At 39.8% G+C, this 72,089-nt stretch overlaps 3 protein-coding genes across 12 annotated transcripts; 2 read left to right on the top strand and 1 right to left on the bottom strand.

Moving 5' to 3' along the window:
- Positions 1-2,097: 2,097 nt before the first annotated feature.
- Positions 2,098-4,977, bottom strand: LOC131220335 (probable disease resistance protein At4g27220). The gene has a single exon (XM_058215281.1). It carries the CDS (start codon positions 4,975-4,977, stop codon positions 2,098-2,100), a length of 2,880 nt encoding a protein of 959 aa, XP_058071264.1.
- Positions 4,978-45,727: 40,750 nt separating this feature from the next.
- On the top strand, positions 45,728-57,645 carry LOC131220687 (disease resistance protein At4g27190-like). Its single transcript, XM_058215463.1, has 3 exons — positions 45,728-46,369; positions 49,360-49,482; positions 55,622-57,645. The coding sequence occupies exons 1-3, from the start codon at positions 46,062-46,064 to the stop codon at positions 57,468-57,470; spliced, it is 2,280 nt and encodes a 759-aa protein (XP_058071446.1). The 5' UTR covers positions 45,728-46,061; the 3' UTR covers positions 57,471-57,645.
- A 2,106-nt stretch (positions 57,646-59,751) lies between these two features.
- Positions 59,752-68,554, top strand: LOC131221909 (disease resistance protein At4g27190-like). Of its 10 annotated transcripts, none has more exons than XR_009159659.1 (5): positions 60,153-60,244; positions 63,508-66,396; positions 67,008-67,051; positions 67,134-67,213; positions 67,909-68,554. XR_009159659.1 is itself a non-coding variant. In XM_058217214.1 (4 exons), exon 2 carries the CDS (start codon positions 63,513-63,515, stop codon positions 66,393-66,395), a length of 2,883 nt encoding a protein of 960 aa, XP_058073197.1. In that variant the 5' UTR covers positions 59,752-59,848; positions 63,508-63,512; the 3' UTR covers position 66,396; positions 67,005-67,051; positions 67,909-68,554. The 10 variants fall into 10 exon arrangements, 7 of the variants coding, with proteins under 7 accessions (XP_058073197.1, XP_058073202.1, XP_058073201.1 ...); XR_009159657.1 differs by having other exon boundaries at positions 67,005-67,051; XM_058217214.1 differs by lacking the exons at positions 60,153-60,244; positions 67,134-67,213 and adding an exon at positions 59,752-59,848 and having other exon boundaries at positions 67,005-67,051.
- The last annotated feature ends 3,535 nt before the right edge of the window (positions 68,555-72,089 follow it).

Genomic DNA, 72,089 nt, shown 5'->3' with positions numbered 1-72,089 from the left:
GTTCGTGAATAATATCAGTGGGTTGTGAAACCTGGCAGGTGATACTCTATCCTGACTAAAAATCTTGAATAATATCAGTGGGTTTGTGAAACCCGGCTGGTGATACTCTATCCCAACTCTTCTTCCCTTATATTATCATTGTTGAAAAAAAGAAAAAAGAAAAGAAAAGTGAAGTCTTTGGAATTTTGAAATTTTTATTCTTAAAATAATTTCAAAAAATCTCTAACTGGGCAATTTTATTATAATTTTTTATTTTGAAGTTCCAAAATCGTGGCTATTCAATTAGTGGAAAAAAGCAATTGCTTGGGATTGATTATGGTGACAATCTAATGATTAACCATGGTTGGTACTTATTATCACATTAACTTTGGCTAGCTAATTTGACAACTTGATGTACACAGTGCATTTTTATATGGTGTTCAATCTAAGGAGGTTTATATTAAACAACAGCAAGGCTTTGTGAACCACATGCGGCCTACACATGTTTGTGGCTCCGCAAAGCAATATATGGCCTTAAACAAGGCCCTCGTCCATGATTTTTGTGCCTCACGAGCTATTTTCAAGGACTTGGGCTTGTGGGATCTACTGCTGTCACATCTCTATTCATCCACCACATAAATGGTGTCATACTCATAATCTTAATATACATGAATGACATGATTATCAGAGTAATCATGCCAAATCTCTCTCTCTCTCTCTCTCTCTCTCTCTCTCTCTCTCTCTATATATATATATATATATATCAAATTGGCCTATCCTAGCCATATTTTCGCTGCGGAGGACTTGAATGAAAATGGATACTGCTAAGCCCCTCAAATTGCATGTTGCTTCCGGTGCCAAGTTATCTCAACTTGACTGAGATTCTCTAACTAATCTCTAAGAATACAGGAGTGTTGTTAATTAGTGTCCTCCAATATATCACCTTAACCAGACCTGACATTGTCTTTGCAGTCGACCTGGTCTGGTAGTCAAGCAAGTTTTATGTTTTCTCGAAGGGCCCATCAATTATGGACTTTGTTACCAAAAAAGAAAACCTAGCTCAGCTTTACTGCGTTCTAGATGAGGATTAGGTAGGACTTTGATGACTATGTTCTACCTCAAGCTATGCTATTTACGTGGGATATTATTTGGTCTCTTAGAGTGCTAATAAACAACTAACTATTGCACAATTGAGCACCGAATCTGAGTACCAGTCACTCGCCCACATAGCTGTAGAATTATCTTAGCTATGCATGATACTTCGTGATCTTGGTATCTACCTCAAATCTCTACCATCGAGTTACCGTGACAAAATTAGTGCCATTGCACGTGCATCTAACTCAGTGTATCATACTCGTTCTAAATACATGGAAGTAGATTATCACTTCATTATATATATATATAGAGAGAGAGAGAGCGGAACGCTCGATATATATATATATATATAGAGCGGAATGCTCACCTGCGAACCAGTTCGCACGGACTACCTACAAACTTTTATGAGAACTCATCATATCTGATGAGTCTCGAAAATCTGAACGGTCCACGTGAAGAAGAACCTCATAAAACCCCTTGGTACCAATTTTTACTTTGAACCAAAACTTCGGTGGGCCATAAAAATGCAAACAGCTTCTTCCCTTGATTTGAATTTCTCTTTTCTATGGCCCACCAGAATCTTAGATCAGGGTGAAAATTCAACACCTAAGGTTTCATGGGCTTACGCATCTTATGGACCGTTCGGATTCGACACCCATGACACGTGTGCAAAGGTGCGCACCTGCGTAGGTAACCATGCCTCGTATATGTGTATATATATATATATATATAGAGAGAGAGAGAGAGAGAGAGAGAGAACCATAAATCAAATTACTGAAATCTTTACAAAAAGCATATCCTAAAACAGCAGCTGTTCAAGCATTTTTGAATCTTTTATTCAGGGGAATGAACTCAGCACAAGTATGTGTGGAATAGCTTACACTCATATTCGTCCACGTCAAATCTAGATCACAAGGAAACCATCAACCGTCTTCTCTGATGCTCTGCCATTTTCTCCATTTCCGCTGCCACAGACTCGTGAGATTCTTGAGAGGGCCCCGAACTGGACATGTTACCATTTCCTTACGGATTTTCATGGAGAAGGGGTTGGAGCCGAGTCTCTGTGTCCGGGTTATCCCACTCCAACGCGTCCCACCACATCCTACTCCCTAGGATATTTCCACTGAGGATGGGCGGTAAGCCAACGGAAGTGAAAGGGAGCTTCTTTAACATCGGACAGTTCTCTATCACGATCGTAGTTAGTGAATTACAAACCAATGTCCCACTACAAATGCTCTTCAACTCGCATAAACGATCCAAATGCAAACTCTTTAGATTTGGGAGCGTTACGTCATTTGGTGAAGAGCTACTGTCATCTTCTCCTGCTACCATCTCCTCCATGAGACGGCAATACTCGACCTTGATCTCCTCAAGATTTTGCAGGTGCTGGAACAGCTCTAGTGAGAAGAGGTTCTTCAAACCATGGCACCATTGTACATGCAAGGACTTCAAGTTGGTGAGGGTCCCACGCGGCACAGGGACTTCGCAGATCGCCTGTAGATTGCGTAGGTCCCAAAGGGTTAGTTCTTCCAAGGTGGGCAATGTGTTGTTACCAGCTGCCGCTACGATGCACTCGACCTTATCGCAGGTGATGATGGTGCTTGACTTCAACTGCTTCAAGTTCGACAGGCACGATAAGGATGAGATACCATTACAGTCTTGGAGATTCAGCTGGAGAGTGTTGTCAGGGAGAATTCCTTGCAGATTCAGCTGAAGATTGTTGTTAGGGAGCATGTCTTCTGCGCCATGAGAGTGGCTGGCAATCTCTATGGAGTAATTCAGTATAGAGGAAGTGAGAGCGAATGGACCTTGGCCTACCCAGAAATGGAAGCTTTTGAGTTTCCTCCATTGCCCGGATCGAAGGTAGTCGAAGAAGGTCGCAAGATTCTCAAATGAGAGACCGAGATTTGCCAACTGGCTCAGCTGCGTGATCTCATCGATCCTATCTCCTCCTCCCCACCGCCACAAGCTCTGGTAAGTCGACAGGTCTTCCAGAAGGGATAGATGTGATATAGTCCCCGGCCGGAACATTTGCAGACTCCTCGTGTTGGAGAGGTTGAGGCGTCTGAGATTCACCAAAGCTTCCACTCCTTCCGGCAACTCTTTGATGCGCGTGTTAGAGAGATCCAACACAATCAAATCCTTCAGCTTTGCTAGCGAAGGCAGCTTCTCTAACTTGGTACAATCACTTAGTAGCAGTGCACGGAGGTTCTTTAGATGAGAGAGTGACAACGGCAGCGAGTCGATGTTTGTATGCGATATGTCTAGAACTTTAAGATTCTTCATGGATTCAAAGAAGGAAGATGGGATGTTCGGCGAAAGCGGGTTTTCTCGCAGCAACAAGGTGGAGAGTTTGCTGCACCGAGGTTGATCCCAGAGTACTTTTATGTTGTTCTTCATAAGAGATATCCGTTCAGCTTCTTCCATCCAATCCTCCACCCTCGGCAACTCCATCAATCCGACGCCGGCTCTAACCAAGAACCGTGGATTCTCTTTGGTGATGCTAATGGCCATATCCCTAACAATGTCATTCAGCTTCACACATTCAGCATTGTGCTTGTCCACAATACTGTCTAACATGCAAGCGTCTTGGAGTTCATTCAATATAGCCTGTCCCTTGTCGATCAGGTACTGTCGATTTCCCGCTCCATCTATTAATCCCTCGCAAATCCAATAATCTATAAGCTCTTTGGTGGAGATGGCATGATCCTTGGGAAACAATGTGCAATACAAGAAACAAGCTCGGATGTTGTCATTCCGTAAGCGATGGTAACTGAACTTTAGTCGTGCAAGAACGTCGTATTCAAAGCCACGGATCTCAGCAGTCGACCCTCTCAGTTCATTCAAGGCACTCCTCCACACCCTAGCATCAGAAACTCTCCTCAGCGCCCGTCCGACCGTTGTGATCGCAAGCGGCAAGCGACCGCATTTTTGGCACACGAGCTTTGCAACGTCTTGAATGTCACCAGAAAGCAACGCCTCGCAGCCAACTTTATCACTGAACAAGTCCCATGCCTCCTCCTCGGTGAGCGACTCGACTTCAACATCTCTCTCTGTCTCCATACTTCTGCAGACACCCAGCGACCGAGTAATCACTATGAGCTTGCATCCATTTTCTTTGTTGGGTTCAGGAATTCCTACTGTTTCGAGTGGAAATGCTTCCCACATGTCATCCAAGATGAGAGCAAACTTCTCCCTCCTCTTCAAAGCAGCATATAGCTTCATTGATCTGCTGTCTTCGTCGTCGTCATCCCCTAGGTCTAACTCAATTGCCTTTGCAATATTGCTTTGTAGTCTCTCCAATGTAAGAGCTTTCGACACATTCACCCAAATAACATTATCGAAGAGCTGAGCTTCAATCAGGCGGTTGTTGATGTGCTTCACTATCGTTGTCTTCCCTACCCCGCCCATACCATGGACACCGATTTTCCCAATGTCTTCATTTATTAAGTAATTCCAAATCATGGAAAGAGTCTTTTGGGCGGTTATTTTACCCACTAATGGTGTTGTGTGTAAAGTCTTACCGCTGTTGAGTAATGGCTCGGCCACTAACCCATCTGAGAAGCAGCCTTTCTCTTGAAGCTCGGCAACCTGTTCGATCATGTTTGAGACGAGCATCCCCAGCCTGAAAGGTGAGAGCCATCCCCTTCCTTCTCGGAGTCTCCGCTCCACACCGCGTACATCGTTTGTGATCTTTCTTACATTTCTCAGCCATACTTCTACCTCGCGCTTCCTCGTCTTCCCTAGTTGCACTTCAGCTCGATTCACTGCCATCCGCACATCGTTCTCTCGGCTGCTCAGTTCCTCCATTTTGCTTTTCAGAATCTCCACATTTTTGGAATACTTATACCATGCCAAAACTTTCTTCGCAGCGTCAAAGGTGGCTCCAATAGCAGCTTCCATGGACACTGCAGCACAATGGAGAGAAGCTGAGACATGATCAAATTCACTAGGAAGAATAACAAGATAAAGAGCTCATTTGGACGCACCCACATTCAAGGGGCGTTTGAGGCCTAAAGGACATTTTTATTCCAAATGTGCGTTTGGATGCACTTTCCAAATTCCCATCTCATCTTCCACTTGACAAAGTAGGTACTGAAATATCAACTCGGCAACCAGTCGACTAAATCAAGAGGCTTGAATGATGTAAGACATGGTGCAGATACATTCCTAGCATGGTTTTACCTAAAAGAAGGTAAATTGTAAATTGGCCATAACTTTTCACCTGGGCATCCTGTGGGACGTACAACCTATCAATCTTTACTATAATGAGCCGTCCAAGGTGAACCGATTTACAAAGTAGACCATATATGTCCATTTCACAAAAAAAAAAAAAAAAAAAAACAACATAAAAATGAAATTTTAGGAAAAAATTATTATTTTTAGTGATTTCAATTTTTATTTTTATTTTTTAGAGTTTTAGATTTTTCTTCTTTTTTAAAAATAATTTTTAACGATGCTAGGACTCTACTAGCAAAAGTTTATTTTGAATTTTTATTTTTAGAAATTAGACTTTAAAATGGTTTTAATAGAATTAAGATTTTTATTAAAGTTAAAATTTTGATATTTTTGGTAATCACGAATTTTGATTTAGTTTTTATTTTTTTTTTCCTTTATTAATGGTATAAGAAGGACACATACAAATTAGACAATCATTAATCAATTTATTATAATTTATTTATATGTTTCTATTTTCCCTTGTGGATTCGAGGAATATCTGGGAAATGTTTAAAGAAGCTCCGTGGATTCAGAGTAATTATCTCCCGAGGAAGATGGCGATTGACCTAATCATGTCCATCACAACATTAAAAGTTATAGCCAATTTATGATTTACCTTCTTTTGGTCAAACAATGCTAGGAATACATCTATGCGAAGTCCTACATCATTAATCTCCTTTTTCTTTCGAGGAAGTGTCTCCAAACGGGCCCAAAATGTTGGTTGTTTAGACCAAGTGTGCAAGGCCAGATGCAATGTTTAGAATATAGTCCCTTTGTTGGACGGCCCATGTAAAGGAATCACTTTGATTCATCCGACCATCTTTCACGGTAAAATGTTGAAAATTTTGTCATTGAATTTCCCTTGATGGTTGTTTTTCATTGATTGGATCATTCAAGTAGTGTATTGTTTTTCATTGGAAACCATTTTCATTAATTTGATCATTGTGTACTAGGTCTAAATAACTAAAAAAATAAAATAAAATCTGATGTAGAGTGGGTTGCAGACACTTTAATGGAAAAGATGGACAAGAGAAGGTTCAATCCGATGCAGAAGTGGGGTCCTTACTCTTACTTTGGTGGTAAACTCTTTGGAGTTTCAACACTTGGTTGAGGGTTCCAGTACCCATAGGTGGTGAAATCCCACCATGGCGTGAGTGTGTGGTGGTGTGTGTGCGTGTGTAAAAAAATAAAAAATAAATATAATAAAATAAAATCAGATGCAAAAGTGATCTGGACTGTCGGAACCTTAAAACAGGCATATCTCGCAAATCGGAATGATTTATTTGATGTATAATATATGATTTTAGGTAGGAGAAGCTACTTTATCAAACCAACCCGCTATGCTGAGTTGCCCACACCGGATTTGCAAGATTCCATCGTATCGACGGTCAAAAGTCCATTTTATTTTCAAATATCCTAAGAGTGGCCTTCTGACAAGCTTCTGTAAATTACTTGGACCAAAATGCCGTTGTCCGTTTTTTACGTTGTATTTAATGCCAAGAAATTGATTTGTACGTAACCCTTTTTTACATGTGGGCAAGGATCAAACTAGTGGGGCCCACATTGATGTTTGTGTATAATCCATGCCGCCCATCTTTTTTGTTGTATAATTTTAGGGCTAGGGTCCAAATATCAGCCTTAGCTAGAGCTCATGTGGGCCACATAATAGAAAATAATGGTGACAATGGAACCCACTGTTGAAACTTTTCAGGCTTATTGTGAAGCTTCTTAGAATTGGACACTGCCCAAGTCAGGACTTTTTGGGCCCACAGTGAGTAGGCCGACAAGGTGGACGGAACAGATCATCCCATTATGGGCCTTAGGTCGTGTCATTTTAGGGGTAAGGCCCAAATATCAGCCTAATTCAGCGCTCGTGTGGGCTAGAAAATAGAAAATAATGGTGGGGCAACATTGATCTATGTGTATAATCCATGCCGCCCATCCTTTTTGGGCCCATAGCGAGCTAGCAAATAAGGTGGACAACGGATCATCCCATTGTGGGCCTTAGGCTATTGTACCAATGACTATCCTTTCATTTCGTAGTAAAGGAAGTGAACATGTAACAACCGCGACCTATATAACATGACAACCACGACCCATATAACATGATAACTACGATCCATGATAACTACAGCCCATATAACATGACAACCACGACCCATATGGGACCCATATGGCATCTAAGACCCATATGGCTACTCCATGGACAACTGCGACCTATATAACATAACAATCATGACCCATATAACATGATAACTACGATCCATGACAACTACAACCCATATAACATGATAACCACGACCCATATAACATAACAACTACAACCAATATAACATGACAACCACGACCCATGCAAACCATGACCTATATGGGACCCATATGACAACTACAACTCACATGACCACTCCATGGACAACCACGACCCATACAATATGACAACCACGACTCATATAACATGATAACTACGATCCATATAACATGACAACCACAACCCATCTAACATGACAACTACGACCTATGCAAACCACGACCCGTATGGGACTCATATGGCAACTACGACCCATATGGCTACTCCATGGGAAACCCCGACCCATATAACAAGATAATCACGACCCATATAACATGATAACTACAACTCATGACAACCACAACCCATATAACATTAAAACCACGACCCTTATCTCATGACAACAATCTGATGCGACCTATGCTACTATGTAGATATCATTTGCATGACTATGGCGTGACTTGTACTAACTTGGTGACGTACCCATACATACGCATGACGATAGTGTGACTTGCACATAAGATCCTTATCATCAATCAAAGTTAGTGCATGACATACGCAAATATCGTTTATCCCATGTAGTCACCAAGTTAGTGAAAGTCACGCCTTAGTCACGCAAACGATATCTGTACAGTAGCAAATGTCACATTAGGTGGTTGTAATGCGGTAAGGGTCGTGGTTATCATGAGGTAAGGGTCGTGGTTTTCATGTTATATGGGTCGTAGTTATCATGTTATATGGGTCGTGGTTGTCCTTTTATATACGTCGCGGTTGTAATGGGTTGTAATGAATTATAGTTATCATGTTATATGGGTCATGGTTGTCATGTTATATGGGTCGTGGTTCTCATTTTAAGGCCAAGGCTTATAAAATGAAGACCACGACTCATATTACATGACAACCACGACCCTTATGTCATGACAACCATGACGCTTACCACATCACAACCACGACCCTTATCGCATTATACAAACTTGGTGACGTGCCCATGACTATGGCATGACTTGCACATAAGATCCTTACCATCCATCAAAGTTAGAAAAGTAACGTGTTCATCCGTACTAAAGCTAGCCTGACATTTTTCGAATATGAGATAACTATTGATAGACTGCATGAGCAGAAAATGCAGGCTATATGGGTTGTGATTGTCATGTTATATGGGTCGTGGTTGTCATGTTATATGTGTCGTAGTTGTCATATGAGTCCCATATGGGTCGTGGTTTGCAGGAGTCGTAGTTGCCATGTTATATGGGTCGTGGTTGTCATGTTGCCTGGATCGTGGTTATGGTTTTCAATGTGTTCACTTCATTTTCTACCAAACCATTGGTACCATAACTTAAGGCTTACAATGGGGTGATCCGATCCATCCACCCTATCAGCTAGCTCGCTTGGGCCCAAAAAGTCCTGACTTGGGCAGTATCCACTTCTATTCACCTTGTCGGTTGATATTTGGGCCTTACCCCTAAAATGACACTGCAAAAAGGATGGGTGGCATGGATTATGGATGACATGGATGTCTTACTCCTAAAATGACACGGCATGGATGCCTTATCCCCAAAATGACACAGCTAAAAGGATGGGCGGCATGGATTATGGACGACGTGGATTATGGACGGCATGGATGAAACACATACCTCATGGTGGGGCCCACAGAGCACCGAGCAGCAGTCATTGCTTGGTGGCAGGGGGAGTAGCCAATCTGTCACTTTCTCGGGAGAGTAGCTAATCTGTCACTTTCTCGGGAGAGTAGCCAATCCCTCACTCCAGGACCGTACAACTTCTGAACCAAGGACAGGAGTATTTTCATCTGAAATAATATCCAAACCTTGTCAAAATGCCACTCTTAGGATATTTGAAAGGTTGAATCTCGTTAGGTAATTTGACTTCAAGGTCAATACGGTCAAAATCCCTTCATTTTTACTATTTATAGTAAGTTTTAATTTGATCATAATTCTTGATCCATTGAGTTTTAGGAGTTGTGCCTAACATGAAAAGGGCTTAGAAAATTAGGAGAATAACATTGTTAGGCCCGATTGGACACTTATTTTTTTGGCCGAAAACCATGAAGTCTAGTAGAAATCACGAGTCATGTTTTTAGGGAGTTTGAGTTGGAGTTTGATTTTGAAACTTCTTTCTAGGTTTGAGATCACTATTTAAAGAATTGTAATTTTTTTTTTTTTTAAAATAAAATAAAATCATAATCAATTTATTAGAAATTATTTCTAGTTTTCCTATTTCCTCATGGATTTGAGGAATCTCTATGAGGAGTTTTGAGAAGCTTCATGGATTTGAAGTAATTATTCCATGAGGAAGACATTGATCGACCTCATCATGTCCTTCCCTATGTCAAAATCTCACTAAAAGAAACTAAACTTAGTTGAAGTAACTCTTAGTAATTCACTCTTCCATAATTACAATCCTACATGATCAATGGTGATCTACGCACGATGGGATGAAAATCTAGGTCCTATATATGAGCGTCGTATGATCACGGGTTATGATGATCAATGGTGGATAACAATTTAACCCGTTGCTAGTAGCATCACTTCATAAGTCTAGTTTGCAAATCGATCTTGAAAATACTTAATGAGTGACTCGATCTGACTCGACTCGACAGACCTTCGAGTTACTCAGCTAGCAGGCTAGGAAGGGCCTGTGCTGAGTTAGTACAATTGTAGGCTGGACCTTACCTACCTTAGATTCTACGCTAGGAGGATGGGATGCCTCGATGTCCGAGTATTTTGTTCATGTGCTGGACTTGGAGAAATCTCGACTCGGCCTAGATTGGATCATTTGCACCCTTAAATGATGTATAGTGGGTCGGGAATACTTTTATGTCCAAGATGGACAAGAAAAGGCTCGATTGGAGGCAAAAATGATCTAGACCATCAAAACCTTAAAACAGACATATCTCGCAAACCTGAATGAGTTATTTAATGTACCATGATTTTGGGGTAGGAGAAGCTAATTTAGCAACCCAACCCGCTATGTCAGGTTGCCCACACCGAATTTACGAGATTTCATTAGATCAATGGTCGAAAATCTATTTTATTTTTGTTCTTACTATTTATAATAAGTTTTAGTTTGATCATAACTCTTCATCCTTTGAGCTTTAGGAGTTGTGCCTAACATGAAAAGTTCTTAGAAAAATTAAGAGAATAACATGGTTAAGCCAAATAGAACACTTACTATTTTTAGCCGAAAACCATGAAGTCTAATGGAAATCATGACCGTCTATAAATAGTAAGTTTACTATTTATAATAAGTCACAAATTTTAGGGAGTTTGAGTTAGAGTTTGATTCCGAAACTTTTTCCAAGGTTTGGTATCACTATTTAAAAGGTTGTAAATTCATTTTTTTCATCTATCAATCAAATTTGAATTCCTAGAATTTTTTCTATTTTCTTATTTTCCCTCTTGGATTTGATGCATCTCTATAAGGAGTCGGGAGAAGCTCCGTAGATTCTGAGTAGTTATCCCCTTGCAGAAGACAGTGATCAACCTCATCACGTCCATCCCTGCATCATTAGATGTGCTTCAATAAGGTCTACCCGTTTGTTGGGCCTTAAACTGAGGTACAAGCCCAGCTTGCTTGCCTAGAAGTGAGGCTCTCTGAATTCTCATTTGGCTAGCCCAGCACAGATTTCCCAGGCTGTTTTATGGGATTCCACTTGGCCGAGTGGACTCAGATTCAGTAGTTCACCATCCAATTCGATACCATGATTCACCCCACCTCAGGCCAGTATATATTAACGATTCAGCCCTGGCGTGGGCGAGTTCGGACTTGACTCAGGTCAAACAACTTGAATAGAGACATCAGTACAATTCACTCCGAGTGCATTTCCCACCGTACACGTGAATAAATGTGAGATCCTCCAGATGGTCCAAATTGCCATCTGATATCAGCAGTCGAATGTGGACCGCCCACCATTTTCCTTTTAACCATCCAAACGGCTAGGATCAGCTGATAGGTTAAGATTTTAATACGCTCTCAGCCCACAATGTGGTCCATGATGTTGATGTAGAGCGGGCCGCTAGCACTTTCATGGCAAAGATGGAACAGAGAAGGGCTGATCAGAGGCAGAAATGACCTGAACTATCAGATCCTTAAAACAGTCTATTACGCAGATCGGGATGAGTTGGTTTTTTTATTTTATTTTATTTTATTTTTATTTTTATTTTTTTTTTGTGATATATTATATATGATTTTGTATAAGAGAATTTATTTAAGGCAACCAATCCCGCTATGCCAGGTTGCCCACACCAAATTTGTGAAATTTCATCATATCGACAGTCAAAAGTCCCATTTAATTTCGTTTTACTATAAATAATAAGTTTTAGTTCAAGAGTAACGTGGCTGGGTTAAATTGCACACTTACTATTTTTTTTTTTCTGAAAACCATAAAGTCTAATAGAAATGGAGGCCATCTAAAAATAGTAAGTTTACTATATATAGGAAATCACTTTTTTTTTTTTAGGGTATTTGAGTCTAAAACTCTGTCCTAATTTTCAGTTAATTATTTAAAAGGTTGTAATTTTATTTTTTATCATCAATCAAATTATTTCAAATTTATTATGAATTACTCCTGCTTTTTTTTCCCCGTGGATTCGAGAAAGCTCTTCAAAGAATCCCGAGAACTCCAACGAATCAGCATAGATATCCACTGAGGCAGACGATGATAGACCTATAACGTCCCTCCCCTGCGTTAGATGTGGACGGACAGAATCGACTTACAGGCATGTTATTCATATGTTGGATAGCTGACACCATTAAAAAGAAGGGAGCAGATTCGGGCAGACTAGTGTAACACTGAGTTCGGTCAGACATTAACACAGTCTCATTTCATTGGATTGGCTAGTCAGATGCTTATAGAGAGGGAGAGAGGGGTTCTCCAGCTTCAAAAAGGCTGTGGAGTCGAGTATATCCAAACACGTCGAAAGGGTTAATCAGGTCGAGTATATCCAAACATGTAGAGAGAGTTAATCAAATGGTGCCACAATACTACCCGACAGAACTAGAATTGGTAGAAAATACACGTAGTTATCTTCGCCCATTGAAAAAAAAAAAAAATAGAATACCGGTGTCAAGAACGTAAGAGTTGAAGATTCTCTTGAATGGAATCTTCATGTCTCAAAACATGCTAGCTAGCAGTCCATAGGTCAAGCCAGCCGGCCCTTGTCTACAATGGACATTCTCCGTCATGTCTGCCTAACATCTACTCCGTCCATCATGTGTGCTCGTCCGTGCTATGCACTGTTGCCAAAAGTCAGCCAGATCCATCACGCAAGTGGGCCACACCACATGGAACAATATGGAACTAACACCAATCATAAGTTTGCTCGTGGAGCTACCATGGTGTGTCTTTCATCAAATCCGTTCATCAGATATGCAAAAATCAGACCGATATAAAAAAAAACTCATGCAAGTCACACTGCATGTTCTTGGAGGTTTCTGTACCATTTTACACCGTTTCCATTGGTGGGGCCCATCTGAGTTCTTTATTGAGACGATCAGAGCTTTTGTATGTGGGTGAAAATAAGGGCTCTCTCCACTTGTGGACACGGTGGATTTCAAGCATACAGTGATGGGCTCACAGAGCTTGGTTGTTTGATGCTCAGTGTAGAACAGGAGTTGTACTTGGACGATTTGGTCGGATCAATATGCCTTTTATCTATCAATGTGTGTCCGTATGCATTGCATATCATTAACATGACATCAAAAAATAATAATGATAATAATACAATTTCTTCAGTTGGAAATGTATCCAAGAATGAAAAGCACGTGGCTAATATTATTTTTTATTTTTTATTTCTAAAGTGAAGGATTATTTGAACGTAGACATGCATGCATTTTCAATATAAATAAGCTTATAATCTAAATATATCAACTCTCTATATGCATTTTATTTTATTTTTTAATAACAAAAAGAGGATTCATTCATATATTCAATGGGAACATATACAGCTCATTCGGGCCTATGCCAGGCAGATAAAAAGATACCCCGACGAAGGCCTATCGTAAAACAGAAAACAAAAGAACTATCAACAATGGGCTATATCCAAAGCTAGGGGGTTACCTCAACCGAAGATTTCCCAAACCAACTTTATCAAGAAAAATGGAACCTCTCACCTGATGAGGCAGCTCTGAAGGCTGATCGAACCACGCACCAGATTGAGAAGCGCTCCCTAGTCGAGCCAAAAAATCCACCGACGAGTTCCCTTCTCTTAAAACATGCACAAACCTGATTCGGCCATTACGCTGCAACTGATAAATCCTATGCAACCACATCCTCCATTTCCATCCCGGCGTTGCCACTCCATTGAGCAAATCTACTACCAGATTAGAGTCCGATTCTAAGATGATTTGGCTATAACCCCTTTGAATACCAAAAGCAAGACCGTCATGTACCGCTCTCAATTCTGCAACGGTATTAGTGCCAACTCCATAGCCACCTGAAAAAGCAAAGAGAAAATTGCCCATCTCCCCTCTGCAAATACTACCCCCTCCCGATCTGCCCAGATTGCCTCTAGCTGACCCATCAACATTAATTTTGACCCATCCAGGCGATGGCCTCTCCCATCTAATCAAACCTGCACGACCACGCTTTCTAATGGCACTAGACAAGACAGCACCTACCGTTGTAGAATCTGACCGACCTGACCCCAACTTGTAGCCCTGGTCAGATGAATTGCAAAGAAGAGTGTCCCACCATCTGATTTTCGAGAGAACACGATCACAAGTTACCGGTACATCATAAAAAACTGCCGCATTAGGAGCTTTCCATATCTCCCATATAACAATACAAGGAATAATCATTTGGTTCACTGATTTATCCTGTCTAGAATGGACCGCCGCCCACCATTGAGAAAGCCTTGCTTCAACCGAGAAAGCAGCCATGACACTAATTCCAAACCATCCACCCACAACTTGCCATACCACCTGAGCGATACTGCTGTTGACGAAGAGATGTAACAGAGTCTCAATGTCATGAGGTTGGGATCCAGGAAAAGAACAACAGACACATCTGGAAGCTAAATGGACACCCCGAGATTGGACCGCACTATCCACCGGGACCGCATTTTGCAGCACCTTCCAGAGAAGAAGGGAGATTTTGGGTGGCAGTTTGGCGTGCCAAACCCATCTTGACCAGCTCCAACCCGCCCTAGGAGCTCTGGTCAAAGACCACGCCGATTTAATTGAAAAAACCCCTGAAACCGTGAGCGGCCAAAATGGCACGTCAACACCTTCTATGGTGCAATACCCTACCTAAAAGACGTCGTCAATGACTCTCCGAGGGAGAAGAAGGAAAGCCGCAGAGGGAGGAAGATTACCACAAGGACCAGTCACCTGACACACCTGATTATCGAGCAATCCAACTGGCACCTCGACTTCAGCCAGCTACTCGAGCGGCCCTAGCCCAGTCCAATTCGATTTCCAAAAATTGCAGAGGCCAGTACCTATTTGCCATTGAACCCGGGATTCCACCATAGGAATGAATTCCTTGATTCTCTTCCACAGGGGGGATGATAACCGCCTTGAACGAGCCAAAAGCCCTGAAGACAAGTCGTGGCGATACTTAGCTATCATGAATGAATTCCACACATTGTCCTTCTGACCAAATTTAATCGACCAGGCCATTTTAATACGAAACGCTTTCATAATGTCCGCAAGTTTCCTAAAGCCAATGCCTCCCTCATCCTTTGGCGTGGCTAGCAAATTCCAATTCTTCCAATGACACTTTTGTTTCCCTTCTGACCAGCCCCAGAAAAAATTCGCCATATGTCTCTCAATTGATTTTAGCACCTGAGAAGGAATATGTACAGCCGCCATTGAGTGAATCGGAATACCAGCTAAGACATTCTTCACCATAACCGCTCTTCCAGCCTGGGATAAAATGCGGGCCTTCCACCCATTAATGAGCCCCACAATTCTGTCTACCATCAGATTGAAAGCTGAAGCTTGGAGCCTACCATCCGCCATAGGAACACCCAGATAAGAGAAAGAAGCTGGCGATTTTCCAAAGCCGAGGATAGACTCAATCATGCTAACTCGAGCACTTGACAATTTTGATGCGCAATAAAAGGAACATTTCCTCAGATTTATGCTTTGGCCAGAGGATGCTTGGAAGGAATCTAGGAATTTCTTGATCACTAATAGCGAGGATTTGCTCCCATTAGTGAAAATTAAGGTATCGTCAGCATATAACAGGTGTGTGATCGGAGGGCATCCTCTACACAAAGCAAATGGCCGGCTACCCCGAAGATATAACAAGCTTTTGAGCCCTCTGCTCAGGACCTCAGCTGAAAGAATAAATAAGCTTGGAGAGATGGGATCCCCTTGCCTGAGACCCCTAGAGGATTTAAAGAAGCCCGCCATCTCACCATTTAAAAGAACCGAAAACCAACTATTCACCCAACACTTTTCTACCATCTCAATCTAAGGCATGCTAAAACCAAACTGCTTCAAAACCTGCTTCGGAAAATCCCAATTAACCTTCTCATATGCTTTGTCCATGTCAAGCTTCAAGACAAGATTCGGCTGTTCAGTTCCCTGAATAGCTCTTGAGCTAAGGCAACATTTTCGGCTATAGAGCGGCCTTGAACAAATGCCCCCTGTTCTGGTGATATCATCAATGGGAGAAGTTGGCTAAGCCTGGAAGCAACAATCTTAGAGAAAATTTTATATTGGCAGTTACACAGACTAATAGGATGATAATCGGAGAACCACTTAGGTGAAGGAGATTTCGGGATTAAGAAAATAATCATAGCTGATACTGACCTGGGAATATTACCTCCTTGAAAGATATAAGAGATTGCCTTATGAATATCCTGACCCACTACCTCCTAGCTAGATGCATAAAAACTGGCTGAGAAACCATCAGTCCCAGCCGCGCTATCTTTTGGGATGGAAAGAACCATCGAGTGAACTTCCAACAACGACGGGATCTTCAACAACATGTCGTTGTGAGCCTGCGAGACCGTTTGCGGAATACACCGAAGAAGGTCTTGATCTATCTGACAAGAATCTGCACAAAATATCTACTGGAAATGGGCGACCGCTGCTGCCTTTAAATCTGCCTGACCTTCCGCAATATGTCCAGCGTCCAGTTCTACCAGACTGATATTTACTCTCCTCTGTTTTTCCTTAGCCATTGCATGAAAAAACCGCGTATTTCTGTCCCCCTCCGACAGCCAATCCACCCTTGATTTCTGCTTCCAGAAGATTTCCTGCATAAGTTCTAAGGAGGCTAACCTGGCTGCATTGGAATTAATTTGATGCTGCAAGCTGACTAATTGGTCTAGCGAACCTGAAGAGGCTTGGATTTGGACCTCCAACTCGACGGCGCGATGCTCCATTAGCTTTATTTGCTCGAAAATATTTCCGAACACCTCTTTGTTCCAAATTTTTAGATCTTGTTTCACTTGCTTAAGTTTGGAGAGCACATTATAGATTGGATGAGAGGACTCCACCTTGTTCCAAGCTAACTTGACCACATTGAGAAACTCCTCATGCTGGGTCCACATATGTTGAAAATGGAACTGTTTAGGCCCCTCAGACAACAGATGAGGCAAGGAGAGGAGCAGCGGAGCATGGTCGGAATGAATACGAGGCAAATGGAAAACTTTGAAATGAGGGAATGACATGGACCAGCTTGCATTGATAAGAACCCGATCTAACCTTGCCCAAACGCGAGCATTCTCAGATTGGTTATTACTCCAGGTGAACCGACTCCCAGAAAAACCCGCGTCTAACAAGCCCGCGGAATTGATCGCATCAGCAAATTCAATAGAAGAGGCTCTGTCCGCAACCCTTCGGCTTCTTCTTTCTGAGTCGGCCACTACTGCATTAAAGTCACCACATACTGCCCAAGGGCCCTGTACCGAGGAGGAGAGAAGAGCCAGATCTGTCCAGAGAGATCTCCTCAAAACCCGAGCAGACCTGGTATAGACAAAAGTTAGAAATAGATGGGAGTCACTATTCTGAACAGAAGCCACTATCGTTAAGCATTGATCCGATTTGCTGACTATCGAGCAGGAGAGAAGAGATTTGTAGAACAGCCAAATCTTGCCACCCTCATCACAGTTGGAAAATGAAGAGTGAAAACCCATTGGGAGGCCAGTACGCACCCGCTTCTCATTACCAAGCATCGGTTCTAACATCGCCACTATCCAGGGGTCATGGGTTTTGAGAAACCTTTTAGCAGTCCGCAATGTTCGATTGTTGCCAATTCCACGCACATTTCACACAATGATCCTATCCATCAATCACACAACCTGTATTAACGGCCCTTCTCTTCAACCGGTGAAGCCTTGATTCCCAGTTCCCTTTAGCATATAAAATTCTGTCCTTCTTGCATCCCCCGTTCAGCGAAGTACCGATTCTGGATATCCCACTCCCCGACTTCCCCTAGGTCAGTATCCTGCCCTTGATCTGGCTCCTCATACAAATTGGCATCCGAGCTTCTGTAATCATCTACTTGATATCTATTTGTGCAACTGATTGAATTGGTGACTGGCGAAAAATATGGAGATAGATCAACCTCCAGAGCAGGTCTGTCCTTCACCTTATTTTGCCTTCGATAGACTTCCTTCGGGGCTGAATTTGAACACCATCTGGGTTCAGATCTGCATTCTACTGCGTCTACCTTTGCACTGTTAGCCCCAGTCATAGTTTTGTCGACCCTGATTCTAGCCAAACCATATCTGAAGCCTGGTGGTTGGTTCTCCTTTTCACCAGCACACCTCTGTGAAAGACCCTGAACCTGGTTATGAAGGTGATTTCCAACTATCCTAGATTCCACAACCTTCCTAGCATTCACATTCACTCCCAGCTCAGTTCTTCTTTCAACTACCACATCAGCCTCTCCATTAAAATCTACTATTCCAAACTCTCTATATGCATGGGTACAAGTTCCCACAGGTAATCAAATAATAAGTTAATTCCATCTTGCCTCTCTCAAATCCATCCTTTCAAAATAATTCCTATGTAAGTCAAGTTCTCCATCCATTGAAAATTTCCTACTTCCACTCGATTCGGGCTGTGGATTTCAACCGCCAACCTTTGTCCTTATATCAACATTGGAGGAGTTTTTAAAATAAATACAAATTTTATATAAAACAAGTTTAATTTGGTTTCCTCGAACCAAAAAACAGAAAGGTTTTTTTTTTTTTTTTGTCATTCTTCAAAAATACTAAGCATTAAAGTAGAGTTGAGCATTTTTTACCCGATTTAGTGAATCCGACCCGATCCGAACAAAACCGATGGTCTGGATCGGTGTGGTTCGAGTAGGGCCAATCAGATCCAATCGTTCATCGGATCGAGTTTGGATCATGGTCAATCCGGATCAATCCGATCCGGAACGGGTCCTATATATATAACTTTTACCCTAATTTTTTTAACATTTACCCCTATTTCTTACCCTACTTGTCCTGAAACTGAACGAACAAACCCCTCTCTCTCTATCTTCTTCAAATCTCGATCCGAACCCACCCGTCCACCACCACTCAGCTCGGCAAGTCGATAACCCGTCTATCCGTCCCTATCTTCTTCAAATCCGGTAGGTATTGTTTTTTTTAAAAAAAAAATTAATTTCTTTTACCCTAAGTCCCTAAAACCACCAATCTCCTCTTCTCTAACAGTCGTGCTCGATCCAAACTCCGAACCCACCTACCAGCAACCCGTCTGGCTATCTAATCTCGATCCGGTAAATTCTTTTGTGTTTTTTTTTAATTATTATTTCAACATATTTTCGAGCCAGTGGCTCACTGGTGGACCGCACTGGCTTGACGGTGGTCCAACAATGATCGGGTGGTCTAGCCCTGGCTCGACGGTGGTTCGGCAGTGGTCGGGTGGTCCAACCTTAGCTCAATGGTGGTCCGGCAGTGGTTGGGTGGTCCGGCCCTGGCTCGCTGGTGGTCAAACACAATATTGTTTTTGTGATCTCTACATGCCTCTCCTTTTTGTTGGTTAAGCAATTAGAACCTTATTTGTTGAAATAAGATTTTTTTTTATTTTTTATTTAGTATAAGCTTTTAGTAATTAGTATTATCATCTTAGAGTCTTAGTAAAAATTTTAGGCCATGTACCATCAAGACATCAATACTTAGGTAAGCAACTTAGACATCTTAGATTTTCACGAAACTATACCTTTTGTATGATTTAAGAATCACCACCATTTTGATACTATTTTTTTTTTTTTTACTATTCTTAGAATTTTATTTTTTTAAATTTCAAAAAAAAAAAAATCTGGATTGATCCGAACCGTGCCCGATTCGATCCGACTCAGTTTTCCTGACCAAGTCGGACTCGGATCGGATCAGGCTAGCAGTGGTCCGGATTGGTTCGAGTTAGATGACCCGAACTTGGTCCTGAATCAGATTGAGTTCAGGTCAGGCCATATAAATTTCAGACCGAGTCGAGTTGAACCCAATCCGATCTGACTCGGTCCGATGCCTAGCTCTAAAAGTAAGTAATATGAGTTTTTTTTTTTTTTTTTAATTTCTTTTAAATAAGAAATATTAAACATCTTTTTGTTGTATCTACACAGACTGGCTCTAACAGTTCCATGGATGATTTCCAACTCTCTCGAGTCCAAATAGTATAGGAAAGGTCACCAACAAAACCACTTTGCGCTTTAAAATATATGGCCAAATGGTAGAGGAATGGTCACACAAACCATTTTGTGCTTGAAAATATATGATATCTTCAAGGGAAACAGACTAGAAAATGAGTTGTAAGTTAACATACGAACAGCTGTGCCTAACTATATATTCCTCCCTCCAACTGGCTATCTCTATCTATTATATATATAATGGAACCATTTTATGAATTTTTTTATCCTCCATTTAGTAGAAGAGCGTTAGCAAAGTAGTTTTGGGTGCATGCCCTTCAACAAATGGGCATTTTAGCCTTTTCAATAATTCATAAATGAAAGTAGCCCACACTCTCATTTCCTTTCCTCTTTCATGTAGCTTGTCATGCAAGCTGGGCGTGGGGGACCTTTTTACCTAATAATACTAGAAAATGTTCCCGCCAACTCATGTTAGGACGTCACACCAAATTAAAAAAAAAAAAGCTCATGCCATACCCCTTTCCTTTATTACCTCTCGATTTTTCTCTCCTACAATGCACATGCCATACCCATTAATATGATTAAAGTGCTATGAGTATGTTTGGTAGACACCTGGAAATGAGTTCATGTTGCTTTATTATTGTAATATTAGAGATTTTTTTTTGGTCAGGATTAAGAATGGTTTTAGTGACTGGCAATTCGTATCTCTAATATATAATTAAGATTAACTAAAATGAGATGAATTCATTTTTAAACATTTCCTAAGATAAACCAAAGCTATTCTGAAAAAGTATCATCATCATCTAAGCCTTATCCCTATTAATTAGTGTCAGCTTGGATAAACATATGCTTTGGATATTAAATCCAGGACCTGAGAACTCACAATAAAACTAGGTTTAGATCCACTAAAAATGATAATATTCAAATTGTGGTTTTCCTTTGCTATGCATATCGAGGGGTCCGGCTTGGGTTACTTGCAGCTTGGACTTGAAAGAATCTAACAGTGCAACAATTGCTGCTTCCTCATCAAGAACAGTTTCTTGCAGCTTGGACTTGAAAGAATCTAACAGTGCCACAAACGGTGCTTCCTCATCAAGAACGTAAAACGTTTTTTTTTTTAATTTTTTCCCATCGAGTGTCTGCAACTCAATTCACTTGCGCATCCAAACCCAACATGTGGCAAAATAATGATACAACATTTGAAAAAAAAATAATAATTAAAAATAAAATAAAATTGGGGGCTTCATAAATCTTTACCTCGATACCAATAGCAGCGTGCCAAATGTTTGGACTGGCGATTTTGATGCCAAGTGCGTCGTTAACAAGGTGAAAGATGGAGTTTGGAGGAATTATTTTAGTGAAAAATGACTCAAATTAAATCACCAAAAGCTAGCTGGCTATGGTGGGAATGGGCATCTTAGGTGAAAGAGTTATTCAAGCATTGCTATCTTTTATTTGTGTCATTTGGTTATTTATTGAATTGTTTTTTGGCAGGCCATTTTCGCCAATTGGATTTTATTGCAAATATTTAATAAAAAAGGAGAACTGATCACCTGCAGGCAACTGTATCATAGCTTCTGGTACAGTACCATCTTTCTCGCCAACATGCCACTTGTGTAGGATGTCAGTGCCATGAAAATGATAAGCCCTTAGTACAAAAATCACCCTTTTCGAAAATTAGACTTATCAGCTCACTAAGTGGGCCACACCGAGGTGTTGGGTCAGACTGCTGGTTGCACATTGATAACAATCGTGTGACCAAACTGATGAGTAGACTAGATTGATTTTTGTCCCAGGTGATTTTCACAGCCGGGCCCACTGTTTCAATGTTGCTGATGCTCTACACAGTTGGTATGTTAGTGGAAAAAAAATGATATTGTACCATAAGTGGTGGTGCGTTGCCTGTAGGTGAACATTTCTCGTAGAAAAATTGGCCTCGTAGACTGGCTTATTGGCACTACTAGAATAATAATTTTATAGAAGTGTCCAGTTTCCATAGGCAACCAATGTCTTTGAATGATAGTGATTGGTAAACATGCATGTACCCCGGCTGTAGGAATTTTAATTTGAAGTGTTTTGTTATATACTGTGATTTTAAATATAATTTTATGGTCTGTCATGAAAGATGACTTTGATCAAGTTGCCTTAGCCGTCCCAGTATTTGGAATCTTACATATATATACATACGTGCTTGTTTATAGATATTCGGAAAAATGGTACCATGAGGTTTTTATTTTATTTTTTACACGCACACACACCCCCACACACTCACGCAATAGTGGGATTTCACCGCCTAAGGATACTTGAACCCTTGACCGGGTTTTTGAAACTCCTGATATAGAGTCTACCACCCGAGCAAGAGTCAAGAGTAAGGATCCCACGGCGATGTGTCTTGGGCATCCACACCATCAACTAGATTCATCTTTCCATGGTAGTTCATGTGCTTAAAAATCAAGCCAATTCATGACTTAGGTAGGCCACATCACAAGAAACAGTTGAAAGTGGATGCCTGCACATTGAAACCTTTCTAATTGTATACAGGACCCAGTGAGACGTAGTTTAAACATTTAGCTCATTCATGGAGTGTGTTGTGGGTGGATGAGGGGTCACATACACATGTGTATGTAAACTTTATTCCATACATCTGATGTGTCAGCCCAAGTTAGGCCTAGGGCCAAGAATCAGCCGTATCTATGATTTAGGTGGGCCATACGAATGGAAAATGTGTGAAGGACAACGCCCACCTCCAACTTTGTCCCTTCTTATGGCCCATTTAAATTAGGGATAGAGCTAAATTCTTTTTTGTGTAGACCTAAATTTTAATGTTTCATGTAATGGTTGGAGTGGATTTCAGGTAATCATGTTGAGCCTTAAAAGAAATCAAGGGTGAACATCTCTCTCCAACTATTTCCTTTGGCATGGCTCACCTGAATCACATTTCAGGATGAATGTTTTACCTCAGACCTAATTTAGAATCATGCATGTGATGGTCAGCGTGGAGTTTGGAAATTCATGATGGTAGTGGTCAGCTGAGCTTTACATTCATTAAGGTGAATTCCGGAAAAGGGCTCCAGTCGCTGGTGCAACGTAAGGCCATTTTGCCAGAAAAGGGGCCAGTGGCTTTGGGTCCAACTTGGTGATTTTTTAAAATCTATTCTTATCATCAGATGAGTGATCTAATTTTAGGCATAGAGCTAAAAAAAATTCAGATACGCACCCTCAAAACCGTTTCTATTGGCGTGGCTCACCTAATTCACTGATGGGCTTGATTTTTTGGCCCCAAGCCTAAATTTTTGTGTAGCATATATATAGTGGTTTGCATGGATTTCACATAATCATGATGTAGTCTAGAAAAAAAATAAATCATAATTACATTTCAACTTGATTTTTGGGCATAGTCTTAATTTGTAATCACATATCTAATGGTCGGAGTGGATTTCTCTTCTACATTTCAGTAAGCCATATAGATATCAAGGATGGGTATCCTTCCCTCAACTGTTTAACTTTGTAATCAGGGTAGATCTTACTTAAATATCATGGTGCCCCACTTCAGCTAGTATAACTCAAGACTGTAGATGTAGTATCTTGCGGACTGGTGCACAGGAGACCAAGACTCATTCATTATAGGCGACAGGCCGGAAAATTAGGCTGTTGTGCCATACCATAAACAATCGTGATGGTTTATAGAACCCATTAAGATGGGGTTCAGACATTCAGCTCATCCATTGTGTTTTGCACTTGGATGAGGGGTTACACAAAGTTTCGGTCACATCCAAAACTTAGGTGGGCCCCACAAGTGCTTTTAGAAGTTTTAGACATAATTTCTCACAGTTTTATAGATGGTATGGCCCACTTGAGTTCCCGATACAGTTGACTTTTGGTATATCAGATAACCTAGAAAGGACCCACCATATGCAAAGTGTGATGTCAAATACACATCACGGTGTGGACCACGCAACTTGATCCCATGGGAAGCTCTCATGAGGTCATGTGCGCATGTATTATCAAGCATAGTCCAGAAACTCGCTGAGTTGACTCGAACTGGCCGAGACAACTCAGTTTACGGAAATTTCAAGCAATTTCTTACGAACTTTGGTTCTAGCTCTAACTCGATTCCAATTCAGAAAGACTCACCAAGTCATCTCGATCACTTTGTCCATTCAACACGACTCATGGTGACTTGAACCAATTGATTCACTGAACCAATGACATTATTAGATAACAAAGGGGAGGTTGGGAAACGAACCCACAAGCTCACACATACAAAAATACCTACTTACTAATGCACCAACCATTATTTAAATTTTAGAGCTTTGCCGAGTGCAGGTCATGTGTGAAAAAATAAATAAAATAAAAAATAAAAAATAACTTATATACACTCAACACATGCACAGCGAGATTCAATCCAACATCTACAACTTTTGGAAAAAACCAAATCTGGTCCACTCAACATGTAGCCCCAATATTGGAAACAGTTGGATGGGTTAGAAAACCTCACTCCTGTTTTCAGAGCCACACATTTGTTTTGCTAACTATGGCCCACCTGGCCAGTGGATCAACTAGGGTTAGGGCATTAATATAGTGGTGTTGTTCTAATGCCCGGATTGGATCTCCAGTCCATCACATTATATATATATATATATATATATATATATATATATATATATATATATATATATATATATATATATATATATATATATATAGATGAGCATTGTATATATGGTACATGAGCTTTACCAAATGCTTGTGAGCTTCGCAAAACTTTTATTATGTTGCATGCTATTAAATCTTACTATTATTTATTCATTGGAGAATTTGAATCATCCGATCTGCCACAAATAGAAAACTCTTATTTGTTGTAATATGATAATGACATGGACCAATCATGATGCAAGAAAACAAGAATTTTCTGTTAGTGGCCGGCAGATGATCCAGATTCTTCATGAGAATACCTGGTACTTTTAATTCTAATTATTAAATATTAAGTTAAGTCAAGTCAAGTCAAATCTTTGATTCGACTCAACTAGCAAAGATAGTGAGTCGAGTTTGTGGAGTTTTTCTAGTTTTAGGACAGCGTTGCCAAAAGAGAAGCAAAGAAGGGTAACCTAATTATAAGAAAAAGACCCAATTGTCCTCAACAGGCTTTTACATGACACAATGGCCTCACATATAGTGTGGACCATGTGGTCCACACTACAAGTCTGATTACAACAATGAAGGCCGTGCAATCTTATAATCATGCGTTTGTATGGCCACACAAACATATATGAATACCAATATTCTGATCTATTCATTAGAACGTTGAGATCATCTGAATGAAGTAATCTTTTAGAGAGATGCAATCAAGGTGTCCCAGTAATCAGACGTCAGCTGATTCGAAACGTGGTAAAGGAGAATCGAAGTTAGGTGCTCAGTACCCGGTTGCGAACTTTCGCTAAGAAATCATGAGATTATCTGTTCAAATCTTGAACAGATAATCTCATAAAATTGCTATATTCGTTGAGAATTCGCTTGCTTAGATTTAGATTATATCTCTGTGATTAGAGTTTTTTCGACACCCTTACGACCACCAATTCAGTGAGTGACCCGACTTCATGGGATAAGGTTATTCTCTAGATATACTTTTGCGTAGCTATGCCATCTTTGAATTTTCATTTCTCACTAAAATGCTATTGCTAGCTATTAAGACCCTGTGTTCCTTGAGCGGTCCAATTTCTTGTGAACTCCAATAGGCTAGATTGACTAAGCTTCATAGAGTATGCACTCAAAAACTAAAAATCTCAAGCTCCACACGAGGGTAACTTCAAATTGGCCACACTAAAGTGGTGACTTCCTCCGCTTAATTGCAAATATGGGTGCATTTAGTGTTTCGATTTGTTTTTTTTTTTTTTTTTTCCTTGGAAAACTTCCAACCTAGAAATATGTGGAGGAAAGATTCTCTTTAGAGTGGTGAATTTGTTGTGGAGAGCCCACCAGAAATAGTAGGTTAAATCTGAAATTTGTGGGATCCACTACCACTACCCAAACTGACCCTAAAAGAAGTATATTGTAATTTATTGACATCCTACTTTGTCATCTTCCTTTGCTGTATCCACGAGATCCACCCTTGAATTGATGTGAGAAATTGTTGCCCACTCAAAAACATCTAAATTTGTGGGCCATCTGATTATTTGATTGGCAAGATTTTTTGTTTGTGTGATCACAAAGGTGCATGAGTGCATATGTTGGATGGGTTGGATGTCAAATGCATACCATGTGTGTTGGGGGCCTTTCACAAAATCTTAGGATATAGCCTCCGGAAACAAATCGGAATTATGGGATAATAAAGCAATGAAATAAATCAAAGCATAAACCACACCATACAAGAGATTTTTACGTGGAAAACCATCAAAGAGGTAAAAACCACAAGACCTCTTCCAGATCAACAATCCACTATGAAGTAGAACGTTACAACCGTCTTCACTCATGCAGGAGTGGATAAACAATAAGATAAACAAAGAAAATGGAGAGATCTCACCGATTACGAGGACGCGAAAGCGCTGAGATATGGTAGATCACCTCTACGAGCATAGCCTCCCTTCCACTCTCTCTCTCTCTCTCTCTCTCACACACACACACACACACACATACACCTTTAATAGCCCTCTTGTGTTTTTTATTGATTAAAAAAATCCTAGGAACACCTATTTACAGTTTTAGGAAACTCCTTTCCGCATCCCAGTTGCGAAAGGACTCAGATTTTCAGAATTTGTAAAATCATGGAACGAATATGCGCAACCACGACCGGTCGAGACGAGGCCACGACCGGTCGAGTGCCACCCACGACCGGTCGAGAACCACCTTCGACCGATCGAGCACCCTAGAGAAAAATAGCCCCGAAGTTACTGGACTTTGAGTCGAGTCAGGGCTCGACTCCATAACTGGTCGTGCGCTAGCCCTCGACCAGTCGTGTAGGGCTCACGACCAGTCGAGCACGGGACACAAATCCCCTCAATGTGGCCCAAAAATTCTTAATTCTCCACCTTTTAAAGAAAAAGTAAATGAGGGTGTTTGAGTAATTTTTCTCCTTAAAAAGCATTGCCATATAATTTTGGTTCCTCAAGGCATCATTTGGTAAAATTTGAATTCCTGATCAAATACTATTCTTAAGTATAGAAAAAGGAGAGTGTATCTACCAAAAACTGAAGGGATAAATATTAATTCATTTAGATTCGTCCGACTCTCATCGGAGCTTGACTTGAGCTTTTCATCGTCACCTGAAGAGTGTAGTGTCTGACCGTACGACTACCAACTGTTGAAAAAACTTCGGCTTCATGTGGTCCTAGGAAATGAAAAGAAGAAGAAGATGAGAGAAAATTAACAAAATGACCAAATGGCCCTCATGCAGCATGGGCCCCATGTTTTGAACTCATCCACATCTTATGTGGGGCCCACTGGGTTATCGTGAAGCAAATCCATCTAGTCTACATATAAGAAATTTTAATTTTATGTCATCGGCCTAAGTTTGAGGGTAAAACTCAAAATATATGGACCACATTGGAGAAAATAATTCAAAATTAATGTACAACGTTAATGTAGTTATGGGCCACAAATATTTTCAAATAGAAAATCAAAAAAACCTTATCTGAGTTCACAGTTGTCCGATCAAAATGAACGGATCAAATCAGCCAAGGGTGGGCCAAAACCTTATGTTTTGGTGGGGCCCATGCTCTTTTTCAAGAACCATTTCTCCTTTCAAGACAAGAGCCCCCCATACAAGAAGCAATTGGGACATTTTTGTCTTAAAAAAATGAAAAAGTACCCTCTGGACTTGAAAATGTTAAGTTTTAAAATAAGAGGCTAAAGCCACAACCACATCATACCATGAGGCTATTAGGACCAAAAAAAAAAAACCCCACCTGTGCAACCTAATTGAGTACTACCCCTACTAGGACCTAGAGAAGGACGGTCCTAACAGGGGCTTTGTGGAGCCCACCATGATGTATGTGTTTTATCCACACATTTCATCCATTTAGACAAATCATTTTAGGGTATGTGCTAAAGGAGACAGATCAAAAGCTCAAGTGGACCACACATATAGGAAGAAATGGGGATTAAACACCTTCTATTAAAAACTTCTTGGTAGATATATCTAAAACCTGTTATTTTTTTAGAAGTTCAAGCCTCCATGTAATAACCCCAAATTTCGAACATAGGCGGGCCACACTTATTCCAACTATTTAATTAATAAAACCTATAAAATATTTAGTTTTATCATTAAGAAACAAAATAAGCCTATTAGTCAAGTGGAAAAGACGCTTTTGATGTAGGTAATGTCAAAGGATCAATGCCTTCTACCACATAAAACAAAAGGAGGAATTGGTTGTAACCTCTTTCCCTAATCTCGTCCATGATTTCCCTTCTTAAAATCCTTAAACTTTGGTTCAGTTCGTCAAAATTGAAGTTGAGTTCAGAGTCGGTCAGTCTGATCATGATCTTGATCAATCAAAGGAGCACCTTATGTGAGTTCAAATAAGCCTGAAAAAATAATTATTGTATTTATGCTATATTTAGAGAATTCCTAGATCTTGTTAAATCTAGTTTGATTGTTTTCATGTAATTAACCTCACTCAATTTCCAGGTGAGTGATCCCAATTCATTTCCTATTCATCAGGATCAAGATAGGTTGCTTGTTGTTTGTTGTATTTGGTTAATGTTCGATCGTGATACTTGTTTGATATTGTTGTAGTTAGAACTAGCTATATATTTTCATGTGATTGTTGTTTACATGTATAAATGCTTGATTTATTATGGTATTTTTACTCTGATTTTCACACTAGTATATGCTGGGAAATAGTTGTAACGGTAAACCATTGAAGAATGGTAAAACCTAATCATCATCTGTCACATAACACATGCATAATTTATCCTAAGGGACCTCCTAGACGAAAAGTTTTTCGTGGTAGCCTTGCTTCCAGATGCAGGCCATGCTCATGCTTACTGAATGGTAGAAGTATTGACAGATTTCTTACCATACATGCATAAAATCAAGACTTGCACAAAATCTGCAATTAGATTATTTTTAGAACTCAATCAAATATATTTTTCCATACATAGCTCATTGTACATCTATTTATTTGTAAAGCTCAATACGAAATATACAATAATTCAATCAAATATTTCTTTCTCTCTTTCATCTCCACATGGTATCAAAACTTAAAAAGATCAACATATTCTGCCATGGCCGACAACAACACCCCATCCATCCCCTCCTCTTATCTTCTTCACCCCTCAGATTCTCCTAGTTTAATTCTCGTCAATAGCCTTCTCACAGGCGACAACTACCCCAAATGGCAAAAAGCCATGACAAGAGCCCTTAATGCCAAGAACAAACTTGGTTTTGTCGATGGCACCCTCACACCCCCTGAACCAACCAAACCAGAATACACTCATGGAATTAAACGAAGGATATAGTCCTTACCTAGATCCTCAACTCCATCAGTCCTTCTCTCGCCAATTCCCTCGAATATCATACAGATCCCCGCGATGTCTGGCTCGACCTCTTTTCCCGTTTCTGTCATGGAAACAATGCCCGCATTTATCACCTAAAACGAACCCTTTCCTCCCTGCAACAAACCACAAATTCTGTCCATGATTATTACAACCAAATCAAACAAATTTGGGATGAACTTGGCTGTCTTCAAACCACAACTAACATCAAAGACCTGCAAAAATAGGTTAATGATGAACATGTTTTCCAATTTCTTCTTGGGCTCAATGATTCCTTTGCTCCTCTTCGCACCCAAATCCTGGCCATGGATCCACTTCCCTCCATAAGCAAAGTCTTCTCAATCTTGTTTCAAGAAAAACAACAAAGACTCTTCAACCTTCAATCATCATCCTCTGAAACGATGGCAATGGCTACTCGCACCACTGCTCGCCCATGACCCCCTCTGAAGTACATAGCATGTGGCAAAGATGGCCACACTCATGAACGTTGCTGGACCATCATCGGGTACCCTCCAGGCCGAGCGCCTCGCACTAACAAATCGCGGCCGTCCATCTTAGGGCAACCTCCGTCGACTGCAAATCTGGTCTCTCTCACTCTATCCACTTCAAGTCCGGTCCCTAGATAGTCACCGGAGCTGTATCAAAAGTTACTCAGCCTCCTCGCACCGTCCCAACCTCCAAATGATCCATCCCCTACAAATTTCGCTGGTAACATCTTCTCCCCATCTGATTTCTCCTTTAATCGGCGCCTCCATTGGGTGGTAGACAGTGATGCGAGCCACTACATCTGCCACCAAGGTGATGTTTTTGCCGATTTGAAGCCTCTCGCCTCCCCTCACTACATTCGACTTCCAACAGGACAAGATATCCCAGCCGAAGAGCTGGGTTCTTGCATTCTCTCCCCTTCTCTCAAATTAAAACACGTTTTCTATGTTTAACTTCTGTTCTTCAATTTACTCTCAGTTTCCCAAATCGCCCTTTACAATTCTTGTGTTATCTCTTTTTCCTCTAACATTTGTTTATTTCAGGACCCTCAATCGATGAAGCCGATTGAAGCGGGTGATCTATGCAACGGGCTCTACGTGTACCACCCCGACCCTCCTGTCATTTTTGCTACTCAATCTACTGCTAATAAGACCCTATGGCATCAACATCTAGGACATCTCTCCAGTTTTACTATTCCTAGTATTTTTAATTCTCCTTGTACTCTTTCTGAATGTGATGTGTGTGCTCATTTTAAGCATACAAGATTACCTTTTTCCAATTATGCCAATAAAAGTGATTCTCGTTTTAATCGTATCTTTTGTGATATTTGGAGTGGTTATCACACCGCATCTTTATGTGGTGCTCATTATTTTCTCACAATTGTTGATGATTTTTCTCGCACCACATGAGTATATCTTATGCGTTTTAAATCTGAGGCTTACATCCATTTAATGCACTTCTTCGCTCTTGTCCACAATCAGTTTAACACTACAGTCAAAATTATTAGAACTGATAATGGACAAGAATTTCTTTCCCATCAATTTCAAACATACCTACACAATCACGGCATCATTCATGAACATACCTGTGTCGAAACTCCTCAACAAAATGGCGTTACGGAGCGTAAACACCGGCACCTTCTAAATGTTGCCTGCAGCCTTCGTTTTCAAGCATACTTACCTCTACCTTTTTGGGGTGATTGTGTCCTCACCGCAGCCTACCTCATCAATCGCACCCCTAGTCGCACTCTCCAAAATAAATCACCTTTTGAAATTCTGCTCAATAAACCTCCAAACTATGATCATCTTCGAGTATTCGGATGTCTTTGTTATGCACAAACCATCAATGCTCACCACGACAAATTTTCTCCCCGTGCCACTAAATGTGTCTTTCTTGGCTACCCAAGCACACATGAAGCTTACAAGCTCTATAACCTCAATACTCAATCCGTCTTCTACTCTCGAGATGTCACCTTCCACGAACAAACATTCCCTTTCCAAGATCTTCCTGACACTCCTTCCCTTCCCGCTCCTATCATTCATCTTCCCGTCATTGAATCTATTGTCTCCTTCTCCTGATTCCCTGACCTCTCCTAACTCTCTTGACTCCCCTGACTCTCCTGATTCCTCGACCCCCACGACCTTATCAAACACATCTCCACCATCTCCTCGCCCTCGACGCACCATTATTCGACTTGCCTACCTTCACGACTATATCTGTCCCACCTTACATGCGGAGCCCATGGCATCTACACCTGCTTCACCGGCTTCAGGTACTGCTCACCCTTTGTCTGTTTTTCTTTCATATTCTCATTTTTCCCCTCACATATTACTTATTTGACTGCTCTTACCTCTTGTAGTGACCCCCATGCTATTCTGATGCTATCCACCACTCTCACTGGCGCGAGACTATGTCTGCTGAGCTTCGTGTTTTAGAGGATAATTCCACCTGGACTCTTGAGCCTCTTCCTCTTGGTAAGAAACTCATTGGGTGCAAATGAGTTTTCAAAACCAAACTCAAAGCCGATGGATCCATCGAGAGGTACAAAGCTCGTCTCGTTGCCAAAGGATACACACAGGTTGAAGGACTTGATTACCATGAGACTTTTGCTTCGGTCACCAAAATGACCACGGTCTGCTGCTTACTGGTAGTTGCAGCTACCAAAAATTGGATTATTCATCAGTTTGACGTCAACAGTGTATTCTTGCACGGCGATCTTGATGAATAAGTTTACATGACACCTCCACCTGGATATTGTCCTCCAGGGGAGACCCGTGTCTGTCGCCTCAGAAAATCCCTCTATGGCCTCAAACAAGCCTCCCAAAACTGATTTTTTAAACTAACCTCTGTGCTTCTTGATGCTGGTTTTCATCAGTCTCAGGCGGATCATTCTTTGTTCACTCTCATCACTTCCACCATCATCACTCTTGTCCTTATTTACGTTAATGACATCTTGGTTGCTGGTAACGACATCTCTCAAATCAAGCTTTTTAAGAAAATTCTCTCCACTCACTTTAAGACAAAGGACCTTGGTTCCTTGAAGTACTTTCTTGGACTCGAAGTTGCTTGCTCTCCTAAAGGCATCTTTCTTAATTAGCGAAAATATGCTTTCGACATTCTCTCTGACAGTGGACAACATGGTGCACGGACTACTCTTTTTCCTATGGAGCAACATTTGAAGCTTAATACTCAAGATGGTGACATTCTCCCTGATCCTAGCCTTTACTGTCGCCTTGTTGACCGTCTCATCTATCTGACCATCACCAAACCAGACATTGTTTATGCAGTCAACACACTTAGTCAATTCATGCATGCTCCTCGGGTCCCCCACATGACTGCAGCTACCAGAGTTCTCCACTACATCAAAGGATGCCCTGGCCAAGGCATCTTCTTTCCTTCATCCAACAGTACACATGTTACAGCTTATACAGATTCTGATTGGGCCAGCTGTCCCACCACCCGCCACTCCACCACTGGCTACTTTATTCAGTTAGGCATCAGTCCGATCTCATGGCGCACCAAGAAGCAGAATATAGTTGCTCGCTCTTCCGTTGAAGCTGAATATCGAGCCATGGCCGTCACAACCTATGAACTCACTTGGTTGAAACAATTTCTCATTGATCTTGATGTCTCTCATCCTGAGTCATTCACTCTACATTGTGACAATCAATCTGCACTATATATTGCACACAATCCTGTGTTTCATGAGCATACCAAACACATTGAGATTGATTGTCATATTATTCGCGACAAAATTCACTCGGGCCTCCTCAAAGCTGTCCACACTTCTTCCAGTGAACAAGTTGCCGATATCTTTACCAAAGCTTTGGGACATGAACTTTTTCATCATTTTTCGTGCAAGTTGGGCATTACGGACCTCCATGCACCAACTTGAGGGGGAGTATTGACAGATTTCTTACCATACATGCACAAAATCAAGACTTGCACAAAATCTGCAATTAGATTATTTTTAGAACTCAATCAAATATATTTTTCCTTATATACCTCATTGTACATCTATTCATTTGTAAAGCTCAATACGAAATATACAACAATTCAATCAAATATTTCTTTCTCTCTTTCATCTTTACAGAAAGTGTCCCCAAGAGGTGGATGTAGGTTGAAGATTTTTCCAACCTAAGAAGATGGACAACAATCCCATCTAATGCACTCTTACATCACATACATTAAATAAGATTGAGGGATGTTAAATGCACTCTGTGTTAGTTTTTAACTATCTTAATTGTAATCTGGATGAACCAAGAAGGGAACTCTCATTAGGCTTGGCCAGCTTATGCTTTATTAATGAAAAATAAACAGATGTAACGAAAGGTGAGCCATTGGCACAAGAGCAAGAAGATGTGGTTAAACAGGAAAACAATCCACGGGATGTGTAGCCCTATTTGACTAAAGAAGAGAACGTTGCATTAGATTGCTTTTAGTTCCATTCATTTTGTTTATTTAGGACTAGGCTGGTTATGTTATTAAAGTGATTTCTATTTTAGTTTGTTGATTTTTTGAAATATGATATTTGTTTACATTTTTAGAATGGTTATTTGTTTTATTTATTCCATTACCTTTGTTTATTGAGATTTCATTAGTTCGGTTGAGTGGACATGAAATTTACAGCTTTTCATATTAAAGTTTACATTTGAATAGTGATCCCAAATGGGTGGGTCCTTAGATGGTTCTAATAATTGGGAATGTATGAAAGTTGGTTTATTTTAATGTGTGTGAATGATGGATGGGTGGAACTTACTTAGATATTACCGTAGGAATTGTTATCGCCTCTGGATAGATTTCATTTTTACTGGGTTGAGTATGCTTAGTGTACAAGTCATGACACAGAACTCGAGGCCAGGATGCACACTTTTTTTTCCCAAATTTCAATTTGTGGCATTCCGTGTTTTATAAAATCATAACAATTACAGTGATGGAAGATCCAAATCCCAGAATAGAAAATCCTAGCTTACCTTCAAATCCTATAAACATTTTTTTCTTTCTTAGAATTACCCTAATTGCATATTAACAAGCCCTTATATAGTGTTATACACAAATTAAAAAAATGTCCTGTAAAATCACAAACTTACGCATTCTGTCCATAGGATCTTTGATATGATTGACAACCATTGACAACTTGAAGCCACCCTCAATAACATCAAAGAACCCAAAAAAGACTAATCAGCTAGTAAGTCAGAATTTCAAAGATTTTCTCTATTGAATTCAACCAGGGTTCGATTCAAACAAAGACCCTGTCTCAGCATAAATTAAAGACACCCATTTCAACAGAGTCTCAGACATCTACCCCATACATTTGGTGAGTGCCCTCTAGGTTGTGGGATATCTAAAAATTTGATCTAAAACTTAGCCAATCATACGAAACCATGTGAAATCATGTTTGATACTTGGTGGGCCCACCTGAGTTTCAAAATGCCTTGAAATTTGGCATGACCCCTTATCCAAGTGGAACATGTACACAATGGATGGCTGCATGTCTCAATTACCACATCTTAGTAGGCCCAACAAATAATAAGAAAGATTTCAATGGATAGGCATGCAGTCAACATTTACCCATTGTAACCCACTTAAGATTTTGAATCAGGCCGACTCGTGTATAGTCCCTTCATTTGATCAAGCACACCAAGTGAAACAAGTTTCATGAAAGATAAATATCATTACAGACTCACATGCAAACCTATGGTTGGCGTCCCATCCCCCATTGTCCCTGTTATGTGTCTTATCTGAGTGCTGGATTTCTCTAATTTTGGCCCAGGGCTTAGCATAAGGAGCTGATGGATGGAATGGATTCCATATCCACAGTTGGACAGAATTTTCTACAACACCTGTTTTACACACTGCCTAAAACACCCAAGTTCTACTGGGCCTTCACTTCCTGTATGTAAAATCTACTCCGTCCATCAGCTGACAAGCATTCTATTCACCATCCATACAAAAAGATCATCCCTCAGAGAACGTAGGTTGGGAATATCAGTGAGAACAATGAAAAATAGCTCATCTGAGTCCCACAAACTTGGGTGTTTGATGCGCTGAATAAGACGGTGGTTGGAAAGGTTGCCGGTCCGTGTACGACTGTTCGAACTCTGAAATTTCAACGTTGTTGTGGTGCCCAACCCTTAAACGAGCAGGATAAACTGACGGGACGCGGATTTCCTGTCAAAGACTTTCGCAGAAAGTCCCTGCGCAAGGATGCTGGGTGGGGCCCACTACAATGTATGTGAGAAATCCATTCCGTCCATCTGTTTTACTATCTCATTTTAGGATGTCAATGAGGTGGATAAAAAACTCAAGTATGTCACACTAGAGGGAAAATTGGGGAAAGAAATTCTTACCGTTGAAACCTTCCTGGGCTCCACCTTGATGTTTATATGCTATCCACACCGTTTATAAGCTCATTCCCAATGGGATGAAGTGAAAACATTAGAACTACAGCCTGATACAAAACTTTATGGCCATAAGACCGCTTCAACGGTGATCATTGAATTCCGACTGTTTCTTATCATGTGGTCTACTTTAGTGTTGGATACATCTCATTTTTAGTTTCGTATTCTAAAATGATCTCGAAAAACGGATGGATAGGATGGATTTCTAAAAAAAATCTATGTGGCCCCCACCCAGCGGAGGAACCTCCCGCCAAAGGCTTTCCCAGGAAATCCGCGTCCAAACAGACGGGACCGCGTGGATATACAGGAACCGGATTGCCTGCGACTCTAGGCACATAGAAGTAGCTGTGCCCAGGACTATGTGGGGCCCACAGAAATGTCTGTGATAAATCTACTCCGTCCATCTGTTTTGAAAGTCTACAATAGCACATGGTTCTAAAAATCAGGCAGATCCAAAACTCAGGCAGGCTACAATAATGAAACAGTAGGAACAGAAACATCCGCTGTTGAAATGTTCCTAGAGCTGTCCAAGATGTTTATATGCCATTAAACAGTTCGTAGGGTTATTACCACTCATATATACTGTAGGAACAAATAGCATCTTGATAAAAAAAACTTGTCATCCCGAGAATTCAATCCCCACTATTTCGTGTGGAGTGCCCCCACATGAGTTTTGGATCTGACTGATTTTTAGAATCATGTCCCATCGTGCTCTTTCAAAACAGATGGACGGAGTGGATTTGTCACTGACATATCTTTGGGCTCCACACAGCCTGGAAATCCACTCCCGAATATACATCCCATATATCAAGGTGGACCATGATAAGGGGAATACCCACTAAAGTGTTACCCTGGTAACACCCACCCCGCTCTCACTTGCATGTACAATTTCAATTCTCTTCGACCCGACTTCAGAGTCTTCACTATGATTTAAAATTCAAGCGGTCTGTTTCTTTTCTGTATTTCAACTATTTTTTTGGTTGTACCTTTATTTTTAGTGATTTTTTCAATAAGCTGTCTCTGTTTTGGTCTAAGGATAGAGGCGCTATTACTTTTAAATTATTTCTTCGAAATGAGCTTTTGTTTGCATTGTTAGCCCTTGAACCGCTAACCGTGGGTCTCCTGTACACATTCCGCAGAGTATTTCGTATTGACAAAATTATGGATTGACGGTCGAAATTGATTTGTATCGTATTAAATGTCGAAATAGACCATATACCATGTTTGATACGGAGTTGAAATTCAAGGTCTACCATCCCTGCGAATATGTCACGGAATGAAGACTCGCAGATGGCAGTGCAGTATTGTTAAAGGTGACTGTATCGATCAGTGCATGCAGTGCACTCATGATGCAGTATTGGGTAAGAAATTCAGGACGGGAAAGCTGTATCTATGGACGACCATTGCATGCTACTCCCTCACCTCTCCTCATCGTTCGCCTTCTATTGCATGTAGGGGTGTACATTGAGTCAGACCAAGTCAAGCTGGCCTCAGCTCGACTCGGCTCGAACACTGGCTAACCTCAGCTTGAACTCGGCTCGGCTCGGCTCGGTCCTTGAGCCTGACTGGCCAGCTTGGCTCGGTTCGGTCAGCAACTCAGGCTGAGTTCGAGCCAAGATCGAGCCGAATTCGCCATTGAGGCATTTCCACAAACACCTTAATTGCAACTTAAAAAACTCATTGTTTTACAAAGAGAGGCAGTGGTTTTCGTTGAGTCATTTTATCAAACAATTGGTGAGCAACATCAATGACAAAGTAACCGAGTCACCAGAGTCGTTCGATCCGAGTTCGATTCGAGCTAGATTCAATTCGAGTCGAGTCAAGCTCGGGCCTACTCGAACTCGACTTTAACTCATTTTCGAGCTCAAAAAATCAGCTGGACTCGGCTCAAACTCAGCTTCGAATTGAGTCGAATCGAGCTTTTTTGAGTTGAGTCGAGCGAGCTATCTGAGCTAGCTCGGTTCGTGTACACCCCTAATTGCATGCGGTCATTCACCTCCTCTGAATCTCTTTCAATGGTTTGTTATTCATATCACAGGCGAAACTTGTTTCGGAGAGTTGGAAGGGGACAATCTGGTATTTCCTTTTCCCATAGTGATATCTGAAAAGCAGATCGTTCAGGAACTGATGTCCTCCTTCCTGAATCCGTATCGGTTCGCTTCTCTCCTGAAAAAATGACTCAATTCAGGAGATAGGTCACACCAGCCTCTTCGAACTCCGGTAGCCCATGTTTGAGTGGGTGTATACGGTCTGCGTATATACCTCTGTTTGGATGTAGACACCAGTCCTTCAGGACCTACGATGAGGTCATCACTGCGTGGAATTAGCATAAGGTTACCTGATTGTTATGTTTCATACCTTACTTTCATCCTCCCCAAGCTTGTTACAGCTTTCATCGTCTGGTAAGAACAGAACATGTGACTTCTTTCTGTATCATTTAGGTCATCGACATCCATGGAGCAGTAAGGAGGACACCCGATGGTGACAACATTCGTGAATCACCTCGTGCGGCGACGACGACGAGGACTGCCTGGAGTGTAAGTGCTCCGACAGAGGCATGCATGTATCAGCAGTTTAATAATCAGGGCGTGTATGAAGGAAGACCAGAAAGGATAGAAAGGATGGCAGATGCTGGTGAAAGAGGCCAGCAAGTGAGAGTGCATCTGTTCATCAATTTGCTGCTTGGTTTATTAATTTTATATGCGGCTATTAGTTAGTTCATTTCATCTTTGTTTATGTGTGGAAGGGGAGATTATGATTTTTGATTGAATCCTAGACTTTTGAAGCTATGTTGGCCTGTTGGATCATAGAAAGGTTGGATGAAGAAATTATTATTTTTTTGCACTTACATTTGAACTGTTTCAACTCAGTTTTAGATTGGATCGACAGTCCGATCAAATTTTCTTTGTTTCTACAACTTGTAATGTTAAACACTCACTCTTTCTATTTTCTTGCGATTTGTCAACTTCTGAAAAATATGTTCGTTTAATTGAGTTTGTACGGAATAAAGCACTGGGCCATATCCTGATGGGTCCCACAAGTAGTAGATGCTGGCAGCCGAATCGGATTGGGTCATTCACCTCAATCCATGGGTGATGATGGATGCTATCTGAGCCCTATCATGGATGGGCGGACGTACGGGATGGTTTGGCTACAAGGGCTTATTCATTCACGATCTGACGAGTGTAAAATAGATGGACGACATGGATGGCTCATGGACATCATTGTGCGGCCCACATAGCATTGACCATAAACCCATCGAAGCAAGGCAGTGGGAAGAGGCAATGCGTTTCGGCTTCAATATAAAAGGTATATACACTACATAGCCCATACACGTAGAGTTGGGCATCGGACTGAGTCGGATTGGATTCAGTCCAACCCGACCCTGATCGAAATCTGCAGAGCCTGAACCGAACTCGAGCAGATCCGGTACCGGATTCGAGTCATCTAACTCGAACAGATCCGAATCCCTACTAGTCTGAACCAATCGGATTCTGACTCGGTCAGGAAAACTGAGTCGGATCGGATTGGGCGAGGTTCGATCGTCCATTTTTTCAACGGTGTGTAAATCCTTATTCTCACTATTTCTTATGGTGTGATCTACTTGATTATTAGATATACTTAAAATTTAGCATCAACCCCTCAAATGATCTGAAAAAACTAATGGACGGTGTGGATAAACCAAAAAAAATTTAAGACGGTCCCACGTAGTTTACCCAATAGGATAAAATATCTCATTGCGAAAGCTTCCTGAAGAAGCTTTATATGAAGGGAAGCGGATTGCGTAGTCAGTACGGTAAGCATACTGAGTAAACTCAGTGGGACCCAGTGGCATTCATGCATTGTATCCACTCCGTCCATCTCTTTTGAAACATAATTTTAGGGCATTATCCCAAAAATGGAGTATATCCAAACCTCAAATGGACCACACCACCGGAAACAGTGTGAATTGAACATCTACCGTTGAAAAATTCTTAGGGACAACATAGGGTTTAGATCAAGCTGATATATGTGTTTTCCCTTCATCCATGTCTTTGTGATCTTATGAACAGGTTGGATGACAAATAAACATCATTAAGGGCCTTAAAAAATTTTCAACGGTTGAAATCAATACTTCCACTTTTTCCAGTGGTATGGTCCACTTGAGCTTTGTGTATGCATCAATTTTGGGTTGAACCCATAAAATAATCTGGCAAAACGAATGGACGGCGTGGATGAACTGCATGCATTCATGGTGGGCCCAACTGAGTTTACTCAGTACGATAAGAGTATACGAGTAACTCGGTACGCAAAGCGAGAAGTACTGCCTATGGTCTTATAGCTCACGCCAGCTATACAGCTGCTTTAGGTACGTGTCGTGCGAAGACGAGCACTGACGGTCCTTGAGCTCCGAGTTGTACGAACGGTTCAAAGGAGATCAAAGTTACATGGCCCCACAGTGATGTATTTATTATATCTATACCGTTCATCTATTTTTAGAGATCATTTTAAAGCATTATCCAAAAAAATGAATCGGATCCAAAGATCATCTGGACCACACCATAAATAGTAGCGGAAATGATGATTTTCACCGTTAAACAATTTGTAGGCCCACTATAATGTTTATTTTCCATCCAATCTGTTCATAAGGTCACAAAGACCTGAATGAAGTGGAAAAACTAATTTCATGTTGATCCAAAACTTCTGTGAACCCAACAAGGGTTTCAATGGTAGACGTTCAATCCCCCGCTGCTTTCCGTAGTGTGGTCCACTTAATAGTTAATCTATCTTATTCTTGTCTCAAGCCTTAATAAGATATTGCCAAATGGATGTACGGTTTGGATATAACACATACCTCGTGATTAGACCCACAGAACTTGCTAACGTCCGCTTCCGTCTCTGGGTCTGACCATCACACCTGTAAACAGCCGTATGCCAACCTTCTTCGATCAATGTCTGCTGCATCTGTCTTTCTCTTTCTCTCTCCCGTACACAGCTATCCATCGTATCTCAGTGTATATCTCTCCAATAGAGAAATCTCTGAAACTCAACTGCAGAAAGAAAGGTATTTGATCTACCGTAGGATATTTAACTAGTTTTTTTCTTACCTTCTTCTTCAACAGAAAGGGAGAGAGAAAGAGAGAAAAACAGAGATAAAGAGAGATAGAGAGAGATAGAGTTGGGGGCTCAAGTGTATATTAGGTGGGTTTTTTTGGCGCCAAACGAAAAGCCAAAGATATGGGGATATTTACATCCCGAGTCGGGTCGGGTCGGTTCGGACCATTTCGGTCCGGGTTTTCGGATCGGTTCTGTCCGGATACACCACTATCCGAATCCGACCCGAAAAATGATCGGATATGTATGGACAGACTCGATCAGGGCCGATCTAGGCCGTCGGTTCTATTCGGAATGGTACTGAGTCGGGTCGGATCTACCGGATCAGGTCTAACATGCCCACCTCTACATACACGTTGTATCCAAACATTGACTACTTGGACACATTTGTATACTTGCCCAACAAGCAATCTAATCCAAACACTCACATGTCCTCTGCAAATGTAGATGTATATCGATTTTTTTCGAACATATACTTCAACAATAGATGGACACAATGCAACACAATAGTATACGTAAATCCAAACAGGCCTTACCTTTTCCAAGGGAAAACTTTTCTTTCAAGTACTCAAAGAAGTCCACAAAATAACGTGGTGCTAACTTTTGTTATACTTGTCGCAAATCTGAGCCATCCACTATTTTCACCATCTCATTTTAGGCATGGGCCCAAAATTCAAAAGATTCAATGCACATGTGGGTCCCATGGCAGGAAAAAGTGGGTTGTAGCTTATTATCATTGAAACTATCAATTGTTTTGATGTAGAGTGGGTCGCAAACACTTTCATAGCAAAGATGAACTAAATAAGGCCTAATTGAAGTTTGAGCTCATTATTTAAAGGATTGTAATTTCATTTTTTAAATTATTAATCAATTTATTTCGAATTTATTAGAAATTATTTATACTTTTATCTCTCCTGATTCTGGAAAGCTTTACGAGGAGTCCTAAGAGATCCATGGATTCGGAGTAAATATCCCTAAGGAAGACAGTGATCGACCTTATGAGGTCCCTCTCTATGTTAGGTTTGGTTCATTTTTAATGCTTTTAGGCCATTCAAAATGTTGAGATGGCATTCCAAACGGTTTAGAATGGCATTTCGAATGTTTTGAACGTAACCTCTGAATTTTTTCCCTTATGTAAAATTTTTGTGTCATCATGACAGCTTAAATAGCTTGGGTTCAATATATATGTTATCTATCATGTGGCCTACTTGGGCTTTCCATCGGGGTCATTTTACGCAAGCCCTAAAATCATATAAGGAAAATGGTGAATAGCTCAAAAATTGCAAAGAACATGGTGAGGCAAGGCTAGGGGTGTACATCAAGTCGAACCAAGTCGAGCTATCCTCAGCTCGACCCGGCTCGGCCACTAGCTAACCCTAGTTCAAACTCAGCTCGGCTCAGTCCTAGAGCCTGATTGGCCAGCTCGATTCGGTCGACAGCTCAGGATAGTTTGAGCCGAGTTCACATGTGCAGCATTTTCATAAACACATGGACTACACCTTTAAAATCTCACTATATATAAAACAAAAGCAGTGGTTTTACAGGTATTTTATCAAACAACTTCTAAGCAACATAAAAATCAAGAAAAAAAAATGGTATTTGTTTCACATACATACTTTCCTTGCCACCAGCCACACTTCGTTGAGTCATTTCATCTAAAACTTGGTGAGCAACATCAATATCAAAGTAACCGAGTCACCGAACTAGTTCGATCCGAGTTCGATTTGAGTTGGGTTTAATCCGAGTCGAGTCGAGCTGGGGCCAACTTGAACTCATTTTCTATCTCAAAAAATCAGCTCAACTCAGCTCAAACTGAGTCAAATCGAGCTTTTTTGAGTCAAGTCGAGCAAGCTAACCGAGCTAGCTCGGTTCGTGTTGACCCCTATGCAAGACCATTTCACACCAGTATCTTACACAAGTCCAAGGAGTCACGTTTTCATGCAACCATTATTTTTGGTAGGGCCCACCTTTGTAATACTTTCCTTAAATCCGAACCATCCACCATTTTTACCATCTTAATTTAGGGCATGGGCCTAAGCAGATTCAATGCAAAGGTAGGTGTCGCAATAGGAAAATGTGGGTATGTCATACTACCGTTGAAACAATTAATATATGGTCTAGTTTTGGTATTATTAGGCCATCCAAACCATTGAAATAACATTTTTAACCATTCAAAATGTCATTTTCCAGTGGGCTAAATTTGATTACAGGTATTTGCCTCTTATCTAAATTGTTTGTGGGCCCATGACAATTTGAAGGGCCTACGTTCAATGCACTCTTATCTACCATGTGGCCCAGCTAAGCTTCAGCTCTTGATCTCTTTTGAGCCAAGGCCTAAAATAATAGGAGGAAATTATTAACGACCCTCTTGTTAGGAACACCATCCACCACCACACAGTCAAGACATCACTTTTTTATGCAATCTTAATTTTGGTGGGCCCCACTTTCCTAATACTTATCACAAATTCAATTCGTCTACCACTTTCGCCATCTCATGTAACCGTGGGGGCCCAAATTCCAGGCTAATCTAATGCAAAAGTAGATCCCACAACAGGAAAAAGTGGGTTTATGGTTTACCATTGAAACTATCAATAGCCTAGTTTTGATATTTTTAGGCCATTCAAACCATTGAAATGATATTCTCAACTATTCAGATTGTTATTCCGTAACACTGATTTTTACCCCTGATCTAAAATTTTGTTGCTCTATGATGGTTTGGAAGGCTTGGGTTCAACATGCACTGTTATCTGCCGTGTGGCTTACTTATGCTTCACATATGGATCATTTATGTGCTCAATTCATTAATTTATATGAGGAAAATGGTGGTTGGCATAGATTTTTTTTTTGGGGGGAAAGAAGGCAATGAGCCCCACGATCATAAACAGATTAATGGTTTGGATCTAGTCTACTTAGGCTACGTCTGCAACAATGACACAGCTTATTAAACACTGCACACACGCAAAGGACAATAAACACGTTTGAAACCCTGTGAAAACACGTTGAAATGTGCATTAGATATAGAATACGATAAAAATATGGTTATTTACTTGGGAAGAGAGCAAGTTTGTCATTTTCCAAGCGTCAGAAAGTCTTGCCTGAAAATAAGAGGCAATTAAAAAATAATAATTTAAAAGTAATAGGTTTTCATTTTATTAGCCACTTGTTCATATATAAAAAAGTGAAAGTTCATCACATGTAACTTTGTTGCTGAATATATAAAAAATGCTAGGCCCTGTCCATGTGTGCTTTACAACATCCACAACAAACCAAGAAGCAAAAAACAGCCACAACCAACCGGCCCTTGAACAAGGGTCTCTTAAATAAGCACTTCCATGTTGCAGCTTAGTGGGTCTAGATTCCCGCCGAGCACGATAGTGTGGCAAAGGCACAAGAACTTCCACTGCCATCTCTTCTCATTGGTCCAGAGTCATTTGGGATGACTCCGGCTCATAGAATATGCCAAATTTCTCTTTCCCAAATACATTGAGTGCATTACATACATACCATCCATTGATTTTTAGAGATAATTCTAAAGCATAAGACTAAAAATGAGGTACATTCAAAGCTCAAGTGGATCACACCACATAAAGCAAACACAGCCAATGTGAGGCTTATTTCACATCTAACCTAACCATAAGATTATAAGGTCACACCTAATGGATAAAGGTAAAACACAAATATCATATTGTTGAGCCTTATGCAACCCTGAAAAGTTTTAGGCATAGCGTCAATTACTCCTATTTCTTGTACTGTAGTCTACTTTGGCTTTTGACCTGCCTGGTTTCTAGGATTATATCATAAAATGGATGAATGTTTTGGATTTAAGAAATACGTCGTTGTAAGGCCTACATAAATTTCACTAGTGAAAAAAATTTCGTTGCTTAAAGAGAATAAAACTCTAAGAGTTACATGTGATATATCCATGGCCTCATGAGTCTGTATTAGATTCATATCATCCATATATTTTTACACAACCTTTTCAGGGAATTACACCAAAAAAAAAAAAAGAGCCAAATCCAAAGCTCAGGTGAGCCATACTATAGGAAAGGAAATCGTGAGAAATAGAGGCCTTCCATTGAAAACTTATGAAGGCCAGATAAGGCTTTGTTCAAATTAATATTTATGTTTTACCTTCATCCAGGTTGGTGTCACTTTATGAAAAGGTTATATAGCTAATAAACTTGAAAGTTGACCCTAGTAGGGTTTTAATGGTAGTCGTTCGATCAATGCTGCTTTCTATAGTGTGGTTCACTTGAGCTTTGGATGTGCCTTTTGGGTTCATCTTCTAGAATGATCTGCAAAAGTTTTTGGGCGGTGGGGATCTAACACAAAAATCGTGGTGGTGCCTCAGAGATGTTCCACACAAGTTGGGTTGTATAGTACTTGATCTGTTATGGGAAGAGAAAATCCGAGTGATTTGTTACCTGTTATCAATGCGAAGTGACAGCGCTGAATTTTCTCGTGCCTTCAACACATACGATACGCGCTCCTAACGAAACGTGATGAAATTTCCAAGATACTTGGCGCATCCAAACGCACCCTTAACATATCACGATTTGAAAATTTCTTAATATTTTATATTTCTGTTTTGGGTTTACTCTTCTTTAAATTTCTTTTTTCCCGTTCTACAAATCAATGTTTTGAAGAACTCATTTCTCAAGAATTGTTTTCCCTTTCCATTTCCCACCCTATCTTCTCTCTCATCACCGGCGGCAGCCGCAGACTCCAAACAGAAATTAAATCGCCGCCTCCACCGTCATACAGGGAGATCACGGAATATCATCTTTCCTTTGGCCGCTGATCTAATCCATCACCACCACCCGCAGCACCGCTATCTGCCATTTATTCCAGCAGGCCTTCCACCGTTCCTCACTGCACTAGATCCTGATCATCAGATCTGATCATTTCATCTCTGTTGCTGCACTTTCGGATTTAAGAAATGGAGAAAGCCAGAGATTGGGAGCATAAACTGCTGGTCAACGAGGTAATTGAAGGATTAGAGTCTGCAAAGGAACTTCCGATCCATCTCGACATGTCTTCTCCTGCAGGATTGTTAGTTAAAAAGATCCAATCTTCCTTAACTAATGCTCTTTCCATCCTGAAATCGAGCGGCCAAGAGGTAGAGCTGCCGCTGACAGGTCCGAAAGCCAGCTCAAGCTCCACCCTTTCCATCAATAAAAGCCTACAAAGCGAGGATTCTAATCAGGCCTCCAACGATATGGGTAATCTTGTACACTGCCAGAAAAGGTACGCTGAAATGTATTAAAATAGATATTTACATGTGGCTGCCTGTCTTTTTGTATATGGACTAAAAACATCCCACATTTAAACTATTTCCCAAATCCAACAATAATTTCTAGCTCAAAATGATCAAAATGTTTGAACTTGACTTTCAATTCTACTGTTTCTTGTCGTATAGCCCACTTAGGCTTAGGATCTTCCTCAATTTTGCGCCCATGCCCTAAAATCATCCAGCGAAACAGATGGATGACATGGATTTCTCAAAAACCTCGTGTGGCCTACGAATTTTTCAACGTTAAGTGTCCAATCCTCACTGTTTCTAGCTCGTTTGGCCCACTTAACCTTTTGATCAGACTCTGATTTTTTAGTCCATGATCTAAAAATAAGAGGAAAAACGATATAGATTTGTTACAAACATCACGCTGGTTCCACCTATGGTCGGGCATGCATGGACCTTTGGCCATTTCCCCTAAGTTATATATCCACTGACCCTCTGTCTACGGTATTAACTGGTTACTTGACTTGCCGACCTAACTCCTACTATTCATGGGACCCACCTTCATGTTTCTGAGAAATCCACCCTGTCTATCTGTTTGATATTAGATGATTTTTGGCAATGGGCCAAAAAACGACGCTGATGCAAAGCTCAAAGTGGGCCGAGATGACCCCAATTAGTTTCAACCGTGGACGCTCAATCCCACTGCTACCGTAGCCTACTTGGAGCTTCAGATCTTACTTATTTTTTGTCTTATACTCTAAAATGTTCTGATGAAAAAGATGGACGGAGTGGATTTCTCAAAAACATTCTGCCGCCCACTAATGTTTTAACGTCAGCCGTTCAATGGCCATTGTTTCCCATTCGTTTGGCCCACTTAAGCTTTGGATCGGCTTCGTTTTCATTTACATGGCTAAAATGAGACGTAAAAACGGAGTGGATTTTTATAAACATCATTAGGGCCCACCCACATTCGTACAACCCTCGCCTTCTCAGCTTAAATACCGCCGACCGTCCGTCTCCCAGAGTTGATAGATGTTGGTTGACTTGCCAATCAAGTACGACTGTCCTTGGGGCTTATCTTGATGTTTGTGAGAAATCCACCACGTTCATCTGTTTTTTCAAATAATTTTAGAGCATGGTTTAAAAAATAAGGCAGATCTAAAGCTCAAAATAGGCCTGAGACGGTCCCAAGTTTTTTCAACAGTTGGAGTTCAATCCCACTCTTCCCTATCGTATGGTCAACTTGAGCTTCAGATCGGCCTCATTTTCGGCCTCATGCCTTAGAATGAGGTGGCAAAACAGATGAATAATGTGTATTTAGGTATACATCAAGGTGGGCCCACGAATGTTTGAACGGCCAGAGTTCAATTCCCCTTGTTTCCTGTTCTTTTGGACCAATTGAGCTTCCCATTGGCCTTATTTTTGGGCCATGCCCTAAAGTGAGATGGCAAAATCGATGGACGGTGTGGATTTATCACAAAATTTATGTTGGATACAAATGTTTCAACGGTGAGCGTTGAATCCCCGTTGTTTCCTTATCCTGCGGCCCACTTGAGCTTTGCACCAATCCTATTTTCACGTGGGTGGTACACGGCTTGGACAAGTAACGTTGGATGGTGTTTGGCTCGTACCCGTCTCCGGATCCAATATATGGTGTAAAATAAATACTAAAATACAACAGCAATATGAAGTTGGCCATTTGGCGGCAAACGGTAATAAATGTGGTCCTAGGCTAAAATTCGCTATACAAAAAGTTTTCAAATGAAGCTTCTTTCAAAATTTTGTAGAACTTTTAAATTAGAGAATTTTAGAAGGAATACTACATCAATATGTGATTAACATTCCTATACTTTTTTCCAATAGGTTTTTAAAAAGTTATTTCATTAATCAATAGAATTATCTTTTCACTGCCTTCCAATGTACTTCTTCAACAGTGGGTTAGACAAGCATGTGAGTAAATGGGTTGGTTGCTTAAGTTGGTCCCATTGATATTTATGTAAAATCCACCAATATCATCAGGCGCATCACCTCATGCACCCCCATCCATGATTTAAGTAGACCACATGATTGGAACCAATGTAAATTCCATATTAATTATGTAGATCTCGTAAATTCCCTTAATATGACAGGGCATGGTTTGTGGACGACTGAAAATGAGTTCATCTCATTGTGCGTTAACCACAAGTATTTATATAGAGATCATCTGCTTTGCTAAGTGCACACCCATGTCCAATAAATCTCATGTACGCACCACATGTGCTAGATATCCAAAATCCATCCATCAGGTTTTTCTGACCTTGTACATGTTTTCCCAATAAAAAAAGGCCTCAATATTGGAAATAGGTGGATGGGGTGGAAACCTTCATCCAAGTTTTTGTATATAAATTTTTTCTTTTTACAAGCTGTGGCCCACCTGAACAGTGAATCAACTTGATGGAGTGTCAATACAGTGGTGTTGTTCTAGCAGATGGATTGGATCTTGGACCTATCATACCATGCTGGCACATATGTACATGAGTTTCTTAGAAAGCTCTTTTCTCCGTGGCTGCGACCTCCTCCTTTGTTGGATAGGGACTTTGAATTTGATTCTTTTGAAAGGTCATGCCTCTTGTTCGCAGCCGGGTTTTGATGAATCTCTCCCAGCTCCTTTCTATTTTGAGGAGCAAGTTGTCTCACATGATACCAAGTGATCTGTGCACTAGCAGCATTTTCTATAATACTGGCATCTTCTGTAAAGAAAGTTGTCTTTGAGGACTCTGTCTTGTATTTAGGGACTATATTCATTCTTTAGTCAATCGAGTTCTTGCATCATCAACTTCTTGGGTTAGGGATTATATTTCTTTTTGGCAAGGATAAAAAATAATCTTGACAATCAACAACCATGATCTCTAAGACAATAAATAACGATTAACTAAAATGAGATGAACTTATTTTTAGGTGTCTACTAAATAGGCCCTTGTAGTTTCCTCATATCTAATTTGCGGAGTCTTTGTTGTAGACGGAAGCCATCAATGGAGACAAAACAAATGCGTGTTGTTTGCTCAGAGACAGACCCACCAGATGATGGCTATATCTGGAGAAAACATGGGCAGAAAGAGATCACTGGAAGTAGATTTCCAAGGTGAGAAATTCCTTGGATATATAGTCTGTGTTTGGATGCACAAGTGAGTTTATTTGTGAACATTCAGCTTACTTAGATGAAATATCACAAATTATTGATGTTTCTTAGCACCCATAATGAGGAAGAGGCTCTCAAATTATGTCTATGGATGTTTCAACTCCAACTTGAAAGTAACGTAAATGTGAGTTGAAGCCCTATCCCTTGGTGCATGCAGATTGTGAAGAAATTATGATTTGGTTGTTTCCACTTTATAAACTAATATTTGCAATTAAATTCAGAAGTGCATCCAAAAGTGCCCTTTATCCATAGACTATTGAAATTATTACACATTCTAAAATTACATGCTTGAGAACTGAAAATCACAAAGCTTTGCTTCTTATAAAATTGGATATTGTTTCTTTTCTTTTGTACCAAGCCAAGATGTCTCAATTTTTAGTAAAGGATTCCAAAACTGTTTATGCTTATAGATTGTACCCACACTGTTTCATGTGGTATGATCCACTTGAGCTTTGGATATGATTCAATTTTGGGATCATGTCCTAAAATGATATATAAAAACGGATGGATGGTGTGGACAATACACGTATACATAAATGCACATTGTTTTCTTGTGGGTTGGTCCACTTGAGCTTATGATTCAATTTTAGATCATGTCCTAAAATGATATGTAAAAACAAATGAATGGCGTGGATAATACATATACAAGACGGCAGGCCCACAAATTTTACTCGGTACACTAAGGCGGGATTTGAATTAGTTGGTGACCTCAACACCCACCACGTAGTTGGTGTCAAAGCTCCGTGGGCTCCACCATGATATATATGTGTTTTATCCGGCCATCCATCAAAATTTTCAGCTCATTTTATGGTATGAGATAAAAAAAAATAAGGAAGATCCGAATCTCCGGTAGATCACGAGACTGGATCCAAACTTGTTAGGAGACAGAAGTTTCGGATCAATACTATTTTCCTGTGGTGGGCCCACCTCAATGTATGTGATGCATATCCATGCTTCCCATCCATTTTTCCAGCTCATATGCCAAAAAATAAAGTAGGTCCAAATATCAGGTGGGCCATACCACATGATAGTGTCAATATCAACTTGATCAAAAACTTTTGTGACCCACACAAAAGTATCGCATGGTCAATCACCTTTATCAATACTCATGTGACACTATCAGCGGTTTGGATGGTGAATAAACATTATGGTAGACCCTAGGAAAATTGTAATGGTAGTCATTTAATGATCACTATTTCCTGACCCTCATTTGAACCTAGCTTGGTTCGGTTCGGCTCAACTTGGCTTAGATATTTCGATCAAACCAAACCAAACTCAAGCTTATATAATCTGGACCAAATCAAGCTCAACAGTAGAGATAGGCTCGAAGCTTAACTCATGTAAAGCTCGAATAGGAGGCGTCACATAAACAAGGCCAAACCAAACTTGGGTCAAATTCAACTCGGCAGCTTTAAGTTCACCGATGCAATAACCTTCAAAATATTAAATGCATGTGACATGCATCCAACCTTTTTGAAGGTTGGCCCTGCATGAGGTTCGCCTAGTGCATTGTTCAGTTCTATCTACACATCATATAAAACAACATCTAGACATTGGTAGTGAAACACAATAGTCGTTGGATGTTGCTTAGTTTTACAAAAGGTAATGATCATCCTAGTTTTTTAAAAGGTAATGATCATGATGGGTCAACTTATCACATGAGTTGGATGTTGCATATACATGAAAGTTGAAAGTTATTTCTACTTGGACGTTGACCTCTATTCCAACTAGTTGGACCTTAAACCTTCTCATTTTTTTTCCGAACAATCTTATAAACACTCTTTCTTGATTTTTATGTGAGATATATACCGACCATTAGATGTGTCATCTCATTTTATGCCTAGAAACAAAAATCAGGCTAACTCGTGATTCAAGTGGGCGACAACAATAGAAATGGTTGGGAGAGAGTGTCCACCCTTGATTTTTATAAGGGCCTCCATGATTATTAGATTAAATCCACTCCATCCATTAGATGCCACACTTAAAACACAGTGTTGGAGCCCTCCCCCCATCCAAAAAAAAAAACATGCTGATTAGTGATTTAGGTGCACCAAACTAAGGGAAATAGTTTGGAGGATAAGCTTTGACTTGTACACTTTTTCTGATTGTGTGGTTCCCTTAATTATAAACGAGTTTGATTTTTGGGTCCTGAGCCTAACATTGAGTGGTGCACATGGTGGTCAGGGTGGACTGCATATAAACACCATGGAGAGTTCCACCCAGCTGAGGACTCATTTTCGTTCTCTCCCTCTGCATTTGCTTATGTATTTCTATGTTGGTTAGACTAGACAACCAGTTACGATTGGACTTGAGAGTATAGGAACTAGTTCTCACTAGAACTCGTGAGCACTTTTTGATCTGTGGCATGAGCACAAAATCTTAACGGTCCACTAAATGAATCACCTCATGAAACCCCTAAAGTCCAAAAGTTATCTTGATCTAGAAATCTGGTGGCCCATAGCAAAGTGAGAGGAAAATCCCTCCCTTGAATTTTCCTCTCACTTTGCAATGGCCCATTAGATTTTTAGATCAGGAAAAGTTTTGGCCGTAGAGTTTCATGAGGTGACTCATCTAGTGAACCGTTCGGATTTCGTATACACATCATGTGAGATAAGTTCTCTGAAAGTGCTTACAAGTTCTCATGAGAACTGGTTCCGAGGTGAGCATTACTCTTGATCCACACACACACACACACACACACACACACAAAAAGAGAAAGAGAGGAATGCTCACCTGCGCACCTTCTTACGTGAGCACTTATGTACGACACCCCTTGAAACCTCACAAGCTCAACTTTCAGCTCGATATAAAACTCTAGTGGGTCGTGGCAAAAGGTTCTCATTACTCCTTCTATCTATGATCATATCACAAACTCGTTGGTTCATAGTGTATCCCGTTCGAAGGATGTTGTTCCATTGTAGATCTATCTCTTCCTTTAGCATGTACCGCAACTTTTTCATTATCAATGTGGTGGCATTGCGATTTACCATTATTGAGTTGTAGCCTGCGATTCATCACCAATGTCAAACCACGAACATAATAACTGCAAGCTTTCATTGTCGATCTCATATTTCTCATTATTACAAACATATATTTGTCCTAACACCTTCAGCAAATGGTCGATCATTGTCTACAATCCTTGCATGGCTTATAGATTCTCCCATTGAAAACTTCAAACGCCGTCATTGTCAAAGAATTATTCTCTGAAGCACTGTCTATGAGATTGTTACTCGCACCATCATTAGATGCCATCAAATCGAGAAAAAACCGCACTTGGATAACAACTGATCTATGAATGAGCATAAAAAGTGAAGAGGACGATCACCATCTTCCTCAACTGATTAAAAGCTTGAATACACAAGAAATAATAAGAGAGAAAATCTGAACATTTTATTGAATAATATCTAATGTGTATGATTTCTCCATTGCACCATTAATAAATAAAAATCTAATTGAAAATTTTTAACACTAATTGGAATTTACCTAAAATAATAAAACTCATCTAAAGTCTAATTTGCCAAAAAAAAAAAAAGGTCTAAAAAAGTCTTTATTGGATGAGTCCTAACATGATTACAAGTAATTTCATTTTTTTTTAAAGATGAAAATCTAAAACTCTAAAAACAAAGAAATATGGTAAAAAATTAGAATTACGAAAAATGAATTTTCTCTAAAATTTTGTGTTTAAATTATAAGCTTGTGTTTTCTCATGAAATGGACAGACGTGATTACAAAGTGGGTCGATTGACCCTAGATGGCTTGTTATAATAAAAGTTCATATGTCGTGCGTCCTGTAACAATACTCAGATCAAAAGTTATGGCCGATTTATAATACACACTTCAAATGATAATTTCTCCATGTCTAAAATAAATTTATTCAATGCATATGTACCTGGGGCTAGTTATACACCATACCCTAGGTAGGATTGAGCCTAGATCTAATAGACTACATCTTCTTCTAATCAAGCTTCTTTCAGTCCAATTGTGCCAATAATAAGTTTGCATACTTCTCTTCACCAGTATCCTAGGCCTAGGACTCAATTCCTTGTGTTAGATCCACACGAGGTACACTTACCAAAAACACGGCAATTTTGGTTAATACTCTATAATATGCCTGAAAAGTCACTATTAGCCCAATGGAGTTACTTAATATTTACTTTTTGGTCTCCTTTTCACATGGGACGTTACCCATGGCTTTCTCGTGTTGAAAGTGGCCATTTAGTTAGCTAGTAATAATTATAGCATGCAGCTAATTATGTTATTGCCAGAAATACAAGTATCTGCTTGTAAATGCAATGGGCATATCATAGTGATTTTTTTTGGGAGGGAATGGATGATTTATAATTATATTAACAAGAAAGGTTTGATTATTATCCATCACGCTAAAAAATTACTTTGATAAGATGATCTTTCTCCATGTGGTTTCCACCTTTGATTGCTCATTCCTCTCAAACATGACTTTGATCTAACGATCCTATAGCCATAAGACCAAAGTCACCAGGACCAAAGTCTTAAAAAAATGATTTTTTTTTTATTTTTTTTATTTTTTCTGAGTGTGGAACCATTCTCAAGCTTAACCATGAAAAGCCTATGATTTCCCAACTGTGTGAATTGTGGAATTTTAAGTTTTTCCTTAATCATGTTCATTATTTATGCCTCCTGAATCAGCGTCCCATGACATGGAGTGTGTGTACTGACATGGGTGTGTACTAACAAGCTAACCCAAAAAAAAAAAAAAAATCAGCGTCCCATGACATCAATTTTCTAAAACTCGGAACAATGCTAATCCCACAGACACACGCTTGTGCACATGTACATGGAGACTTCTAACAATCCTATATTCATGGGGATGGCTTAAAAATGTCCCTAAATCCTTTAAATACGATGTGGAGGACAAGATATGGGGTCGTGTAATGCTACGACAAGGCTATGATGATGATGATGTATTTATAAAAGAATCTTCCCTTATATGTTAGTGGATGCCAAACAGGCCATATGTTACTTCCATTAATCAAGGCATAGCTTGTAGTCCATTGTGATGAATTGAACAAATATCAAAACTAAAAAAAAAAAAAAACAACAACAATGTTACATACCAGTTTTTACCTTCCTCCTCCTGATTGTAGCTTATTGTTATATTTTTTAGATAAAAATAAATTTCAAAAATAAAAGTTATTTTTTAAAAGTAAATAAATATATTAATTATTTAAACTTTTCATAAATAGTGTGTATAACCGTTGGTAAGAGAAGGGGTTTTTGCTTATGCAACCAAGGTTCAAATCTCCTCAAGGACGGTGCGCGCACACGTGGCGCAGGCTGTAGGGCTTCTTGGGCGCTTTATTAGGCGCACTTAGCACTTCGCATTATCGCAAGGAGCAAAAAGATAATCTTTTTGGCACATGGTTCAAACTTTTTTAGCTATGATACAATTGGAATTGAACGAGGGTTTATCCTAATGATTTTATAACCTTTGTTGATTAAGAATAATTGTGACATGATTGTACATGTGGCACCTATGCCATGTGTCACTGATGTGGATTCAGTTTTTTCTGTTGGATAACTGCTCTTGTCTGAATGGGTACAGAAATAACTGTCATATGACATAGAGTCATGTCCTTTCATGAAAAGACAATTATTTGCTGTGAATAGGTATGGATTTCTTGAAGAGGCTCTTTAGCACCTCTTCATGAAGAAATCCATAACCTTTCAGTTGATATAAATCCTGGATACTATAATCCAGAAATATAGACTCTTAATTCTTAACATTATATCATCTTCTGTGCAATTACTCTCGATCTAATCTCTTACTGAGTTTTTTCTGAACGTCTTAAGGCATATCGGGGTCAAAACTAGAAATCTGTTCTACACTTAAATGCGCAAATTTTCATGTTGAAAATTGTATTGAGAGTTCATTGTATCCTGAAGACAATTTGCAGATTTCCTTTGTTTGCATTTATTGGAATTTCCAGAAAAAATGGCAGCAAATCTATCTTGAGAAATCGACTATTCAAGTTGAGCCTAGATCTGATCGTTTTCTTCTATCATCCGTTGTGTATTGGTTTTCTAATACTTATTACACATGCAGGAGCTACTACCGAAGTAGTGATCGGTACGAAGGAGGATGCACTGCCTTGAAGACAGTCCTGATCAGGTCCCATGACGACCCCTCGATGCTTGATATCACATACCAAGGAAAGCACACTTGTGAACAAGCAACCCGTCTAATGTCACTAGTGCCATTGGTAAAAGAACAGGAGCAGCAGCAGCAGCAGCAGACACTCCTGCACTTCCCAATGGAACCCAAAGTATCTACTGACGTGCAAATTCCAAGCACGGAATTATCGTTATCTTGCTTCCCTTTAGCATCGCTTGGCCCTTCGAATCCCAATAACCCAATTGATTTTCCTTGTGAGCTTGATGAGCGCATTGGGATCATGGATGAAGTAAATGAGGACGCATTCACATCCATAGTTGATTTTCTGGTCCCTGAATCCTCTGTGATATTCTCAAAAAAAAGCTCTCCATCACATGATATACCGCATGTGCTCTTTGAGCGCGCACACAGGATTTCAGTTCTTGATCTATCTCATACAAAGATTGAGTTCCTACCAGAGTCAATTTCTGAATTGAAGAACGTACAGAAACTATTATTTCATCACTGTGAGAGACTAAAGATTGTCCCTTATCTAGCAAAGCTCAAAGAATTAAGAGTGTTGGACCTCTCATATACCATTATCAAAGAATTGCCACTAGGGATAGATGAGTTGGTTAACCTAAAACACCTTGATCTCTCTTACACAAGGAATTTGGAAATATATCCAGTTGGGGTGCTACACAAGCTCCCTCTACTTGAAGACCTCTTGATGTTCCAGAGCAGATGTAGTTGGCCATTGTCAGATGTGTTGGGAGGAGCGGACATCAAAGAGATCGTAAGTGCGACACACTTGGCTAATCTTGCCATAAGCTTTGTAGATTTGCCGAGTTTCATTGGATACATGAGATCCGGTCATTGGCGAACTCTGAAAAGCTTCCGTTTTGATATAGGGTGGGTGTTGAATTGTCTACCCCTGGCCTCTTTTAGTCGGAAATACAGTGTACAAATCCTAGGCTGTGACCTTGTTGACGAAATGGACTCCGTAATGCTCCCTGATAATACTCTCGAGCTGATCATTAAGAACTGTCACGGTATCGGCTGCTTGTCGGAGATGCAATGCATAACGCATTTGAGGAACTTGAAAGAATGTAGCGTGGTGGATTGTGATGGGATGGAATGCATTTTGATGGTGGAGAAGAACACATTGCCTACTATGGAGGAGTTGATACTTTATAACCTTCCCAATTTAAGGACCCTCTACAGAGGTGTCCCACAGTTTGGCACCCTTCCAAGTCTTAAAACCATGACGGTCGAACATTGTCATAATCTCAAGAATTTATTTTCCTTTGGGTTGTTCCAACACCTCCAAAATCTTGAATATGTTAGACTTTGGATGTGTGATAAGGTTGAGGAGATCATAGCAGAAGATGAAGTGATGGCCGATAGGGACACCATCACACTCCCAAGGTTAAAAGAACTGCGGATGGGATTTTTACCTGAATTAAGAAGCGTTTCTAAGAGGGTACTGGTGTGTAATTCTCTAGTCAGTATTGTAGTAGAAAACTGTCCGAAACTGAAGAAGCTTCCTCACTTTATTGGTGTCCTCCCTTCTTTTGAAAAAATCAGAGGGAGTAGGAAGTGGTGGGATGCATTGGAATGGGATGATCTCAATATTAGGACTCCTCTCCAAACTTTTTTTATTGAGCAATCTGATCTTGAATCTGAATCTGAATTTGGATCTGAATCAGAAGAAGATGATCACGATGAGGATGATGATGGTGGTGGTTTCCATGATGATGATGAAAGAGGAGACAGCAAAAGAAGGAAAGTACAACTGTAAGAGTATAACAGTAACAAGCCAAGTGCATTCTTGATTGTTCTACCTATTCAATGGCACATTCCATGTGTAATTAAAATGCCTCTGTAACATTATTACTTAGGTGTTGAATCAGCACAACTTAGGTTGATTTTCCCAACCGTGTGACTGCACCAAGCATTCATGGCCAAACATGGCTTTTAGCTGCTTCAATAGCTTGTTAGTTTTGAGTTTGTGCTGCGCAGTGTGTTTGTATAGGTAGAACTGTCTATCATTTGCCTTTTTATATTATATTTCAGCACTGCTAATAATCAATATTGTTGGGACTCGCAAAAGTACATAGAGCAAAATCAAGTAAAGTAAACAAATCCAAACAAAGAACAATTCAAATTTTATGAGAAAAAATCCTTATAGGAAAAAATCACGGCACAAAGCGATGAGTAATGCACCATGAAAGAATTATTACAGGAAATAGATGATCTTATTAATTCGAACAATCTCTCAAATCTCATTTAAATCCCTAATTATGTCCTTGAAAATAACTTGGAAAGCCGTATTTCTTTCATAATCCTAATCACACCTAACACACACACACACACACACACACACACACACACACACTACCAGAGGAATAGGAAATAAATCGTGCACTTATGCAATTTAGTGCATGCCTTTAATGAGACCTTTGATGGCATCGACATGATAGAAGACCTCTCGATGACATCAAAACCTCATTCAATACTATCAAGTAATATATCCAAAACTATTCAGTAATCAACTAGAATTTTTTCAGATTTTCTCAATGGGATCAACCATTTATTGACGGCATCAACATCTGCTTGATAGGATTGACTGGTCTATCAATGACATCAACGGACCTTATTACGGACAAATTTAATACATCAATAACAAATAAAAAATATGTTATTTCCATTCCAAGATTGACTTTTCTTGCTTTGTGCTTTGGATGATTCTTCTTCTACCTTGCATTTGGGTGCACCAAAAAATCATAATATTTTATATCTTGACAACTGCTCGGTATCATTGTTTGGCTTAGCCCTCAATATGATATTTGGTGCAACCATACGCGCCTTAAACAACTGCTCGGCAGCATTGTTAAGCTCGGCCTGGCCCCATCAGTTGGTTTCTTTTCCATGTCATTCGTGTCTGTACATGGTCAGAAGGAATTTCAAGACATGGGCTGCGGACTATGGCCTGTGATCAATGGTGGTGCTCATCCATTGAATGCATGGTATGCATTTATGGAATCTAAACCATCAGATAGTGGGCCCTATTGTGCATGGAGAAGGATAACCCAATCGACTAGGCAGATTTTTTATTTTTTTATTTTATTTTAATTTTAATTTTTTTTTATTATTATTATTTTATTTTTTTATTTTTTTTTGTGGGGGGGTAAAAATAATTAAAGTCATTTTCGGTGGTTGGGGAATAAAAATAAATTCAAGTTATTTTTTGTTAACGACCCTTAGCCTGGACGACGTCTTCAATTATTGTGGGTCCCACGGCATCGAAAGTCTCCTTCACAAGGTCAACTTACATATGCGAAGGGACTACCTTCTGTACAACTCAACTTTCTCCAGCCACGCAGAAATTATGGCCTTGTAAACTACAGCCATCGGAGTCATCTGACTTCTTAGATGGGCCACACTTCTGCGTTGAATCATACCATCAGTCATCCATTAATTTCAAGGTCATCAACGGAGTATCCAAATTTTATGATGTAGGTTTGGATGGATTTTTCTAAACATATCCGATTTTGATATATGTTCTATCTATGATAGATCAGATCTATCATCTGGACGGTTTGGATTGAGATATAGATACGCCTTCAAGTGGCTACGCGCATGCGGATGCAGAGCGTACGGTGCAACGCTACATTGCTAATATTAGGAAGTCTCCCGTGCAAGTCGCTGGACCAATAGGTTAAAGTCCAACAATAACTTTGTTGCCAACGTCTCATGATTATTTACATCCAAACCATTCAAAACTTTAAACCTACTATTTAAATCAAAATTGATAAAATAAATTTTATTTATTCAACAGGTGGGCTACACATGTACTTTTTATCAGATCCACAGATTTCAACAGTTTTCTAAAGAGTGGCCTACATGATATGTGGATAGATGTAATTTTTGTCTTAGATATTATTAATCGAGGGTCCAAGAGTCTGGACGGCTTCGATTTCATACGTACTTCACACGTGGACACTTATGTACTAGTTGCGTGAGAGTACACATTAAAGTATCAAGCACATGCGTGTGTTGTCCAAGACCTAGAAATCCAACCAAAGGCCGTCCTCCCCGCGTTTGCAGCCTTTTACCTCGCTTCGTAGATTCTTCATTTTTATTTGGATTTAGATCCAGCTCCTCTTTTTAATACATGTAAGTACTCAATTTCATAAAGTTTTCTTTTTTATAATTCTGGATTTGATATTTACACACCTTTTTTGATAGATACACCCCTTTTGTAATTTGTATCTAAGTAGTAAATGGGGTGTCTGTCAAGAAGGGAGGCTGTGAATGATGCGCCCCTTTTCTCTACTACTGTATTACCAAAATTAGTAAATGGTTTGTGTCTGTCAACAAGGGAGGGTGTGAATGTTGCCACCCTTCTTTTCTATTCTTTTCTTTTTTCTTTTTTCTTTTCTTCTTATTTATTTATTTATATTATTATTTTTCTCTGTAGCAACACCAATATAGTCTGAGAATCCTTGCACTCCCTTGTGTTGATTTTATTTCTGTGAAAGAGTTGTAAGAGCTGTTGCAACCATAGATCAGGTACTTCTCTTTCCACAGTATTTGATTTGCTTATCTGAGTGTTGTTCTATTCAGTTGGTTTCTTAAGAGAGAAATGCTCCCGTTGCATCTGTTAACTTGGAAAGTCCACTGATTCGATCTCAACTGTCAAGTTCAGAATACATTTAATAGGCTATCATACAAAAAATCTTACTAATTGTATGATCTAATCCATCTTTGATTTGGCCTTATTTCCCACATCCATATATTTTTGAAGCAATTGATTGGATGGTTACAATTGCTTCATCTTGTAATTCATTGCAACATGATGCACCTTCCATTAGCCTAATTCAATAGAAAAGCCCAGACCATGAATCAAGTCCAAAGTCAATAAATCAAGCCGATTATTTTTAGCCCAAGTGCATTCATGATACATGGCTTTAGGATCATGTTGTATGCATAAGAAAGGGAAAATTTTGAAATTGAAGTATGTATTGTTATTTTATTTTTTTATGATTTTGCTTTTTTCTTTTTTTCTTTTTCTTTTTTTCCTTAGAAATATGTTCCATGCATTGGGAACCCATAATTGTTATTAATGTATTTATGAGAGGTGGGTGTAATTGGTCTATATAAGGACTGATTTGCAATGAGAAATAGGAATCCATTTTTGAGTTCTAAAAATATATATTATTTCCTGCAAATTTCCAGTGGAAGAAAGAGTTGAATAATTCCTTTTTGGTTGTGAGTGAGTCCAACCCATATTGGTCAAGTGATTCCTGGTTCATTGGCACCACTTTGTGATTGTAGAAACTTTCAATTTGGACAGGTCTGTTGCTAGCAACGGTTTTGGCAATTCTAGTCACTAACTGATTTTTTATAATTTTTCCAGTAATTCATTATCAAGTATATTGTCATCCTACAAAATTTCATTTCATTTTGATTTCCTGAAAAAAATATTAAAATTCTTGAAATCCCAACTACTTGAAATTGATCATTTTCTGGATGGTTTCCAAAAGACCTAAAATCATCCTCATTTAAGTTTGGGCTTTATTTTTTCTTTATTTTCTCTGAAACAAGACTCGTTAAGGTTCATTTTGGACTTTGAATAATCTCAATTGGTGTGTATTCAAGAAGATATATTATTTGAAGTTAAAGTGTATTTAAGCTGTCCATTGCAGTCTATTCCTACCACATCGGGCTACATCACAACTCCACCATACATGTGGATAGTTTGTTTGAAGAGGCTAACCATGGAGGACCCACAACAGAAAACCACACCAATCGCGCAAATCCTAGTTGACCAATTTGTGCCCTTAAAACAGGTAGAAATCAAAGATGCGAAATGTTCTGTGACATTTATGTGTTCCCTACCCAACAAATGCCTCCTGTGAAATGATCAAAACCATGGGATCAGTTGTCTAAGATGTACAAGGCATAAATGTGGGAGCAGACCACCTATACTTCTATGAAAAAAGAAGCAAAACACCAGACAAAGGAGGGACATATCGGCTCTACCCTTGGAAAAAAATATACGAAAAGAAAAGCAAACTACATCAACCAAAGACTATACAAAAGGCTGATTCCCAAAAACCACTATCGAATTCGTGGACTAGGAAGACTTGTGAAATCTCATGAAAGAGCATGCTTGACATAAGGAGCGAGAAGGTACAGTAGAAAAATGAGTTTTGATGGAAGATGCATGCATACTTGGCCAAACAGTCAACTACTTGATTCCCTTTCCATAGAAATTTATACTTGAAAAAAATTTCTCAAATCTTCAATTTGAACCTGCCAATACCGTAATGACCATGGACTATTCCACCATGGATAGACTAATACGATAGAATTGGATTCTAGTCATTCTACAATGATCCTAGTGATACTATTTTGATGGTGTAGCAACAAACCCTCCAACATTGCTCTTGTTTCTTCCACCGAATTGGTGTAAAAACCAAAGAAGCTTGAAAAAGCTAACATACTAATTTCCTCTATGATTGCAAATAATTCCTCCACCACCACCAATCTCTTGATTACTTATTGAAGCCCCGTCGACAATAAAACAAAAGAAGGGAAATTAAAAATGCACTGAATATCTAATGATGGATTCCTAAGAATTCCATAGCACTACTAAACCATGCATTCCATTTTTGGGGACCTTATTTGGATAGCAAGTGCAAATCTCATTTTTTGAGACAATGCCCACCTTGTATCTTGTGCTAGGGAATTGATTATGGAAAAGTGTGATGATTGCTATGTACAACCCACTAATGGGAAACGTGTTTTGAATCCGCCCATATAGCTATTTGTAATATATACAGCAGTACATACATATCCTATAACAAGGCCCTTAGAGCTTCAGAGTACATGAGAAGTAGCACTCCATTCAATAAGAAAAATATTCCTTCCTTTGAGCTCCCATAACCTCATACCCAAGAAATCTATTTAAGTTCTCATATTTGTTGTATTCTCTATCAACCACTGTCATTCTTCAATTGATGCAAATAATGAATAATCCTAGATATTACATGGTGTGTTGGTTTAAACTATTTTTACCTTCAAAGACACAGCTCTTGTATTATTTCCGAACTTCCCAAACAATCTACAATTGGAAAATCACTCTAAACCAACCAACTGATTAGAAAATGAAGCCCAAGTTAACCATTCCTCATCGATTTTCCAAGGACAGAACATCATAAACAAACGAAAATGCCTCCGCATCTTATCAGCCCCACATATCCCACATCACAGGTACGAGAGGGAGTTAGATAAGAAATTCCATTGCTGATGTATTAGCAAAGGCTGGAGTTGGTTGTGGGGTTCCTTATATCAGGAATTCTTTCCATCTTATGATTTTTAAGGAACTGTTAATCAGCCTGCTGGTATGTTCCTTGTATTAATCATAGTCCAAATCTCTTAAAACTCGACGTCAAGTAACTTGCTTGATTTCTATTGTTTTTTTTTTTTTTTGGAAGCGTTGAACACCAATACTCAGTAATAAATATTTGAAATTTATAAATGTTGAGCAGTCTTGATGAGCTGAGTCGAGTTTCTTCAAGTTTCATTGAATTTGTTTGCATTCTTCTGAGTTGACAGAGCCAACTAATTCGTGAGCCAGTTGTGATGAAATCAAGTTTTTTCCAACTCTTCATGAAATCTGAACGTGTCAGCCTTTTATTATTTTTTTTTAATTATATTTTTTGGATTTTTGAAACATTGGTCCAGATGTCTTTTTGGCCACTTCCCTTTTTCGCATGCCTGCTCATCTTCAGGATACTAATCTCTTGTTCATGTCTGGTTTGATACAGTGGCTATGGATATTTGTTGGGAGATTGCAAAGGAAATTGGAAAGGTTCCATGGGCACAAGTTACTTATTCTCTGAGCCTCAAAGAAAATGTAGAAAATTTGAAAAGAAAAATGGAAGAGTTGAAGAGCCTAAAGAATGATGTAAAGACGGAATTGCGTAGAGGGGAGATTCAGGTGGGAAAGAAGAGAAAGAGAGAGGTAAACTTGTGGTTGAAAAATGTGAACAGGATTACGAAGGAAGTTCACAGCATAGAAGAAGAACTTCAAGAAAGGAGGTGGTTCTTGCGTTCTAATTTGGGAATGCTTGTAGCAAAGGCAATCGAAGAGGTAATCAAGCTTCAAGAGAAACACAAACTTTTCAATGGGCTATTGCTCGATCTTCTTCAAGATACTCAAATGGCATTTCCTGCAGCTGCATTGGTAGGTGAAACGACAGCTAAAAAGACTTTGGAAATGATCTGGGATTGCTTAATGAATGCCGAGATACGCAAGATTGGAGTCTATGGGATGGGGGGGGTGGGAAAAACAGCCATTATGAAGCACATCAACAATCGCCTCACAGAAACCCAATATTTTGAACATGTTATTTGGGTCACGGCTTCCAAAGCCCTTAATTTGAAGAGGTTACAAGCCGAAATTGCAAAGGCAATTGAGTTGGAGTTTTCAAAAGATGAAGACAACGACAGGCGGTCAAAGAAAATCTTTGCAGCTTTGATGCGAAGGAAGAGGTTTGTGCTCATCTTAGATGACATGTGGAAATCATTTCCTTTAGAAATGATAGGAATTCCTGAGCCATGTGGAGAAAATGGATGTAAACTCATATTCACTACACGTGACCTCAGCCTTTGCCGAAACATTGAATCCCAAAGAGATATTAAAGTCGATCTCCTTTCTGAAGATGAAGCATGGGAATTGTTCGAGGAAAAAGTTGGCGGTGAAGCTGTGATTTCTCCATGCATGCGAGATGTTGCAAAGTGTGTCAGTGATGAATGTGGTCGTTTGCCGCTCACGATTGTCATGGTAGGACGAGCTTTGAGGCACCAAACTGATGTGAGGGTGTGGAGTGACACATTGAATGAATTGAAACATTCGGCTCTCAAAATTAAATGCATGGAAGATGATGTCTTTGAGCGTCTAAAAATCAGTTATGATCGTCTAAGAAGTGACCAGATTCGAGCTTATTTCTTGTATTGTGCTTTATACCCAAAGTGTTTTGCCATCCCCACTAAAGAGCTAATAGATTACTGGATTTGGGAGGGCCTAATAGACGAAATGGGCAACAGAGAAGTTGAGATCAACAGGGGGCATAAGATATTGAGTGAGCTGAAATACGCTAGCATGTTAGAAGGCGGTGTTGATGAATATAACGTCGAATACGTTAAGATGCATGAATTAGTTAGGGATCTGGCCATTGATATCACGAGAAGTAGACCTCGTTTCATGATAAAAGCAGGTGTTGAATTAAAAGAATCACCGCAAGAACAGGAATGGGCAGAGGATGCAGAAAGGATCTCATTGATGCAAAACTCCATCAAAATGCTCTCAGGTCAGCCCAATTGTTCAAAACTCTCAACATTGCTGTTGCAAAACAACTGTGTCTTACAGAACATTCCGCAGTCGTTCTTTGAGCACATGTGCAGCCTCAAAGTTCTCAACCTGTCTCATACTAACATCGAGTCGCTGCCAGCGTCAGTTTCTGATTTGGGAGGCCTCCATGCACTGCTATTAGGTTCTTGTTGGAGATTAAGGAGTTTGCCCTCATTGGAAAAGCTGAAGGCACTAAGGGTGTTGGATCTCTCGTCGACTCTCATCGAACAATTGCCGCAAGGGATGGAACAATTGGTTAAACTCAGACGTCTTGACCTGTCGTGGACATTAAAACTTCGAATGCTTCAAGCTGGGGTCATATCCAACCTTCCTCTTCTTGAAGACCTGGAACTGTACGGAAGTGGATGGAGATTGACATCAAATTCGATAGGAGCTGACCTGAAGGAACTTACAAGTCTAGGAAGGTTGGTAAATCTGAGTCTCCACTTTACAGACTTACGAAGCTTCAGTAGCTACGTCGCATCACGGCATTGGCAACAGCTGAAACATTTCTCCCTTGTTGTGGGGCCGGCTCCTGAAAATTCCCCTCGTCCCTTGGTTTGTTCTATTGAAATACACGATGGTGATCTCACTAGTCAAGCGACCTCCATAGTCCTCCCAAATAACCCAAGGAATCTACGCATTACTCATTTATCGGAATTAGAGGGCTTACTGAATTTGAGAGAGTTGAAAGAATGTGAAATTTACAAATGCTACGGGATGGATTGCATTTTGATGATGAAAGAGAACACCTTGCCAACGTTGGAGAAGTCAGTTCTGTGGGAGTTGCCGTGTTCAAGGACCATCTGCAAAGGGTTTGTGCCAGATGGCACCTTTGCAAGCCTTAGGTCTTTGGACATCGAAGGATGTCATGATTTGAAGAGCTTATTCTCACTTGGGTTGCTGCAGAAATTGTCGAATCTTGAAGTAATTAAAGTTCAGTATTGCAGGCATATGGAAGGTTTGGAAGCTAGAGAAGAAGAGATGGATGAAGATGACAACAACAATGATGCTATTACACTCCCATGCTTAACAGCGATGTGTTTGATAGGTTTACCAGAGCTGAAGAGCATTTGTAAGAAGGCTATGGTTTGTACCTGTCTAACCACAATTGTTATAAGAAATTGTCCTCAACTTGAGAAGCTCCCTTTCTCAGCCAACAACTTACCACCGGATCAGAGAGGAGACATTGAAGGAAGTAGAGAGTGGTGGGATTCATTGGATTGGGACCATCACAACACCAAGATCCTCTTCCAACCTCTTTTCAAAGAAACAGAGGAACTAGAGCTGGTCTCAATCTAAGGTATTAAGGCTTTTAGTTCTTCTTCATGTTCATGTTCTTAGTTTCATTCTCTTGAAATTTCAGCCTTGGCTTTAGGGCCTGTTTGGGAGCTTGGAAAGTATTTGGGTGGAAATACTTTCTAAGAAAATGACATTTTCCCTTGATTGGCAGTTCACTGTCTGGTTGAGAACATTTTCTAAGAATGTGTTTTCATAGAAAAAGTCTTAAAAGAATTTCCTAGCCCTCCTCCGCCACCTTTTTTCTTATTATTATTTCTCTACAAATGCTTTCTTGAAAATTACTTTCAAAGAAAATGCCACTTCCCCTCTTATTTTCCAAGCTCCCAAACCAGCCCTTATTTGTGTTAGGTGTTGTTTTCAAGTGTATGCCAAATGAGGAAAAGTATATAACAAGAGGGTGATGCGCACCAACCACCTCAGTGGCTAAAACGGCGAGTTTTGCTCATCTTGAGCTGCGCTTGTTAACAGAACGCATCAAGTACTTTGTTTAGTATACGTTCTTTTTGGGTTTTACCAACTTACATCGTATAAAAGTTCAGAAAAGAAAGTTGAAAAAACCAACATTATTATGATTTACGATAATGTGTTTTGTTTTCAATGTTTTTTCAGCAGGGAATCATGGACTAAGTACACAAGCTACAAGCTGGAATCAAAAGGTGAGAGATACATGATTGATTGTTTGGTGGGTCTTTCTTTGAAGAGAATGTGCAAAACATAAGTCTAAATGTGATGATCCAGGCCGTTCCTGCAGAAGGTCCCATAATACATGGTTCATGTGGAGAAGAATGGCTAGTGTCGTGGGTTTGCTCCCCACGGATGTGATCGAGTCCCCTCCCCGTGCTTTACCCAATGCACATGGTTTGCGGGTGATTGCTTGCATCCACAGGGATTAGTCTCACCTGAAAATGGGGTGGGGACACCCTGTTGTCATAAAAAGAAAATGTGGATAAGAATTCACTGATAGCCAATAGGAGATTTTCACCTTCCACACAAATGTGTCTGGCAAATTGCTTTTCTGTGCCATGTTGTTTCAAAGTTGCTTTTTGTGGATCTGATATCTTTAATGACTGATATTTTCTATGGACCATCAATGGTGGGAACTCCTAGATAAACTGTTTGGATCATCACATGGTGGAACAAAAGGGGTGAATCGATTTGGGGAGCCTAGAGGTATCAAAGGGCCAAGCCAAGTTCTTTCCCAGCCCGGCCCACATTGTTCAACATAAGCGCGAGGCTGGCCTGGGCGTGTGACTAGCTAAAATAGTCCAGCTAGAGCCCGGAGATGGGCTTGAATTTTAATGATACTCCAGCCTGAGCTTGTCCCCAAATGGGATGGGCTTGAATTTTAAGCCTGAGCCTACCCCTCATTTATATTTGGTGCTCCAGCCCAAGGTTGGCCCCAGATGGGCCATCCTCGCTCATTGACACAGCCCCAGCGAGCCTTGCTAGCAAACCTTATTTTAAATATAGTTCCATTATTCATTCATCAGTGTCCATTATTCATTCATTACAGTGATCATCATGTTCTCTCTATATAAAGTTGTGAACCAAGATTGCAAGGCGAGTTTTATCATGAAAAATGTTGGGGGTCAATGGAAAATCAGGCTTGGGAAGAACATCTCTACTCAGCTGCTAGTTAGATGATAAATGCTGCATGGCAAGAGATAGAAGATGTGATTCGGCGGCGTATGAGTCAACATGTCAAAACTTGTGTGAGATTTGGTTAGTCTTCAGGTGGGGATCACCACCCTAAACATGTTCGTTGCTCAAAGATCAAGGTCCACACATCAGGTGGGCTACATGGGTATCTCGACCAATGGTAAGCTTTGTTCCAAACATCCATTTTTTTTTTTCTCTTCCGCACATGAATTAGCCTGATTTTGGGCTAGTGCGTGCTGAAGTGATTCCACTTTTAGAATGATCCGATCATTCACATGCACTACACTGCCATGTGTGCTGGATGTTGATCTTCTGTCACACATACAAATCTATTTAGAGGTTTGGGTTGCTGTGTGTGCCTGGCTATAGAGATCTTATATCTTTTATTTTCATAATCCATGTAAGAAACTACGTAGATGCGGTGATGCCCCATCTTTAATGTCCTGTATGCATTCATCTTTCTCAATGGAAAACTTTCCAAACTTTGGGACTTTTTGCTATTTTTGGGTTTCAGTTTGCACCATAGTTTAAAAACTTGTTTCAACTTGATGTCTAGGCATGCTGGGTTTACTCGAAGACTCAGACACATCTTTATTGGACTTGACTCAATGTTTAATAATTAAATTGATATTATTTGTAAATATTTTAAAGAGTTATGTATAATAAACTATAAAAATAATGTAAGGTGATGCATAAGACACAGTGCTTGGCCTCTTGGTCAGAGACATCGCTTTATCTACTATTGGTCTTGGGTTTGAAACCCGTTTCTTTCTTCTTTATCGAAGAACTCACTGAAGCCAGTGACATGTTTTGAGTCATGTTGAGTCGACTGAATCAGTGAATTAACTCAACGAGTCTGCTTACACCTAAGTTCCAACTCGTATAAAATCTTGTAGAGTCCACCTTCTTACTTTATAAATTAAAAAATAAATAAATAAATAAATAAAAATAAAAATCAATGAAGTGAGTCACTCGCTTTGAGTCGTGTTGAGTCGACTAAGTCTGTGAGTTGACTCAACAGGTCTGCCTACAACCAAATTCCAACTCGGCTAAAATCTTATGGAGTTTTAGAACATGCTATTGTCACCTGTGCACTTAAAACAATAATTTGATTCTGAAAAACCAGATTAGGGCCACACCAGTAGCATGCATGAAGTCGATCAGAAGCGAGGTCAGCCCAATAGGCCCACAAAACCTCCTCATTGTCATCATGTGCGGCCCACTTTTCATTGTTATTCCATCCACAAAAAATTACTTTTAGTCAGGTGATCCTAACTGTGATTGATCAACACTAGGAAATGGATTGTCCATATTTATTGTATCAGACAGGTTTTATTGCTATCTGTCATATGTGGGGTTCATCTTTGATTGCCCATCACCCTCAAAATAATTTGACCTGATAATTCTAATGTCGATGGTTTTGAAATTTGATGGTCTATATTGATTACACTAAGGGTCATTGATTGGACTTTTCATCATGTGGGGTTCACTTTTATTGCTTGTTTATTCCTGACATCATTTGGATCAATTGCATAACTATTGGACCGAATGGACGCGTTGTTATGGATGAGGAAACATTCTCAAACCTAACCTTTGGAAGCCCTTGAGTTCCCAACTTCATGAATTGGAGAATTTTAGTGTGTTTTTCTTTTTAATTGGCGAGTTCATGATTTATGCTCCTTTAGGCTAATTCAGCGATTATTGTATTTATCAATCAATCCCAATCCAAACACAATAGTTGCCGAATTTAAGAATTTGGTAATTAAAATTTGCAAATTCGTGAATTTGGCAAACTAAAGAGGTTTGCGAATTTCATGTGCATAGAGATGTACACATCTACAGATGCGATCTGTGCAAATATGAAATATGTGTATAGGATTTGAGCTTTCGAGCTTTCCATAAAGTTGGAAATTATGCCTAAATATTTCGCTTAAAAATTCAAATTAGTTCGTGTGGGCCACGGTAGACAGTAAATTTACAATTAAATTTTTTACTAGCCACAGTGGTAGAAGAAGAGTTTGATTGGGAATAATGATAAAAGAATGGACAAGTGCATAGAAAATTGAAAAAGGTGTTTAGAGGCATTTTCGTCTGAGAAAAATGTAAACAGCGCTCAAAGATATAAAAATAATAATAATAATTGGTGCTATTTCCACACTCTTACGGAACCTTACCTTGCCCGTATTTATGTAAAAAGCCCTTTAGCTAATCTCACCATGAAATTACAGAATTTTTAGGGTCATAGTTGGAGTAAGCAAGGGTGCAAATGGGTTGGAATCCAACCAGTTTAAGAATCAGGTAGGAATTTTGGATTCAGACCCAACCCAATGAAATTTGGGTTGGGTATGTGTTGGGTCAAAGTACCAAAAAAAATGCCAAAAAATAAAATAAAATCTGACCCATTAAATTAATGGGCCAGGTATAGGGCCTGGGTGACCTAGACCCAACCCATTAGATTAATCTAGGGTCTGGGTGACATAGACCTGACCCATTTATTAAATAGGTTGAGTTTCGGTATGGTCTAGGTTGTGTTTGAATCAAGTATATAAATTACAGTTGATATTTCATACAAATAATGTTACAAAATTCAACCAGTGGTTGTTATTAATTTTGATGCTAAAAAGATAAAATGACTAGCTGTCTAAATTCAAAAGGTAAAATCAAATTATTAGAATAGCTCAACTAGAATGAATGATATTTAATATATTCTCCATCTTGCATTGTTTAGATGAGCACAAAGAAGTGGATGAAGAACCATGTTTTAGAAAAGAAGGTGGTGAATTATTGCTATAGCTTTGCCCAAATGAGAACAAAAATATCTGTAAACTATTCACAACCCCAAGTGTAGGGTCGCGATGTAGTAATAATCTCGGTGAGACCGAGGTCGAATTCACAGGAACTAATTTCGTGAGTATTCTGAAAGCAACTAGAAGAAAAACTAGAAAAAGATGAAAACCTAAATCTGGAAGTATAGAGAGTAATTGTGAGAGATTTAATAAAAAATTTAAGAAATTCAAATGTGGGAAATTAGGGTTTTCAAGGATTCACTTGTAGAGATCAGGGAGATCTATGTTTGATTCAATGACACAACTGGAATTAGAGTCTCATCTTATCCAATTGGAAGATATCTCAGTAAAACCAAATCTGAACTTCTTTTGACCTAATTCTTAATGGATGAGAGGTGTGAGAATTAGAAGTAATTCCATCACAAAACCATGCCCATGAGACAAGGCAAACAACATGATTTACCAATCCCACAACCAATCATAAGATTATCATGAAGATTAGAAGGATTCCATCACCCAACCATGCTCATGAGACGATGGTGACTAACAAGATTTTCTAATTTCACAATCTCAATACATGAAAAAAACATACTCAAAGCTACCGCAAATTTATTATAATTTAAGTCACAACGAACCATTAAAAACCGAAAGTATTTCTTATAATCAAACTAGAATCAAAGATAATCCAACTTAAACATGAATCAAAGTAATAAAAAACATCCCATCACACTACAAGCTTCACATCTTAGCCATAGCTAAGAGGTTTAGCCAACCATAGACATGATTGAACTAGAATCTCTTAAGAAAAGTATAAAAACAACTAAAGAAATGGAAGAAAAATGCTTGGCGACGGCTTTTCCACGCTTTTGCTCCACTCCACAAACCCTAGAAGTTGCTTAGGAACATGTTAGGGAGTCCTATTTATAGTTGTGGAACTTCAACTTTCGCACCTAGTTGGAAAACTCTAAAAATCGCCTTAAATTTACGCAATTTTTCAAAATAAGCTTAACTCTGCACAATTTCACAGAATGCCCCAAAGTTTCAGAATATGCTTCTTCAGGACACTTTTAGGAATATGTTTATTTTCAGGACAATTTCAGAATTCATTTTCTTCACTTCAAGTCTTCAATACTCTTCATTTCTCACTTAGTTTTCTTAGATCTTTAGCTTGTGAATTCTTCAATCTTAACCTTCTAAGATCCATTCTTTGCCTTGGTGATTCTTAAACATCAAATCCATGCTTTTAGCA

This window comes from Magnolia sinica, chromosome 12, assembly GCF_029962835.1.
Source record: "Magnolia sinica isolate HGM2019 chromosome 12, MsV1, whole genome shotgun sequence".
NCBI classification, from domain to species: Eukaryota; Viridiplantae; Streptophyta; class Magnoliopsida; order Magnoliales; family Magnoliaceae; genus Magnolia; species Magnolia sinica.
The sequence above is the reverse complement of the archived record's forward strand: the minus strand, read 5'-3'. Positions and strand labels throughout refer to the sequence as shown.

Excerpts from the sequence above, each read along its gene's own strand:
- LOC131220335 (XM_058215281.1), bottom strand. The coding sequence starts at position 4,977 with ATGGAAGCTGCTATTGGAGCCACCTTTGACGCTGCGAAGAAAGTTTTG.
- LOC131220687 (XM_058215463.1), top strand. The coding sequence starts at position 46,062 with ATGGAGAAAGCCAGAGATTGGGAGCATAAACTGCTGGTCAACGAGGTA. Across the intron at positions 46,370-49,359 it reads CTTGTACACTGCCAGAAAAG|ACGGAAGCCATCAATGGAGA; the intron begins GTACGCTGAAAT and ends TCTTTGTTGTAG. Across the intron at positions 49,483-55,621 it reads ACTGGAAGTAGATTTCCAAG|GAGCTACTACCGAAGTAGTG; the intron begins GTGAGAAATTCC and ends TTACACATGCAG.
- LOC131221909 (XM_058217214.1), top strand. The coding sequence starts at position 63,513 with ATGGATATTTGTTGGGAGATTGCAAAGGAAATTGGAAAGGTTCCATGG.